At 35.1% G+C, this 60,948-nt stretch overlaps 7 protein-coding genes and 1 non-coding gene across 13 annotated transcripts; 2 read left to right on the plus strand and 6 right to left on the minus strand.

Annotated features, from left to right (window-relative positions):
• Window positions 1-649: 649 nt before the first annotated feature.
• On the minus strand, window positions 650-6,212 carry LOC121246298 (serine carboxypeptidase-like 27). Its single transcript, XM_041144404.1, has 9 exons — window positions 5,103-6,212; window positions 4,917-5,012; window positions 4,640-4,732; window positions 4,463-4,548; window positions 4,093-4,353; window positions 2,655-2,782; window positions 2,468-2,563; window positions 1,398-1,503; window positions 650-979 (listed from the first exon to the last, which is right to left on the minus strand). Exons 1-9 carry the CDS (start codon window positions 5,464-5,466, stop codon window positions 839-841), a joined length of 1,371 nt encoding a protein of 456 aa, XP_041000338.1. The 5' UTR covers window positions 5,467-6,212; the 3' UTR covers window positions 650-838.
• Window positions 6,213-14,480: 8,268 nt separating this feature from the next.
• On the plus strand, window positions 14,481-26,331 carry LOC121246299. 3 transcript variants are annotated; one of them, XM_041144407.1, is made up of 5 exons: window positions 14,481-15,187; window positions 15,613-15,848; window positions 15,936-16,473; window positions 19,882-21,012; window positions 23,072-26,331. In XM_041144407.1, the coding sequence occupies exons 1-5, from the start codon at window positions 15,022-15,024 to the stop codon at window positions 26,134-26,136; spliced, it is 5,136 nt and encodes a 1,711-aa protein (XP_041000341.1). In that variant the 5' UTR covers window positions 14,481-15,021; the 3' UTR covers window positions 26,137-26,331. The 3 variants fall into 3 exon arrangements, with proteins under 3 accessions (XP_041000341.1, XP_041000340.1, XP_041000339.1); XM_041144406.1 differs by having other exon boundaries at window positions 15,613-16,473; window positions 23,075-26,331; XM_041144405.1 differs by having other exon boundaries at window positions 14,482-15,187; window positions 15,613-16,473.
• Window positions 26,332-28,452: 2,121 nt separating this feature from the next.
• On the minus strand, window positions 28,453-31,313 carry LOC121246300. Its single transcript, XM_041144408.1, has 4 exons — window positions 31,054-31,313; window positions 30,156-30,312; window positions 29,511-29,798; window positions 28,453-29,256 (listed from the first exon to the last, which is right to left on the minus strand). The coding sequence occupies exons 2-4, from the start codon at window positions 30,288-30,290 to the stop codon at window positions 28,636-28,638; spliced, it is 1,044 nt and encodes a 347-aa protein (XP_041000342.1). The 5' UTR covers window positions 30,291-30,312; window positions 31,054-31,313; the 3' UTR covers window positions 28,453-28,635.
• Window positions 30,293-33,560, minus strand: LOC121247479. The gene is given in 5 exon segments (XM_041145816.1): window positions 30,293-30,312; window positions 31,998-32,067; window positions 32,212-32,324; window positions 32,407-32,521; window positions 33,276-33,560. Coding segments are annotated over 5 exon segments (519 nt in total). The 5' UTR covers window positions 33,477-33,560.
• A 1,472-nt stretch (window positions 33,561-35,032) lies between these two features.
• Window positions 35,033-43,444, minus strand: LOC121246301 (alpha-taxilin). Of its 2 annotated transcripts, XM_041144410.1 has the most exons (12): window positions 43,343-43,444; window positions 42,672-43,096; window positions 41,848-41,936; window positions 40,586-40,694; window positions 39,843-39,910; window positions 39,533-39,610; window positions 38,527-38,591; window positions 37,732-37,798; window positions 37,446-37,628; window positions 36,679-36,735; window positions 36,455-36,550; window positions 35,033-35,441 (listed from the first exon to the last, which is right to left on the minus strand). In XM_041144410.1, exons 2-12 carry the CDS (start codon window positions 43,066-43,068, stop codon window positions 35,319-35,321), a joined length of 1,332 nt encoding a protein of 443 aa, XP_041000344.1. In that variant the 5' UTR covers window positions 43,069-43,096; window positions 43,343-43,444; the 3' UTR covers window positions 35,033-35,318. The 2 variants fall into 2 exon arrangements, with proteins under 2 accessions (XP_041000344.1, XP_041000343.1); XM_041144409.1 differs by lacking the exon at window positions 43,343-43,444 and having other exon boundaries at window positions 42,672-43,315.
• Window positions 43,445-44,177: 733 nt separating this feature from the next.
• Window positions 44,178-50,155, minus strand: LOC121246302 (transcription factor GTE6-like). Of its 2 annotated transcripts, none has more exons than XM_041144412.1 (9): window positions 49,964-50,155; window positions 49,474-49,608; window positions 47,991-48,206; window positions 47,408-47,485; window positions 46,853-47,077; window positions 46,664-46,762; window positions 46,407-46,465; window positions 44,832-44,982; window positions 44,178-44,722 (listed from the first exon to the last, which is right to left on the minus strand). In XM_041144412.1, exons 2-9 carry the CDS (start codon window positions 49,591-49,593, stop codon window positions 44,534-44,536), a joined length of 1,137 nt encoding a protein of 378 aa, XP_041000346.1. In that variant the 5' UTR covers window positions 49,594-49,608; window positions 49,964-50,155; the 3' UTR covers window positions 44,178-44,533. The 2 variants fall into 2 exon arrangements, with proteins under 2 accessions (XP_041000346.1, XP_041000345.1); XM_041144411.1 differs by having other exon boundaries at window positions 49,948-50,153.
• Window positions 50,156-51,525: 1,370 nt separating this feature from the next.
• TRNAP-AGG lies at window positions 51,526-51,597 on the minus strand. The gene has a single exon. It is a non-coding gene; the product is annotated as a tRNA-Pro (tRNA).
• A 56-nt stretch (window positions 51,598-51,653) lies between these two features.
• On the plus strand, window positions 51,654-57,258 carry LOC121246303. 2 transcript variants are annotated; one of them, XM_041144414.1, is made up of 2 exons: window positions 51,654-51,776; window positions 56,393-57,258. In XM_041144414.1, the coding sequence occupies exons 1-2, from the start codon at window positions 51,698-51,700 to the stop codon at window positions 57,043-57,045; spliced, it is 732 nt and encodes a 243-aa protein (XP_041000348.1). In that variant the 5' UTR covers window positions 51,654-51,697; the 3' UTR covers window positions 57,046-57,258. The 2 variants fall into 2 exon arrangements, with proteins under 2 accessions (XP_041000348.1, XP_041000347.1); XM_041144413.1 differs by lacking the exon at window positions 51,654-51,776 and adding an exon at window positions 54,675-54,869.
• The last annotated feature ends 3,690 nt before the right edge of the window (window positions 57,259-60,948 follow it).

Raw genomic sequence — 60,948 nt, forward strand, 5'->3', positions numbered from 1 at the left:
ACTTTAAAGTTATCGAGGGGGGATCAAAATGAGGTGGATGATAATGGAGCCACATGCTGGGTCTGACCGTCTTCTTTTGACTCTGTTCGATTGAATTAATGGCGGGCTGCGTTCGCCTAGAGCCGAAACCCAAGTGGTCCATGCGATCCTGACTCTTCGAAACTGTCTAAAGCTCAAAACAACGGAAGAATAAATAATGAGAAATAGTATTTTCAGTTTTGAAAAGGATAAATTTTTTTATTTACAAAAAATTATTTTTTTAAAAGAAGGTCACGAAAGTTGCAGATATTGAATCTCACTCGTAAATAACTGGCTGAATGGAATTAAGAGAAGGTTGATTTCATGTATTTGGCTGTTGCACGGTGTTTTCTGCTGTCTATAGTCTGGGGCTGGGGTATGCCTCGTTGTAGTCATTCTCTTCGTGGTTTTATTTTTCATAAAATACAAATTTACTTATGATCCAAACAAATATATTTGATTGGTCAGAACAGGAGCAATCAGTATTCGGCAGCAAGTGGCATGTGCAGCTAGCCATATGGAAGGAATCCAATAAAAATAAAGTAAAATTCATATACAAATCTTAAATATTTACGAATTCAATTTCCATGTACTATAATCATGCATTTTCTTCAATGATTTTTTTTTTTTCTTTCATAGACAAAAATCCAGTAAAACAATGGTTGCAAACTTAAAATAATGAAATGGCATCACTTGGGGGCAAGAATGGAGGGGCACTCGAGTGGAATGCTTCTTTTATTTTATCTTTACCTAGCCCCCTGTGCATATAAACGGTAATAACACTTTGTGCTTATTTGTCAAGAATAGGATTGAAATGGCTTTAGCGTGGCATGGGCTTGTTCTCCAAAAATGATCTGAAAAGAATGAAAGCTTGACGAGGTCGATGGAGTGGAACCTCATGTCCTGCTCCGGTCACTGTCACAAATGTCAGTCCTTTGTATACTTGGCTCCACCCACCAACCTATGTCACAAACGTACGAGAGCTTGTGAGGACATAAATCATCAGTTTTATAGCAAAATGTTTATCATACAGACACCTTTAGATTGTTATGGAACCAAAAGGTATAGATATAAAAGGGGGGGAAAGTGATGGCTCTATTAACAGCAATTACATTTCAATCATTGCTTTGCATGAGTTGATTCTAAATTAGTATCAAATGTCACAAATGATGTTTTAGTAGCACATGCCAACCAAAACTTAAAAAGTACCAAGTTTTTATTCGAGTTACTGGTACATGTAATTGTCATAACAGCAATAAAGGCCACCTCATCTCATAATGAATAATCGTAACAATACCTCTCCCAAAGAAAAATAAATGGCTCCTTAAAAATTGGCACCCAAGTTTCTGGTTGGAAAGAAAATGTTTCTGACCACTAACCTTTCCATTGTCATACCATGGGTACCAGTTGGTAATAGTTTGCAGCTTCAGGGCATCGATGGAATATCGAGTTGCAGTCACAGGAACCACTGCGTCAGTGTCTCCACTGAAATATGAGTTCATAAAATGAGGATACAGGACAAAACAATGACAGATATAGTTTGTCAGCTCAAGTTCATCAAAATATTTGGATACAGGACACATAAAAAACCTCAATGCAAAATTGAGGATGCCAAATCACAATCCAGTCAACACCAACAGTAGGAAAATGCTCAGGGAAGCATCAACAACAACTATAGTCAACACCTACAACCTAGCTGAGAGTTCAGATATATGATAAAGTTGTTTTATTTCCGGATCCCATGTTCACAATTGAAAAGGACATCTCTGCAACTCCAGTCTCTAGACCTACAAATATTATGATAAGCAGGAGAGTGAAAATGTTGTGTTAAGTCTCATAATGAGTGTATGGGTTGCAATGAAGTGCATGTGTTAAGTCCCATTTTTGTTTTAGTACAAAATAAAACTGGTCTTTATCCGCAATTCCAATGAGCTCCAACTATAAGTTTAACTTTGACTAGTCTTATAGCGCAAATATGACTAGCGTTTCCTTTGGTCATGATAAACAATATCAGACCCACCTTGATGACACCATGTGGCTTTGAGGCACTGTAGTGTGAAAGCAAGCCCTAAGTGATACCCGGATTGTAAAGGTGTTGTGTTATGTCTTATGCTGAATGGGTGGACCGTGAAGGTATGCATGTGCTAGGTTTGACATTCGTTGAGTAGAAAGCATAATTGGACTTCATAAGAGATTTCCAAGGAGTTCTATTTGTAAATATAACTATCCATTTTAGGATCTACCATAGATATAATTATCGAGACAAATATATTACAAGCTAAGATGCTACTTTACTTTCACAACTCATATAGTTCGACATACACTATTTCCACTACTAGTATTGTAATGTTAAATCCCCAAATTGCTTTGATACCTTCAATAATTTCACAGAAAAATTGGGGAAGTAGGGAACACACATACACCCACACATAGGGAGAGAGAGGGAGACCTGTATACCCATATCCTGAGGCCAGCAGCAATGAGTTCAGAATAAAGAGGAAGCATAGAGAGTGGGGAATCTGCCCAGTAGTTACCAACAATATCACTGTGAAAGAAAAGAATAAGCCAATGATGCCATCACAACATGTGCAATGAAATCCTATCAAGTATCCAAAACTAAAATCTTACCCAGTTACCTGCATGTTTTCCATTTATAAGAAATCATAGTTGTATTGGCATGGAGTGCCTTCTGAACTTCTGGGAGATTGAAGTACATTTGAGAGTACCTCTCGGTGCAGGGATCATATGCTCGGGACATCCATGGCTGATTTCAAAAGTAAAGAGACAGATGAGCTAAAACAAACCTCGTGATTACTTTTAAGGAGTGAGATCAGTATTAAGCCATTTGCAGACCCCCAAGAAGAAGATATTGATGTGGACAAGTATGCAGAACAATATGGGGTGGCATTTTTAACCCCCTATACCAGTAGTGAGGAAACTCAGAACAAGAATTACTTTGTGCAATATTGAATCAAGAGTTGGATAGAATAAATTGATAGGGAAACGTAGGTGATGACAGATACCAGAAAGAAAGGCAAATTTTAGTGGATGGAAATGCAATGCAAGTTTGAAACATATATTGCCATCTTAAAATTATTAAGGTCTTAATATTTGCACATACTTGAAACATATGAAAAATACACGTATGTTTTTATATGTGTGATACAGCCTTAGCATAGTTTTACTGCCGAAAGCTCCATAAATATATGGCATGATTCCTACACCAAGGCCCAAAACAAAAAAGTAACAAATGCCCAACATCAATGGTGGTCCATTTTTTTTTTTTTTATAAGTAAATCAATAATGGTCAAATTAGCACAAACTTGAAATTAATTATTCATTCTCATCTTACATAACCTTTATAAGAGATCCATGCTCACATAGTGTTTGTGCTATTTCATAATTACAATCAACTGCAATAACTTTAAAAGGAGAGTTAGTCAGCAGCTGTTGATTGAAGCTTTTTCTAATTAATCAACAGATGTCAGCTAAAGCTCCTACAAAATTTTAGAATGATGGGGCAGGTCATGGGCTTACAGAAGGGGGAAAAGGAATTATACGAGCTGAATGAGCATGTGCTGAGGCCAGGAGACCCAAGACCCACCCCCCAGCTTGCAAAATTATGGAGAACATAATAGCACTGCGGGACCCTTGAAGCTTTAAAGTTTAAGCTCAACATACAACAGCTCTCTCAAATACTCAGAAGGCAGTAACCATGAGAACACATTTCTGAGATTTGAAAAAGATAAAATGCGTCTTTTTAGTTTCCCTTGACAACTCGCCAATCAATAAGTGTATTAACCTGTGCTGAAAGCAGCTAATGCAACATATTGGGCAATCTCTATGAACACTTTTCCACCATTACTGTCAAAGTTTCAGATAGCAATACAAAAATTTCAAATATAGGCTAAGCATAAATAGCACCATTACCCCACGTCTTGGAGAAACAACATTAGGCAGTAAAAGCCATGTTTTACGTCAAATTTTTTTTTTTTACGTTCGCTACTCTTTTGACAGTCAAAAAGAGCTACTATTTGTATTGATATGTAAAAGAAACAATTGACGAGAACTTACATAATGACCCCTTAAGTTGCGCCTCAATGATTCAGTATTATTGCAAGGCCGAGTGAAAATGCTATATGGATCAATGTTTCCCTGCTCCACCTCTGCAACTTTAAGAGCCTTCATGCATTCCAGTGAGGGGTGTTGAGATGATCCAAAGTCGCAGGCGACTCGTAAGATGCGATAGGTGGAATCAGAAATCAAGCCATGGGTCCACCAGTATTCAAACGTGCCAATGTAATCATGGTAATCGTCAGTAACAGCATTTCCCACCTGATAGAAGAGAAGATACAAAAATCATGCATATGATGATCATTATTTACCATGAGCCAGTTGGGTATTGAAAGTATATCGGCTTAAATCTAATAAAATTTATACTCACCAAAAACCCCTTGAAATTAATAATTGGGTTCTGGATTCCTTTGTTTCTTTGGTAAACAATTTGAGACAGCTGAGGAACGTAATGGCCTGAAACAGAATGGTAATTCATCACGATATCAAGTCACCGTGAAAATTTGAAAAACTGAAATTCAAAATAAAAAATAAAGTAATTCAGGACCTGCGTAACTTTCTCCAGCAATGTAGAAATCCCTGTGCTTGTACTGTGGAAACCTTTCGAACCAATGGATAAGAAATGTATATGCATCTTCGGCTACAAATGCATAGCACCCAATACCCATGCACCAAAAAAATATTAGGATGTCAAATTCAACGCACTTTGACAATTTGCATTACTTGTTATTTGACAATCATCCACACCTCAGCATGCGAAATAAAGTAGAACGTTATCATCCATGACAAATTGTTTAAAAATTACAATTAAACTAATACGCCACCTGTTCTCTGATCACCCGCTGTGTACAAGTCTGAAGTCGTGTTCGAATACGAAAAACCAACACCAGCAGGAGATTCGAGGAACAGCAAATTCGCCACTGTCCGAAAGTCCGAGAATTTATCGAAATTGAGTTAAGTCTCATCATTTACACAGTACATGAATATCGATTTGACAAGTTTATACATACAATTGTTCCAAGCATAAGGATTCGAGTAAAGAGTCTTCCCGTCGGGCCTAATACGAAAAGGTCCGATCTCCTCAGCTGCTCCATAAGCAACTGAAGAGCAACCAGGACCACCGTTGAGCCACAGCACAAGTGGCCTTGACTTAGCTCCACGACTTGACGATGACTCAACCAACCAGTAAAACAATGCTCTTCCAGCTTGATCATTCACCGTCACGTAACCTGAAAACTGAGCAAACCCCACATTCCCTGGCTGTCCTGGCAACTCGGTGATCCTATCTCTCAGCTGATCTCTAATAGGAGAAGAAAAACAAGTTCCCACAAGAAGGAACAAGATGCAAATAACAGAGAATAAACAATGACCCATGAATAAAACAAAGTCAACATATAACAAAATTGAACAAAATCCAGACGCGCAAATCCCGAAATCGTTTCCGGGATTTCAAGGAAGTTGGCTTTTGATTTCTAAATCATAGGAAGTGGACAGAACCAGACAGCAGAGAGATAGATGGAAAGAAAGACACGGTCCGACCAATGAAGCACTCACTGGAAGAATAGCATACATAAATAAATTTGGCACAGATCACAAAACAATCCTGGGTTTCCTTCCGGAGAATCGCCTACAAGTTACAGAGCATTAAAACCTGAGTTTGAGTGCATTAAATGACTGAAACAGACAAGGCCAAAAAAAAACAGATCCCAAAAAGTATGTCCGGCCCAACCAATTTTTATCTAAAAAGCAGAGACAGAGAGAGAGAGAGATAGACGGAGAGGATTCGAATCATATGAATATAATTGTGATGAGCTGTAATGGCGTATGAACAATTTGAAACCAGGCATTTGTTTGTGTTTTTTCCGGCTTTTTAATCAGAACCTTGAATTGTCTTCTCTCTTTTGCGTTTGTTTCTAACAGACAATTGGCCGAATAGGTGACAGGCGCACATGGGGGATGGCTGCTTGCCCGGTTCTGATTCTGAATATTCAAAACTTCTACGCAAAGGCTACTAGCTAACATTTGAAGAAACGCACAAAAAGGTTAAGATCTGTTTTATTGAATTAACAGAAAAGGCGGTAGCCGACTTTGCTCACAATAAGTAGTCTGTAATTATTTGTCTAATCTAATCGGTCGCAGCAGCAATGAAAAAATCTCGACAAATAGAAGCAAAAGGAAAAGAAGGCACGCTCTCTCGCTCACGGCTCACTCTTAGTGAGTGCCACTCGTTATTGACTACTCTGTCTTTGCACTGTGATGGTTGCTGCTGCCTGGTGGCCCCTTCAATCGTAGACTCGGTGGTTTACCAATAGCTGGACCCCTGTTTTGTTTCTTACCTTCTCTCTCTCTTCCCCTTTTTTTTTTTTTTTTGGATGTTTTTTGCCACTTTACTTCTTAACTTAGTTTAGATATCGAGAATACGATAAAAGTATTTGAGAATATTTATGAATAATAATAATAAAATAATAATAAAATATTAAATAATAATATAAAATATATAATAAATAATAAATAATAAAAAAATATGTGAAAAGTAATAATAAAGTAATAACAAGTCCTGATAATAAAGATTGTATTATAAGCTTAATTAATTTTATCTTTAAAGTTTTTTAAAATTATAATAATATCTTTATCAAAATGATATTTTTTTTTATTTAATGAATGACTTGCATATACCGTCTTCAAATTATGACTATAAATAAAATTTCTTTTACTCCTAAATATCCCTCCACAATTTTTACTTTTTTTTTTTAACCATCTATTAATACAGTATAGAAGGACGATGCCATTTGGTCAAAGACTAATAATGTGTACAGGTTTTAAATATTTTAAAAAAAATCTGCTTGTACTATATATTATATATGATTTTTTATTTTTTTATTACCAAATCCATTAGGAATAAAATAATTCAATTAATTTAACATGAATAACACTATAAATAAATAAAAATAAGTATAGTATGTGAGATAATGTATAACAAATCTCTTTAAAAAGTTAGACTTAACTATGTAAAAGTACATAACAACTTATTTTTTTAAGTAGTACTCACTTTTTTTATAAAGGGGTTACAAGAGATTTATTTATTTTTCACATGTACCAAATAATACTCTTAGTCAAATAGTTAACAACTCTTATTACAGTATTTCTAAGTCAATCTCTGGATAACCTGCCTAAGGTTTTTTTTATTGAATATAGTGACTATATTGGAGATAGTGATAATATTGATTGTAACCTTGATATTGAGTTTAAGCTTCTAACCATGACAAATGCACTAACTATGAATATGATGGTAGGATTAGAGCAGTTTTATATGACCCTTTAATTCGAATTAGCAAGAGCAATGTCTTCTTGCATAAAATGAATTCCAAATATTCATAACCTATATGTGAATGAGTCGAATTATTTATCTCTCGATCTATTAGAGACATAAGTGAAATCCCGATTTTATTTTAATTAATATATCATTTGCATCCTTTTAAAATGAGTGTACAAGTTTTGTAATTTTATTTTTTATTTTTTATTTTTTACCGTTTCTAAGGATGATTGGTGTTGGAACGCCAACTAAATGGATGATGTCTCTGATATGTTCACACCAAATTATAAAATAACCATTTTATAAGAATAACTTTTCCATTCCAAGATCCTATTTGCTTCCATGGACCATAAAGTTTAGTTGGATGGTGCTGGAACTTGGAAGAAGTACCTTTTTTTTTTTTTTTTTTTCTCTAAAGTCCAGAATCTGAACTTTGAAATACGCGGAGTCGGTCCATACCATTATTAAGGGAAAAGGCACATATATTTATACTCACTTGTCCGTAATTTTTTGAACCACTTATTATTATTATTATTTTCAAAAAGAAAAATCAAAGTTTAATGCTCATCAATACAATTTGTATATTCATATAATTAGTTCAGAGAAGATGATGAGTGGACTAAGAATGACGGCTTGCAATGGCCCAAAACATAATTTCATCTTACTTGCCTAATAAAAAAATAGTAAGGATAAACTCAAGCTTAAAGCCGAGATACAGAGCAATTGGAACGTTATTTTGGGTCGTAATTGAAAGATCATGATCTGCTCCCCAGGGAGCCAGGCTTTTTCATATGGGCCTCACTCCTTCCCCTCCCTATCTAGCTCTTAGGAGTGCTATCACCACCATACAGTGTGGGTAGCCCCCTCCCCACCCCCCATCCCGCATGGGTCAGAAGTGGGGTTTTCACCCCATCTCCTACCTCCTGTCCACTTCAATAAAGTGTTGTTTAGATTCGAAAATGAGTTGAAATGAGTTGGGATGAGTTGTGAATAGAAGTGAGATGAGTTGTGAATAGTAGTGAGATTTGTGAGTTAAAATTGATGAATAATAATGAATAGTAGTGAGATGAGTTGAGATGGGTTACGAATACAAACCGGACCTAAGAGTTTAAAAGTGATCAAAAATATATTTTTAGATCTAAATTATAAATTTAAATTTATAAATATAATTATAATTTAAAAATTATATAATTTTTAAATTTGTTAGTTTATATTTTGTATAAGTTGTAGTATAATAGGATGTCACTTTTATAGATTACATTCACGATACAAGTATCACACTCAAGTAATATGAGACTCTTGTATTGCTTTGGTAATCTATAAAAAAAGTCACCTATTATATTACAACTTACACAAAATATCAAGTAAAAGTTATACTTAATACATATTATTATATTTATATATAGTACAAATAACAAATATATATAAATATGTATAGTATAAATATATAAATATATTTTTATATAATAAAATATATAAATGTTAGGCAAGAAAATGTAGAACGGGATTGGGCCCTCCCCGCTCCCTGCCTCGGTTAGGAGAGCCAAATGAGGGGTGGGGCGAACGTGGGCAAGGCCCCGTTGCCCACCCCTACTAGCTTTCTTTTTATTTCTATTCGATTCACACTGTAGCCTAGTCTAACTGCTTCGATCACACATATACAATCTTCAACCTGTAAATCTCACATATTTTATTTAAAATAATAATAAATTTGAGATTTATATTGAATTTTATTTTAATGATGAATTAATGAGTTTGTACACATCTTAAGACTACATATAATATTACTCTTAATCTAATGCTCTCATTATTATCTCATAGTTAATAAATCCTTTAAAACATCACATCGATAGCAATAACTACATGATGCATGCCATTGACGTGTCACAAGTGTGCCACTTGGAAAATACACATGTTTAAGAACAATTGGCTTTGGTGTATAAAACTCTGAGATTTACATACCAATATGCCATGACACAACAGCTAGGTGATACAAGTATAAATATATTTAATAAAAGTGAGACACTACTGCATATTCATATTACTTTTCTAAAAAAGTATATATTTGTAATTATCGCGTAACTGTTTAGAAAAAAATAAATAAAATATAGAATTTATATTAAAAATTAAATTTTTAATAATAAATCTATTATTTTCAAAATAATTATACAGTGTTTACCTACTTTATGATTATATATAAAATTACTCATTTTCTAATATATAGTTAACCTGCTTGGGTCATCATCTAGCAAATCGGCCAACAATTATTAGGACTTTTGTTTCATGCCATTTAAATACTAAAGGGATAGATAGTTTATTCTAAAAAGGATAATAAATTAATATATATATATATATATATTATTGTAAATGTAGGGAGTCAAATGTAATTTTGGTTTTTGTAGAAGGGTGTACTCGTGTACAGAGAATACATGAAGACCGCTAAAATGAATGGGAGCGTGACGTGGAGTTAGCAGTTTGAAGCTTCGGACGTGAGCAAGCACTAGGGCACGTGTTTGGTTGCGCCCCGAGGAAAATGCCAAGCGAGTCGTATATGCCAGTCCACACGTGTCGTGGCTGACGTATGCAAGCTGAACGGAAAACAGAATTAAATAATAATAGGGGAAAATTCTAGGGCGGGAATGCTGAGATTACGATAATGTTATATGGCCGTTATGACAGAAATGTCCTTTCCTTTAGTCATATATACACTTTAAAGTTTAAACTATGTTTGGAAAGAAAAATCTGAATTTAGATTTATGGATTGTTTGTTAATAGAGATGGTTTTATTTTATTTCATCTTAAAATTTGAATACTTCTACTCATCATGTTTATATAGCATATCATACATTATTATTTTTTATTATTATTAAATTAAATAAATTATTTTACTCGTCATCCATATATCACATATTTGATAAAGAGAAAAATAAAAAAATATGTGTGGTTGTAGAGAAGATGAATATAATTTTTCCAAAATTTATGGTCTCACGAACATCATTCAATCATCAATACTTTTTAATTTTTAAAATTTTCATTTAAGTATTATTTAATTATTATAACTTTACCAAATTTACAAACAAAATACAAAAAAAACCAATTTAACTTTTTTAAATCCTAAAATAAAAATTATATCCTAACAATTTTTTAATTTTTTAATATTTTTATTCAATTTTTTCTCCCTCATTTTCTAAAATCTAATCAAATATCTTAACTCAAACTATTTTATTACTATTTACAAATTATTTTACTATTATTAACATCTTTATCATCTCGTCTTATTCCCCAAACATCCCATAGATTTTGAGTTAATTATGATTTAAAATTCGAGATTTTGAAAAAATAGAAAATGCACGTTCCTAAAAATATCCTATAAAAATAAATCTATCAACTATGTGACTTGATGTAATATAGAATCTAAACATAAATTTGAATTGAGATGTTTAGGAAATGAGATAAGGTAATAATTTTGTGAATAATAGTGAAACAATTTGAGTTAAATATTTATTAGATTTTGAAAAATTAGAGATAAAAAGTTGAATAAAAAATATTATAAAATTAAAATATTGTTATGATATAATTTATTATTATTATTTTGGTTTTAGAATTTGAACAAATTTAATTATTTTCTATTTTTTATTTGAAAAATTAGGAAAATTATGATTAGTTTGCAAAATTTGTAATAATTAATTAAAAAATATTCATATTTGATTGATATTTGAGAAGAAAATAATATTATATGGAATAAAATCAAAATAATTTTCAAACAACCCCTTAGAAGAATCGAATCAAGATTTTACCGCCGACATCTTGCCATCCAAAATTCCAAATCCCCCGTTAATTCGTGAGATCAAATGTTAAAAGAGAATTGAAAAATGTTTTTATAAGAATAATTATAAAATTATTTTATAAATAGACGTAGTTTGATGTGGTACTTTAAATCTATCTTAAAATAAGAGCTTTACAATTAATGTAATAATGAACCGCATTAAGGGATTGTTTGAAAACTTATATACGATACTTATCTTATCTCAAAATTCTCATAATTTCCTTCACAAATATCATAAAATAAAATAATTCAATTTCAAATTTTCATCTAATCATTAAAAATTTTCCAAATTTTCAAACAAAACTAAAAAAATAATACAACTTTATTAAATTTGAAAATAAGAAAATATTCAAACAATTTTGTTTATTTTATAATATTTTTATTCAATTTTTTATCTATCATTTTCTAAATATCCAATAAAAAATACTAACTCAAATCGTTTTATTATTATTCACAAACCATTTAATTAATTTTCACATAATTCCCATATCATTCCATTACCCACACATATCCTAAATTATACGAGTTAATAAACTTTATTTGTATATTATTTATTAACTCGGTTGTATTTTTCAATAGGGAGTGATTATATTTATAAATAATTAGTTTGCTATATGAATAATTACTATTCCAATAAGATTTATTTTTAGCTCCAGATAATAAAAGTGTTTCATCTTATGTCATTTTATTATTATAATTTTTTAAAATTTTTATACAAAATATAATAAATAATTAAATTTTTTTAAATTTCAAAAAAAAAAATAATTTTAAAAAATAATATGTTAATAATATTTTATTTAATTTTCAATTTTATTTCAACTCATCTCATTTTAACTCACTATTCAAACGACACCTTAGAGATATTGGAATGACAAAACTTTAAAAAATTTAAAATAATTTTACTTAGTATCCCACACACTGCACCCCTTTAATTATTTTTATTTTTTTAAAATAAATATGTGATGTTGGACGATAAGTAAAATAAATCAATTAATCTAATAATAATAAAATAATTTTTTGCCTCTCACACTGTTTAAGACTTAAGTGGCCGGCTACCACTATGGGGCCACTACATGGCAACAGGAATAGTTGTCCCATTTCAGAAAATTAAAAAAAATGTAAGATTTAAATATTTCATAAAATATTGTCATATTCTTCAACAAAGAAAAAACATAAAAATATGAATGGAAATGTACACTCATATTATTTATGGAAGAGTCCTGTTATTTTAAGATTTTTATATCATATACTGCTTACTCATCATATTTGATTTGAAAAAATAATTTTATAAATTAAATCTTATAATTTAATAATATAAATAACATGCTTTAGACACCGATTAGAGAATATAATAATTATTCATGAATAATGATATATACCACACTCTCATCCTATTTTGATCATACTAAATAGTATGTAGTACATTCATCACCATTAGATGATAAATAAATATGTAATAAATGATCATTTAATAGTGATAAATATGTCACATCTTACTTAGTATGATAAAAGTGAGATAGTAGTATATTGCATAAAATTTTCTATTATTTATTTCTGAAATACTCATTCTGTAATCTCAGAGTATTTGGAATTTAAGCTTAAGCCGGTGGAATATTTAACGATTTGCAAAATGTCTAGACAATATAATAGCTAGTGTGCTTTCGTTCATGCACACTTTTTGGCCTGTAACAATTATTTCATCCACCAGGGTATTCTTGGAATTCTACAATGGCATTTCAGTAACAAAATTGAAAATTGGGAGTAAAACGTGACAAAAAACAAAAAAAAAAAAAAAAACAAATAGAGAAAATAGGTTTACTTACCTCAACTTATCCGTCTCTACGTAGCTATATTTTTGTATAAACTTGAGAAATTATATATATATATATATATATATACATATTATATGTTGGATACATTTAGAGAGGAAGGTTTCGAATCCAAGACCTTCATTTTAGAAGTTGAAGGTTTATGTCAATCAGAACACGTCTTTAGCGAGTAATGCTATATATTATATGGAAAACACTACTTTACCCTCTTATTTGTACCACTTAATTTGACCGCTTGGTAAATATATATATATTTTTTTACTTAGTGATTAAGAAAGTGATTTTAAGTGTATTAGTATATTTTTTTTATTTTTTAAAAATATTTAAATGTATTAAAAAAATATGAGAAGAAAAAAGTAAAAAAAAAAAAATTAACACTGGACAGTACATCTAGCGGTAAGAGTGGGGCGGTCTAGTAGCCTTACTCATATTATATTAATATTTTACTTTTATTTTATTGTATAAAATATGATACTTTTATTATCATTCGACTGTTTTTTTTATTTATTTTTAAAGAAAAATAAAAATTTATGAGGCAAATGACAATATTATCTCATAATAATAAGATGAAAGTAAATGAGAACATGTTATATATAACTTTTAATCCAAATTATCAGTGCATAATTTCAATCAAATTAAAACCGAGTTTAGCATCAAAAGATTGAATTAAATAATATGGCATTTAAACTCAAGTTGGGCTTAACGAATGTGTTTTATAATTTGAACTCCATCAATTAACTAGAGCTTGTAAACTTCATTTTTAAAATTGTTTTTATAAGTTGAACGATTCATTTCATTAAATCTAAATTTTTAAAGCAATCTCATTACTCACAATATCTGTGATTTCAATATAAAATATATTTTAATCAATTTTTATCCAAAAATAACTTGTATATTTCTATGTGTTTTCAAAAAATAGAATAAGAATATTTCTCGAGATTTCTCAAGATTTAAAAAAAAAAAAAACTTCACAATTTTTAGAGTATATAAATATGATTTTTCTAATTTTTATTATTCAAATTTAAAAACCATGGCTAGGAGCTGACACGAAGGCTCTGTCATTTTGAGTATTGGCCAAGGCTAGACCCGCCATTGTGGAAAAGAGGACGTATCTGGCGCGTGTACAACACCGGTACCTCCCGCAAATAGTCCCTAAAACCAGGGGCATTTTCCGGAGCTCGACTGGGAACACGGGAGGGACAAAGCAAAAAGAAAAAGTGGATTAAAAAAAGGTCAAAAAGATTGAAAGAAAAAATATATATTAAAAATAAAAGGAAAGAAAAATTATATATTAAAAACAAAAAAATCAAATTACAAAATATTAAAAAATGTTAATTTTAATTGCGGACGCGAAGTTAGATTGAATAATGGTTTAATAGTGCTGTTGAGATCCGGATGCCAAATTCTCTCTCTCCTTCTGTCTCTCTCTCTCTCTCTCTCTCTCTCTCATGAAGGCTCTCCTTTGTGACTTTGTCCCGTATCGGCTCACGTTTTCTCACTCCTCTCGCCCCGCAAGGCAGATTTTCGTTTACCACCAACCAGCCAGCCAAGAAAGAGAGAGAAAGGGGAAGATATCACAATATCAAGCCCTAGAACGAAGAAGATAATCCGAATCCATTACTTTGGACTCTGGGCATAGTTTCTTCTTCTATCTAATCGGCTCTCTTCCAAATCAGGACGGCGCGGCTTGTACTGCTTGTAAGGGGTGCCGCCTAGGGTTGGCGTTCGATCTGGAATCGACGGGATTCAGCTCCGTGTCGTCGTTTTGATTCTTTAGGTTTCAATCTTTTGATGTGGTGATTGTGGGGGGGTGAACACGGTTCGTGCGTGGCTGCCCGTACTATCTGGCTTTAGAAACCCTGGGAGTTGCTTCTCCGGGTGACTTGTTTTGTTTGGTTTTCTCTTCCGCGCGGTGACTGCGGTTAGGTGTTTTGGCAGCCCATGCGATTGGGTTGGTTTTCATGCCGCCAGAACCATTGCCTTGGGACCGGAAGGACTTCTTCAAGGAGAGGAAGCACGAAAGGTCGTCGGAGTCGCTAGGGTCCGTAGCCAGATGGAAGGATTCATCCCATCACGGAACCCGCGAGTTCAATCGCTGGGGATCCGCCGATTTTCGCAGACCACTAGGTGATTTCTTTCGATTCATGTCTTCCCTCCAGAGCCCCTTGTCTCTTTCAGTTTGTCTGATTAAGAATACCTAAATCTAGGGCTTCCATGATCATGATTTTTTTTGGGTTAAATAATTTTATAGTCTTTTATAACGTTTAGGTTTTTTTATCGATAAAGCAAATTCCATCTGAAAGACTTTTTAGAAGCGGATTGGTATCGGATTTCCTGTATATGATAATCCTGTAGGGTTTCGGATTTTGTTTCTTGCTTATTGTTTAGATCCACGACTAACTTGCCTCTTGGGTTATTGAAGATCCGAGTTTACGAATCTTATCTGGAAAATAACGCGCGTCATTTTTTTGGGGCACATTATGTTTTTTGCGAGAATATATACGTTGCTTGTGTTGATATCATGAGCTTTTTTTGTTAAATATTCTCTGAAGGTCATGGTAAGCAGGGTGGTTGGCACCTGTTTTCGGAAGATTCTGGTCATGGGTATGTGCCTTCTCGGTCTGGTGACAAGATGCTGGAAGATGACAGCTGCCGGCCATCTATTTCGCGTGGAGATGGGAAATACGGCAGGAGCATTAGGGAAAATAGATTTAGTCAGAGAGATTGGAAAGGTCATTCCTGGGAAACAAGCAATGGGTCTCCAATTACGTCTGAGAAGCTGCTTGATGTGAGTAATAATGATCTGAGGTTTGTGGATGATACCATAACTTGCCTATCTCATCCTAATTCTGACTTTGTGAACACATGGGATCAGCTTCAGTTGAAAGACCAACACGATAAGATGGGTGCTGTCAGTGGGTTGGGTACAGGCCAGAGGTGCGATGCAGAGAACTCTGTAAGCTCGACTGACTGGAAACCTCTTAAGTGGAGCCGTTCTGGAAGCCTGTCTTCACGGGGTTCTGGTTTCAGCCATTCAAGTAGCTCGAAGAGCATGGGGGGTACGGATTCCAATGACACGAAGGCTGATATACAGCTGAAGAATTCAACTCCTGTCCAGTCCCTTTCAGGAGATGCAGCTGCTTGCGTGACATCTGCTGCACTGTCTGAGGAAACTACCTCCAAGAAGAAGCCACGACTTGGATGGGGTGAGGGACTGGCAAAATATGAGAAAAAGAAAGTTGAAGGTCCCGATGTTACCGTGAACAAAGATGGGGCTGTTGTTTCTGCTTGTAATGCAGAACCCACCCAGTCTTTCATTTCAAACATGGCTGACAAAAGTCCCAGGGTTGCTGGTTTTTCAGATTGTGGATCACCGGCAACTCCATCCTCAGTTGCTTGCAGTTCCTCACCAGGTCAGATCTTTTATTTTTTAATATTTTTAAATTTTTGCATTTCTCTCTAAGTTATTTCCAAGCATCTACTTTGTCTATTTCACTCTTTATGTAGGGAAATTATACTTTCAGATGCCTCTTTGAATCAATGATATATTTACCATCTATAAGTTTAAATGGTAGCATTTGATTTTCTTTAGCAAGAATGGTGTTTGAATTAGCTGAAACGAAATGGAGGAGTTCTTTGTTTTAGGGAGCACAACATGGCTTGTGGCGCTCTTGAGTGACAATATCAAGTGAAAGGGAATGAAATAACAAGATATCTGAAGCTCAGCTTATCTTTAGTATTCTGTCGGCGTTACTTGTTAGATTACTTGTCAAAAAGTATGAAAGAATGTCACTAGACTTGGGGGAATGTCCTTTGCTTTGAGGGGCAAATTTTCTTCATTTCGTTTGGTATATGCTACAAAAATGACTTGTTTCGTCAATTTTCCTTTTGTATTTCTGGCTTTTTATCCCAAGTATGCTAGCAATGACTCATCAGATATTATAATGGAGTTGTGATTAAAGAGCACAACTATCAGTTACTATAATCACCATTCATTTTTTTGATAAGTAAACGATTGTATTAATAAGAATAAGTATTGCCCAAGTACACAAGATGGTATACAAGAGGTAACACCTATCTAGGAAGAAACAATGGAAAAAAGAAAATCAAGACCATTGCAAATCTACAGCTTTGGCCCTTAGTGTGATACCCTATATGATAAAGATAATGGTAGGTGGTGTATGAGATCCCCGACATTGCTTGGGAATGAGAAGTCTTTGCTCTTTATAATGTTTCAACGAGGCTCCAATTGTATCATTGACTAGTCCTTTTAGAGTATAGACTATGTGGTTTGGGTCTTCCATTGGGGCGTTACAAATGGTATCAGAGCCTATCCTAACCATAAATGTGGGACTTGAGCCATGCCACCTACAACTGATAGGCCTGAAGAGGACGTTGAGAATTGAATGGAAGTATATTGTGATACCCCATATGATAAAGATAATGGTAGGTGGTGTATGAGCTCCCACATTGCTTGGGAAGGATAAATTCTTGCTCTTTATAATGTCCCAATGGGGCTCCAATTGTATCAATGACTAGTCTTTTTGGATTATAGGCTATGTGGTTTGGGTCTTCCATTGGGACATTACACATAGATATAAAGTTCTAACAAAAAGTAATCTAAGCTCCTCTAATGAGGGTTCCTTGTATTCAAACCAACACCATAATCATCATTCATCACTGGCATATGCCAACACTATCACCTTCCCATTGTCAGTGTTGTCCACTGTGCTCTATAATCAATCAAAATTTTGTTGTTATTTCACCCAAATAAGATCATCAATGGCTAGGTATCACAAGATGGCCTATGTAGTTGGTAATATCTCGGTGAGAGAACACCTTGGGAGATGGTGGTAGACAAGGGTGGTGCTTAAGTTGAAGTTTTTGCTTATTTAATATTTAAAAGATATTCTTTTTATATGCCTTGCGTACTTGGGTTGCGCCTATCTGAGTGATTAATTAAAATGATTTATTTTTCAGATATTTGATAGAATTTTAAGTATTGTAAAAGAGTTATTCTATTCTCAAGCCGGTGTGTAAAGCACACCATCCACATTACTTAGATGATAATATTTGATTTGTAAGATTCAAATTTTAAAACTTATATTCCAAATCAAATTATGTCATGTAAGAATTTTACTAGGTGTGCCATACACCGGCTTGATAATAGAATTTTTCACTATAAAATTATGGAACTATTTTTTTTTTATCAATTTGATTGAAAAGGCAAAGGGGCACAATCCAAGTACACAATGTACTCCAGCACTTGACTAGGAAAGAGGGGGAAAACAGGAAGACCTAAAAAAAGATGGATTGGTGTTGCATGTGTAAGAAGAATGGTGAATTAGTAGAGATCATCTGCTTTTACATTGCGAGGTGACCAGAACCATGTGGGATGGCTTTTTTGCGGGAATCAGATTATCATGGGTCATGCCTCTTAGGCTGGTGGATTTCCTAGCAAGCTTTCTTTGATTGGTAGATTTCCTAGCAAGCGGGAGAGGCCTCTTAGGTAACCCACAAGTGGCAGCAATCTGGAGAATGAATCCCATATGTATGTGCTGGTGCATTTGGTGGGAGAGAAATGATAGAAGCTTCGAGGATCGCTAGAGAACAATAGACGTGCTTAAAGTTTTCTTTTTAAAAAACATTGTTCTTATGGGCAGGGGTCATTGACTTTAATGGATTAAATGTCCATGATTTTCTACTTTTGATTAAACCTTAGTTAGGTACTTCTCATGTATCATCCTGTGTCCTTGGGTTTTGCCTCTTATTATAAATAAAACTTCTTGATTAATATATATTTTGATTTCTTTTGCTTCACGAAGTTTCTCTTTAAGATCCCAAGATTCTTTCTTCTCAATTAAGAATTACAGAAGTCAAAAAGAAAATCGGAAGTGAAATATCTATTGTCACCCAAAGTATGATTTGATGATGGTTCATAAAGGCTGTCTTTACATTCATCCTCTGCATAGCAGAGGGACGGATGATCAAGGTTATTCTGTCTTTTAAGGTTGGTTACTGTCTAATCTTTACTAGGGGCTGCCTATATTGATAGAAATTGACCATGAGAAGACTTGAGCTGCATGTGCCTTTTTCTCTCTCTCTTTGCACCCTCTTGTAGTATCCTAGTAATTTGACTGACTGAAATTTTCTATGCTCAGTCTACCACTTATAAAGTAACATCATGCATCTTGACTTTTTTCTCATCGTCGAGGAAAAAAAATTTTTTATTGATCAAAAGAGTAAGCAAAATCCCAAGTATACAGGACATATACAAGAGCAACGCCTAAGCGTGCTAGTTTAATGATACAAGGAATTCATGGAAGGTCATGCCATGAGAATTGATTACAGTCAACCAATGGAGTAAAGTATTGAAAAACAAAGTTCTCAACTATTGTTAACACACACTGTTAGAGCCACATGCTGCATGTGTGTTTGTCTACTACATGTGTATAGTCTAGAATATGTGCTTTGAAAGTTATTAAATAAAATATTAACTTTAAATAGAATAGTATAGTCTATGTACCTTGAAAGCTATTTTAAGATATTTTTCCTTCTAATGTATTACTCTATTTCAGAGATTTTTATGGATATTTTTTTTTTTGATCGGTAATTGGTGTTAAAAAGCTAATTTTTACAAGCTTTTTCTTATGATATGATGAAAATGGTAATTATAGAAAAAAATTAAATGAAGAAAATGGAACAAATGGTTTGCCAATAAATATCTGCATTTTCTTAGATTTTCCCTAGTTAGTTAGAATTTCATGTAATATCTTTTCACCTTTTCTAATGTATATTATGGCACTCAATGTAACAAACAGGTGTGGAAGAGAAGTCATTTGGCAAGGCAATGAATATTGACAATGATATTAGTAATTTATGTGTTTCACCTTGTGCGGGTTCTATATATCTTCCCGAGGGGTTTCCCTTTAGTTTAGAGAAGTTAGATATGAATTTGATAGCTAATTTGGGCTCTTCACTCGTTGAGTTGTTGCAATCCGAGGACTCAAGCTCAGTGGATTCTAGTTTTGTGAGATCAACTGCCATGAATAAGTTGCTATTATGTAAAGGTGAAGTTTCGAAGGCACTAGAGGTGACCGAGTCTGAAATTGATCTGCTTGAAAATGAACTTAAATTATTGAAGTCTGAAACTGAAAATGGCGAGCCTTGTCCAGCTGGATCCAGCTCCTTGCCAATGGAGAAGAATGCAACGCCCTGTAAAGGACAAGATGGTGTTTCCAATCTTTTCCCGAGACCCGAGCAATTGCAAATTTCTTCTGCGAACACTGTTATGGAGAAGATGCCTCTCTGTAATGGTGCCTTGGAAGACATTCATGCAGCTATTAAGGATGAGGATATGGATAGTCCTGGAACTGCAACATCTAAGTTTGTTGAACCACTTTCTTTGGTGAAAGCAGACTCTTTATCTGATAAGTTGGAGCATGGTGATTCTTCTGGTAACTTGGATGAAATTCAAATTGAGTCTGAAAATATGGTTGTGAAATACTCGGTGCCTGGTTCTGTAGGGGAAAATACTGGTACACCTGTTTCCAGTGAGGTGAGACATACTGATCAAGAAGATAGATTGTGTGATTCAATATTGGCTTCCAACAGAGAATGTGCAAATAGAGCATGTGGAGTTTTTAGTAAGCTATTACCACGAGATCAACATGTGACCGATGTTTCTTGCACTGTCCATTTCTTGTCCTGCCAGAGTAGTGCTTTGATGAAAGAAAAATTTGCAATGAGGAAGCAGTTTTTAAGATTTAAGGAGAGAGTTTTAACAATTAAGTTTAAAGTCTTTCAACACCTTTGGAAGGAAGATGCACGATTGCTTTCTGTGAGGAAACAGCGCCCAAAATCTCAGAAAAAATTTGACTTGAGCTTGCGGACAGCTCTTAATGGGAATCAGAAGCATCGATCCTCCCTTCTATCTCGTTGTGCTTCACCTGGTAAGAAACTTTTATCATATGCTGCTCATTATAATATTTTTATTGTTCTCTGAATTTTATTTCATCTGGCTAAAATTTGAACTACTCAGTTCTCTTTTATCTGTAATTCAATGTAGTTTTTAACTCTAAATTCTATTTGATTTTGCTGGGATAGTGAATTTGATATCCTTTCCTTAGAATTTGGTTCCATTCCCTCACAAATTTAGTTCCTTGTGCTTTGTCTAATTTTTTATGGTACTTCAGGGACTGCCATAGTAATTGAGACAGACCATTAGTTTTATTCAATAGTTATTTGTGGCATTTTTTTTTTCGCAAATGCAAGGTAGGCAGTATATAGAGGTGATTGAAACCAAAGTTTTGAATTCTGTTTTAATAACCATACAGGTTTAGATATTGGAATGAAAAACTTCGATGTATGTTCATGTAGATATGATCTTTATTTTTTTATAAGTAAGAGATAAATTTTATTGATTCGAATGAAATAGGCATAGCCCGTGTACGTAGGAGGTGTACAAAAGTAGATATGATCTCTATATTTTTAACGATGAAACTTTTCGTCATTATTTATAACAAATAATATCTGTACTGATGAAAAAAATCTATAACAGAATATCTTTGAAAAATATTTTGGCAATCATTTTCTATTGATGTTGATTGTATTATTTCTATGATTAATTTCATCTTAAGTATGGTGATTATCCATTGTGAATTGCTTTCCTAACGCAAGATACACTCATAATTAAATTCTTAAACAACAATAGAGGGATTGGTAAAAAATGACCCTCACTATTTTGGGCTCAAGCATATTACCACATCAATTAACAAAAAATAAGTAATAAAATGACACAATATTTGAGAAAAAATTAGAATGATTAGAGTTAAAATATATGAGAGACTGATGACATAGATTGAAAATAAAAGATAAGATAAAAATTAAGAAAAAAAATTATATCTTACATTTGAGACTTGAGAGTAAGAAACTAAGGGGCAAACTAGTATATGTGAGATTTTTTTTTTTTTTTTATAAGTAGTATATGTGAGATTTAAGTGGAGGAAATAATTAGGAAAGTGAGATGACATCTGAAAAGGGTTTGAATTGAAATTACAAAAATGCCATCACGCCATAAAATTATGGAATTGCTACTGGTGCATAATTATGGAATTGCCATTACAATTCAACAAATTAATGAAAAATGCCACAAAATACATATCATACCTAAATGTAAATTCTGTCCAGAATGGACTGGTATTTCAAGCGAAATGGAATAGGGGTTGTAAAATGTACTGGTTACTACACCTGTACAGTAAATTCAGATAATTCTGGCCAGAACGGAACAGAACAGAACAGAATTCAAAACAATGATTGAAACTCCACATCTGTCTTTTCCTGAGTAAAGTGATTTATGATGCAAGAGAGTGGGTGTGATCTTTGTTCTAGTAAGTTGGATCTGATTTGAGAATGGTAGGATTTCAAGTATGACAGTGGTTACTTCATCTGATGTCTCTTAGGTCTGGTTAGAGCAATTTCCTAATTCTATGAGTTGATATGATTTTATGCCACTTGGTTCTGGACGGTCGTCTCTGAAGTTGTAAAAAACCTTGCAGTAAAGCATATGGATCACTTTTTTTCCCGAGTTGTTTGAATATACAAGGTAAAAAACATGGGATTTGAATATGACCCGTGTACTGGGCTTTTGCCTATTCTTATGATCGATAAAATCTTATTTGCCAATAAAAAAGAACATGGTATTGCCCATGCTTTGGAACCTCGTTCGTCCTTGTGTGTAAATTCTTACTCATTTAAAAAAAGTGTGGATTGCTTAGTTCTAACACCTAAGTGTGGATTGCTTAGTTCTAACACCTAAGCACATTTAATTGTCATGTTAGTCCTGTGTACTGTGGTACACCCTTTTTTCATTATAAGAAAATATAAGAAATGTAAATTTCTTATATCTTAATACAATTTGTACTACCTAATCAAAAATATTATCTTAGATCTTTTTTGAATTACTTTATTATCTGTTTTTTGATATCATAAATTTATTATCTGTTCTTACAGCAGGAAATCTTAGCCTTGTCCCTACGACAGAGATGATCAATTTTACAAGCAAGCTGCTTTCAGATTCCCAAGTCAAGATTTACAGGAACACTTTGAAGATGCCGTCCTTAATTTTGGACAAAAATGAAAGAATGATGTCAAGGTTTATCTCCAGTAATGGATTAGTTGAAGATCCCTGTGCTGTTGAGAAAGAAAGGGCTGTGATCAATCCCTGGATGCCTATTGAGAGAGAAATTTTCATGAAGAAGCTTTCCATCATTGGGAAAGACTTCAGAAAGATCGCTTCTTTTCTCGACCACAAGACAACAGCAGATTGTGTGGAGTTCTACTACAAAAATCACAAATCCGATTGTTTTGAGAAATCAAAGAAGCAAGATTGCAGTAAGCAAATGAAGGCCTTTTTTACTGATACCTATATGGTGACGTCAGAGAAAAAGAGGATTCGTGAGATTAATGCTGCTTCACTTGAGAAGTTTGGTAAATCTTCTATGATGGTAGCCTGTGCTGATGACCATGTGAGGAGCCAACATTCGAGTGCCGGACGACTCTTTTTGGGTGGCTATGGTGATTCTAAACCATCATGGGATGATGATGGCATTTTAGATAGGTCTAGTAGTCTCGGTTTTATTGGGAATGAAAGTGATACAGTTATTGCTGATGCCTTAACTGGTATGTGCGGTTCCCTTTCATCAGAGGCTATGAGTTCTTGCATCACGAGCTCTGTTGACCCTGGAGAGAGCAACAGGGAGTGGAAGTGCCAAAAAGTGGACTCTCTAATAAAACGGCCTTTGACACCTGATGTTACGCAGAATGTTGATGATGAGACTTGTTCGGATGAGAGCTGTGGGGAAATGGATCCTTCTGATTGGACAGACGAGGAGAAATCTATTTTTATACAGGCGGTGTCAACTTATGGCAAGGATTTTGTGATGATCTCACGGTGTGTGAGAACAAGATCACGGGACCAGTGCAAGGCTTTCTTTAGTAAGGCTCGGAAGTGCCTTGGACTGGATTTGATGCATCCTGGGCCTAGAAATGTAGGAGTCCCAGTGAGTGATGATCCTAATGGAGGTGGAAGTGACACAGAAGATGCTTGTGTTGTCGAGACAGCGAGTGGCTCGGTTATCTGTGGCAAAAAGTTGGGCTGTAAACTGGATGATGATTTGCCTTTGACCACCATGAACACGAACCATGATGAATCCGATCCTGCTAAGATCGTGAACTTGCAATCTGACCTGAACAGTTCAGAGGAAAACAATGGGATGGGACATATGGACCAAGAAGATTTTGAGGCTGTAGAAACTTTGGTTTCTGATGCATGTCAGGCAGAGAATAGTGCTGAGCTGGTTGTTCAGGGTGATAACAATGTTGTGGATACTGCTAAAAACCAGTCTGATTCGGTGAATGCTCAAAGAAGTGCAGTTTTCTTGGCCAATTCAGAATCCAGGGGTGATCAAGTGATTGAACAGGGTATTTTGATTTCAGAATCAGTATCCAATCGAGAAGGAATCAACCCTGGTCCGTTGAGTTCAGGAGTTTTGGTGGAGAATAAAGCTGTTACTTCTGTGGGATATGAAAATGAATTAGGGGGACAACGATTGCTGTTGGCAGAAAGTAGTTTGAATAATAAACAACATGAAGCAAGTGATAGAGATGCAACTGGCTTGCAAAGCTCGATACAAGATTCGAACACAGCAGGAAATGTTTGTCATCCGGCTGCTGATAGTTCTTCTGGTTTCTGTCTCAACCCTGAGTACCAGCATAAATTTCCCTTGGAATTGGATTCTCTGGAAAAGCCTCGTGTTATCCCCTTGCCGCAGCAGAATTCTCTTGCTACTGCAACTTTGTTGTCTCAAGATTCTGCATCCATACTGTGTGATAAAACACTTAATCAAGACAGATCGTCATCGACACTTGATTTTCATGGGAACAGGGACAAGCAGTCTCCTAGATCTTTTAGTAGAGAGGACTTTCACCAGCATTTGCCTGGCCATCCTATTTTGAATCATGTTGAATCCTCCCAGATTCTCAGGGGCTATCCTTTACACGTTTCAAAGAAGAAAGAGATGAATGGGGATATTAGTTGCAGAAAGCTTTCTGAAGCTCAAACCCTTTCACAGTCAGGCAAGATCATCTCCACTCGATTTGTAGCAAAGGATTGCTCTATTCAGAAATGCAGCAGTTCAAAGCCTCACAGCTCAGTGGCTGAACTTCCACTTCTGTCCCAAAAGATTGAACAAGATAGTTTTCATTCTAGATCTCATTCACGAAGTTTGTCAGATACAGATAAACCATGCAGGAATGGTGATGTGAAACTGTTTGGCCAGATACTCACTCACCCATCCTCCATGCAGAAATCAAATTCTGGTACTCATGAGAATGGGGAAAAGGGGATCCAAGATTCTAAGTTAAGCAGCAAATTGTCTAATCTAAAATTTCCTGGCCACCACCAAGTGGATGGGAATATCCTGAAGTTTGATCATAATTACTTGGGCCTTGAGAATGTTGCAATGAGTTATGGCTACTGGGATGGGAATAGGATACAGACTAGGTTTTCGTCTTTTGCTGATTCTGCTGTCTTGCTGGCCAAATGTCCTGGTGCTTTTGGTAATTGTCCTACACCGCCTTCCAAGATTGAGCCGCCACCATTGCAGGCAGTTGTGAATAGTAATGAACGAAACTCGAATGGTGTATCAGTTTTTCAAACGAGGGAAATAAGTAGCAATGATGGAGTGGTTGATTATCAGGTATATGGGAACCGAGAGGGCTCTAAAATGCAGCCATTCGCTGTAGATATGAAACAGCGGCATGACATTCATTCTGAAATGCAAAGAAGAAATGGGCTTGAAGCAGTCTCAAGTTTACAGCCACAGGCAATGGGGGTGGTTGGAATGGATGTAGTAGGAAGGGGAGGAGTACTTGTTGGGGGACCCTGCACTGGTGTTTCTGATCCAGTCGCAGCCATTAAAATGCACTACGCCAAAAGTGACCAGTATGGGGGGAAGACTGGAAGCATCGTTAGGGAGGAAGAACCTTGGAGAGGTAAGGGGGGCATAGGCAGGTAGTAGAGCGGTTCTTTGCCGCACACTGTAAAATAGTTTCTGTATTATTCAATTAAATGATAGGTTCGCCAAGTCCATCTTTTTGGTAAAGTATTTTAGGTGCCTGTAATGGTGTAGCAGCTTTAATTTGTTGTACTTCATGGAAATACAGAAATAATCTGTGAAAGTTGGGAGGGGCAGTTCCAGTTCCTTATGCAATCCTTTCTGGTGCCAACATCTATCTTGCATTTATGCTTTATTGGGTGCTCGACATTTGTTTTCTTCCGTGGCTTTTGTGATTCCTATCGAAGTTCTCACCCGTGGATAAATTCCTAACGCTAAATTGCTCAGCACTGCAGATAGGTGTTTCATGATTTTATTAAATTTTTTCATTCTCCTTAATTGTGGCTTTTGTCCATATTGCGTAGGTGCTCTGATTGAAGGTAAACTTTGTCTGCCTGACTCTTTGAGGCTGCACGGGGGCCAATATAATCAAGAATTTATTTATTTTTTTGACCTAAATTCAGGTCCCAGTGTGGTTGTTGGTTGATATTGAAGTTTGCATTTAATGCTGGTTGGTAAATCTGTGTAGAAAAATTACGGGTATATTAATTAATTTAGTTGAAAATGCTATCATTCCCAACATTTATCCATTAATGATGCATTGGCCGTTTGAATGGTACAAGGATTCTGCTCTCGACAAAAACAAAATAAAATTCCAAACTATGGAATGTTAGCATTGGCTGTAAAGTATCCTGTGATGACGTGTCAGTCGTCGGTCGGCTGCATGTTGAATACTGCTACGGCAAATTGATGCTGTTCACTTTGGCTTCTTCCTGTGTTAGGAAGGACAGAAGATGGATGGAAGAGGTGCAGTCCTATTGAATACCTGCAATCGACGGCAGAAGTTGTTTCTCAGTGATATAGCAGAACTTGTGACTGACCTTCGATAGCAGAAGCTCGAGTAGCAGTTGGATTAGACTCCTTTAACTTCTTGATTCTGACAAATCTACTAACCATGATATGCGATTTTGTCAAACAAATTTTTGATGTTGAGGGTGAGGAACGTGAAAATAAAAAAAATAACAAAGAAAATCCCTTGTCGGAAATCATATTCTTTCAGATGTAACAGTGCATGAAAGCGAGTTGACATTTACTCGAAGTATCTCCCTAAATCAATCTCCAGGTTTTTCGGATGTCACATGTCTAGGGTACAAAGGTGTACAATCAATCTGCTAGTTTGCCTCCAATAAAAAAAAAAAAAAATCTGCTAGTTTGCCCCTGAAGACATACAGCTTATACTTTCAGAGCAACAGACTGAATTCTATGCAGCACCCAACCGTTTCTTGAATCTTCAACAAAGGTGGAGGAGGAATAAAAACTTCATCAATCTCAATTCATCATTATAATTTTTTTAAATTTTTATAAAATATAATAAACAATTCAACTTTTTCAAATTTTAAAATAATAATAATAATAATAAATAATATTTTATTCAACTTTTAATTTTTATTTAAAACTATCTCATCTTATTTCACTATCCAAACGGTCCAAGTTTTTACAAATTTTACAATACAAGTTTTTACAAATTTTACAATACGAGTCTCAGTCTATGCTTTATATCATGATCCCTAAAGTAGTAAACAGTGTTTTAAAACAATAATACCATGGACTTTGGTGGTACTTACCCAGAAAACTGGAATTCTTCGCCGGATGACATAATTTCGAGGTTGAATCCACTGTTGCAGCAACCTAGAGGAGAGCAATCAGGCAGAAACCTTATATTCTGGAGAGTACAATAACTCGCCAATATCATTTATGAAGGAGAGATTCACTCCTCTTCATCTAAGCTTTATCTAATACTAATCCCATAAGGTGGAATGGAAGGTGAGACCACTAATTGAAGACAACTAAATCATCTGTATTGATTTTTATATATATTTTTTAAAAATAAATAAAATAATAATAATAATAATACCATCTTCCAAAAGCATGGTAGGCGGCCTTCACCTACCTCTAACTTCGTCTATGTTTTTCCGTTGAAAAACGGAGACCACGTGGACGGTTCAACAGAAGGACCGAGTCAAATTGAATACATTTGGTAGAAAAAAAAAAAGCATTAGCTGAACTGCTCGCCAACTTAAATGGGCTGTCAAAGGACCAAGTCAAATTTCAGAATCCGGCAGTTGTGGAGCTGTTCTCTTTTGAAAATTCCGTGGAGGTTGACGTTGTACCTACTTCACCCCCCGCCCAACTTTCTCCATTGACCGCACATAATATCATTTGCAACGAAATTGAATAATTCCACTCATGAAAAGTAACAGCACATGAACAAGGAAATCATTTTCATATTTTATTTCTTTTATTCCTTCATTTGCCGAAAAGTTTCCTCAATGAAAAGGGTACAAAGAGTCAAGACTTTGAAAAAAGCACACATGGTTTGTTGAATACAAAGAATAACAACACCTTGTACAACACAAGGATATACATAATATACGATAACATAACTTGAAAACAAAAAACTTAGCAATAAACATCTGCTGGAGAAGGCGGCCCAGACACCTCAAGGGAAACTGAATCCCAGCTCACAATATCACCACAATGTCCCCCTTTTGATTTCACTAAATGTAGCTGATTTGATGAAACAGGTGCTCTGAGAGCCAATTTATCTGCAGCAATTGCCTTCATTCGGTGACGTTCTGCTCTCGATCCAATGACCTGTCCTAAAACTGATGCTGCGATGGTAAAAGCCATAGCTGCCTTGGGCATCAACACAGACTTCCTTAGCATGGCTATGAATGGAACGGCAGCATGAACTGCAGCGAACCAGGATGGTGAGAATTTCTCAGTGTGTTCTCTCCATATCCCTAAAGGAACGTTTGCTGCCATGCCCAGTAACCCAATCACAAGTACTTTTGCAGGTAGGGGTTGTGGACGGAGGTTCTTTGCAAATGCAGTTTTGGCTAGAGCTGCTCGGGCTTCAACTATTGCAGGTGGGCACTTAAATTTCATGCCTGGAGGGGGCTGAAGCGCCTTAGCAACTAGGGGAATAACTTTGCTAACTGCTTGGTAGGACTTTGCAATGGGGCAGTTTCCTGTTTGCAGCCACTCGTTGCTCAATGCCTCATGCTTTGAACTTCCTCCCTAAAAGAGTAACAGTACAAACTATCAAGAGATAAGTAAAGGAGAAAGATGAATAATGATAGAAGTTCAATCAATAGCAACTAATCCAGTCACTTAGTCAGCTTCGATAATTCAATCCACAATATTCGGTATATTGATGAGATTCTTAGTTGTTCATAAAATAGTTCCCAAGTAATAATTTAGACTTCACGTTGAATTCATATAGAATAATCAAAATGTGAAAATCATTGCTTGAACAAATGAAGAAACATTACCTGTGAAGAAGACTCTTTCTTGGATGAGTTTGATTTCCTTTTCTGATTCTTCCATTTCTCAGAAAATGAATCGAAACTGAAGGGCCCTCCAAAGGATGACAGGCTAATAGTGGCTGCCTTAGCAGCTAAAGGATTGAACTGGGCCGGGGCTGGTTCAGGCTCTACTTTCTCAAAACTCACAAATGATCTCGCAGAGAGGGGGACTACTCCATCATGCCCATGGAAAAGTCTGAATGCCATATCAAAATTGGGACCATCTTCAAAAATGGGACCTTTGGCTGCACGTACCTGAGCAGGACAATTTACAAAACACATAAAAATTTGTGTTGAGCACCAGGTGAGCGTGGAAAAGCTCAATAGAAGCACAATGCCAGCCCAAGACATGCATGCAATGGGTTTGAAATATTAAGGAGGATAGTTTGCAGCTTTAGATATTAGCCGGGTCTGCAACATGATGAGGCAGCTCAAGAAGACATGATTTTCTAGGCTCAATGTTCAGTTAATAAAATTATATAAAGAAAGATAAGATAGGAATTCCTTTCAATCTAATACACTAGGTGAGGCCCATATATAAGATGTATTCCATAGCAACAAATAGAAATCAGTTCATAACCAAGAACAAGCCATTCAAAAGAGGTAACTCACAGGCATAGGGAAAGCCAGGGATGGTGAGAAGGAGAAGTTAGTTGGTTCGTTAATGTTCCTTAAGAATGGACATCTAGGCATGTCCAGCTGAGAAGGCTTAGATTCTTCATTTAGGTCTCTGAAGAAAAATTCCATATCTATTGAAGAGCAAAGTATCCTGCACATCAGAAAAGTGCATAAACAATATCATAATCACAGACCCACAGTGCTACAATAGACTGGAAATTCCAAAACCAAGAGTAACCAGCGTAAAGAGTCTATAAGAAAGCTAAAAGATGAGGCTTGTGTCTAAGAATCATAAAGAAGTGAAATTGTAACCGGGAGTGTCTTTTATATTAACTAAAGAAGGTAATGTCTGTTGCGAGTGTCCCATCTAAGATCGTCATCCAGCCACATGATATTAACTAAAGAACTGGTGTTAAAAGCTTGAATTATCATTAGAAGGGGGAAAAAATCAAGTTGAGAAACAGAGAAGGAAAGATTAGTTGCAGTGGCTAACCCAATCAAAATGAAATCTCAAACCATTTGTGCTGCAAAAGGCTAAATTTCAACTAAAGAAGCCCAAATCCCTTCTGTACCACCAAAATTAGTCATGTAACGCACTTTTTTGAAAACCAATTCAAAACCCGTCTAGCATTCCTAAACCCATCGGGCGTTCTTACTTTCAAAGGCTATTGATTTACGTAACAGACCCAAATCTCCTAATTATCAATCTATTTTCAGAGTCATTTAATTTAGATCAGAGTAAATTTCAATATAAGACATCATGCAAACTGAATCGACAGGCGACAGAGCTAAAATTACATAATATATATGTATATATATTAGGAACTAATACTAGTATAGAAGCACACATTTATGCGCGCGCGCGCACACACATGCATATATAATTAATTACCTGGATAAGCTTGGAAAGGGAAAGGGGCACAAATCCCAGACCGAAAGCACGAGAGAAGAGAGACGAGAAAAGGAAGAAAGGAATCGGAGAGCAGTAGGAGTAAACGATGAAAGAGGTTGAGAAAGAGAGAGTAAATGGCGTTGTGGTAGGCACACGCACTTTGTTGAGGTTGAGGCGAGAGAGAGAGAGCGCACAGAGGACACCAAGTTGGAAAAGTGTTCTATTTTACTTATTTTTTGGTAGGACGAAAATGGTGGAGAAGGTCAACACACGCCCCATTTGTTTGAGGAGGACGAAAATGGGACTCTGACACGTTGCCGAGAAAGATCACCGAAAATCTTAGAGGAACGGATTGTGTTTGTACATTAAGCGGTAATTCAGGTGCTAATTAAGTTTCCTACGTGAATAAAATAATAAAATAATATTAATTTTTAATATTTAAAAATTATTTATTATATTTTATAATAAAATAAGATAAAGTATTCAAATGGACTAAGTTGCATTGTACCGTTCAAATCAATATAATGGGCCGTGGGATTGTATCGTGGGCTGGGCTTTCGGGTAAGGGCCATGCTATTTAACTAATCCAATCTCAAATTTTTATGTTTAATTAAATCATTTAAATTTTATTATCCCAACATATAAGTATGCGATGTCACCAATAAAAAGAACAAAAAGAAAAAAAAAAAAAAAAAGTTCTAAATCTACGTATTGAAGTCGAGAAAGTGAAGTAGCCCCATGCATCATCCTTTCTTGCTTGCGTTGACGATGAAAGCATTATATATTTTAATTCTTGTTATCCTATATATATATATATATATATATATATATATTATATTTATGCAGTGGCTGAACAAAGTAAGTGCATAAATATATATATATATATATATATATATATATATATTATACGCAAAAGGAAATTAAGGAGCAGTATTTACATACACCAAGCTGCATCCCTGGCATTGGCCGCCTCATATGAACCCAATCGTCATTGCCGATCACCTGGAGGAAGTAGTTGATGATGATGATGATGATGAAATAATACAAAACGTGATTAAATTATATATGATGTGTAATTAATTAGAATCATATATATCATGTATCATGTGATCAAGTATAAAAAAGGAGACCTGTATCTGTCTACTCATGGCCTTATATTTAATTCAACCTTTCACGGATCTAGAGTTTCCCATAGTTTTCAATATCCTTGTCATGGGGCCTCATCATGCCAAGTTTGTTCAGTATTTTTCCTTCCACACAACACTTCCCAGCTACAATACGAAGGCCAGGAAATTGAGTTTCAGAAGTACTATATATAACGTACTCAAAGATAATAGTATATATATAATTTACCTTGTGATGACTCAGAAAACACCAACATTGGAACGACCAAGCCAGCTTCAGACATATCCATAGAGTAAGACTTGGGAAATTTTCCAGATTCAGTGCCAGCCAATTCCATTGTGAACTGATCAGCATCATTTAAGCAACGGGGCTAATTAAGACAAAGGGAACTTGGAAGGAGATCGCATATATATATATATATATATATATATATATATATCCACAGGACTCAAAAGCTAGGCATGCATGGAAAGCCAAAAAAATTTGAAGCGAACTTTTATTGTGGATGTTCGACCCTCATGTTATATATATATAATATCTACTAAATTTTGTTCAACTCAAGCAGTAATCTTTTTTTTAAAGATTTGAAAACCTTTTTTTTTTTTTTTTTGTTAGTCTCTCTGAGTTTCGGAAACTCAAACCAATAATCCAAACTGGGCAGAAACTGTTAAGAACTTCCATATATATATATATATACATATATATATATATATATATATATCATTCCGAACCAGACAACTGAAAATTCTGATTCAGAAGCAAATCTGTTCAAACAAATACTGAGAAAACCAAATAAAATTCCCATTTTGGAAGAAAGAGAGTGGCAACGATCAAGAATATTCTCGAGCATCAGCGAAGATCCATCCAAATAAAGAGAAAGAAGAAGGGCGAAATGGAGAAACCCAACCACGTTGAATGCACTGAAACACAACACTTTAGAACTCACCTATTAATGCAAGAGAAAATAAAAATCCAAATACAAAACTGACATGCTTGCATAGATATAAACCATGGAACACTAGAAATCCAACACATACATACTGACATGCTTACATTTAGTATGTAGATAACGTAAGTACTGTACTTTTGTGGATTACCTCAGTGGTGGAGTTGTCGTCCTTGGAGTGGAGGGGGTCGACGGAGAGGACAACTTTGGCAACGGGGCGAGAAGGGTCGGAGTCATCGGGTGGAGATTGGAGAGAGGTATAGATGAGGTGAGGGCATTTGATGAGCCACGTTGCGCCTCTCTCCGCTTTGCTTGTCCAACAACGCATCGATGCTATTGTTGCAGTTGCCATTTTTCTGGCCGCATCCGGAGCTGCCTTGTTTCTCGTCCATGGCGCCACTGCGAGAGAGAGAGAGAGAGAACGAAATATGCAACGGATTTTCAAGATTCTGCAATTGTGGAGTAACAGAACAAACGATCAATATAATTCACAGCTCCGTTGTGTGTATGTGTGCACACACACTGAGGCAATAGAGCATTGGCTTTGGCTTATCAAAAGTCTAATTAAATATAAAATTTAATGAATTTCATCAAAATAGGACTGTATTGGATTAGTCAAATAGATAAATGTGAAACTTTGAGCTACAATAAATCTATAAGTTTCTTCAAATTTGAAGCTTTACTATTCATTCATCAAATTTATTTTTTATTCACTTTTAATCTCTAAATGTCTTTTTTATTCACATTTAATCTCTAACCGTCTTGTAATAATAATGTAAGAATCAAATTAAATTATTAATCAACATATGATTAGTATAATTATAAAATATGAAAAAAAATAAAAATATTTTTATTAAAAAAATAATATTATATTATTATTTTGATGAATTTAATGGCTAATTCAACGTGGAGTTACGACTAGAGAAGTTTTAGATTTATAGAAATTATATACTTTTCATCAAATTTTAGAGATAACTTTAATGAAGCCAGTACCAATGCTCTTAGGGTGCCATGCACAAGATTCCTATCCTGCCTACGTACTTGGCTGGATTCTATATGTCTATTTTCCTTTTAATTTTCCCACAAAATTATCCCCTAAACATAAGACATAAGACAATCACCATACTCTTTCGACCAATATTTTTTTTAATAATTTTTTTTATCATAAATTTTTTTTACCTTTCGAACCCAGATAGGAAAAACTTCCCGAATTCTAATATAATACTAAATTTTATTTTTAAAAAATTAGACTTTAATATTAAATATTGTCAAATTTAAGCATTTTATTTATTTCTATTCGAATTGCAAGACAAGTTTAGCTGGATAAAGACGCAGAGGAGTTTTAACTTTTAAGACGGCCGGGGCAAGTAATCTTTGATCCAATTACGAATCCAATCCCAATTGTATTACGTTCTAGTAAGAATATTTTCCTAATGAAGAAAATAATTGTTAAGCTTTATGCAAATATCAACCCTTCGTATTTTTTAAACTTGTTTGATCTGTTTCCAATATGGGTAATTACACAAGTGAACTAAAATCTCGTAATCGCTAGATTATTACTAGGTCTACATGAACTTGTACAGATAACAATTCTCTAATTAGTATAAGACAACTTTGGTTTATGCAAAATTCGATAAATGATTTTTACAAGTTCTAAATAGTTAAATCTCGTGCATACCTTTATAAAAAAATAGACTACATCTTAAAAAAAGTACAAAAAAACTATTTTTCTAGTAAGACTTACTTTTTTACAAAACGACTGCACATAACTTATCTATTTTAAAATTGTACCTAACATTACTCAAATACCCCAGAAAGCATTATTACATGGCTGAGAAAGCTTAAAGCATGTCTGTTGTCTAATGGATGGAAGTATCAATCGGTTGTTCCACTGGACAAGAAAAAGAAAACAACCAAAATTGATGTTCTAACTCAACTTTGAAGTTCATATATTTAAGGCTAACATAGAAAGGCCAATACAATTAGAACTCTCAATAATGTAACAGTTTTTTTTTTTTTTTTTTAATGAAGGAATTCCGTACAGTTACACTCACAAGATAACTGTTATCTTTTTATGCTGTTCTTTGACAAGGAGCCACAGCTTAAACAAAACAAGGGTGTGAAATTATAGATAGTCGTTCCCAAATAATTTTTGAAACTCTTAGTTCAAGTTTTCCGGCATTCATACTGGAAATCATTCTGAACTTTTGACCTCAATGGAACTCTGTTTCCTTTCTGCTTGAAGTGATCGGCACAATGATTCCAGCTTTTCTTTCTGATTCTTCGTTTTCTCCAACAGTTTTTTCATGCGCTCCCGCTGATCACACAATAGAAGTTCTTTAGCTTTTTGGTTATGAAGAGGAAACGATACAACTTACATGAAAAAACATTAAAAACTTGTAGAAATTCCCCTCTAGGAACTACCAATTTGTCATCACTATGGCATTCATCTAATGCAAGCGAGCTCACTAGTTCCTAGGGAAAAGAAATATTAAATCTATCAAAAGACTTCAGGCCTGCCACACAAGTCCTTCTGGTCGCAGCTATCATATGTCAGGGAACCTCTCCAAGGCAGGGCCCTTCGGACCCACCCTACAGAGTAAATCCCAGTCCCATCCACCGCACCCTTGGAAGTTTTCCTACACAGAACTGGTTAAATCGCTAGTTTTTCACTAGAGGGTGTAGTCCCAAAGGATTGTTTGCACCAATGAGGTGTTGAACCTTGGACTTTGAAGGGAGTGATACCCCCAAGACCAAGGCCTTCACCACTTGGGCCAACCCCTTGGGGTTATCACTGATCCAAGTTTTAGAAATTCTTATGATTCTGCATCACCAATTTAAAGCCGGGCAATAGCAAAGCCAACACTTCATCAAGCCGGTACAGATGTCCATCCCACATAGAATCATTCCCAGGGGATTTGGCACCGACATAGACTACAATATGACTGCAACATACAATTTGAAGCCTTATTATTCAAGCATGCAAAAAAAAAAAAAAGAATGGAAGGATAGAACCAAGGCAATGCTAATGTCAAACCTATGATATTATAGTCAATCCAGAGTACTTTGTGTATAAGGCTCTCTTGCATGGTATATGCAACCTACATCCGATAATGACTATGGCAGACAAAAAGTTTAAATCATATTTTTTAACAGAAGAAAGTTGAGTGCACAGTATGGGAGACGCATGAGGAATTGTGAACTTAGAAAGCTAACAAGGTCAAACTACCAAAGAGATCCTGTACATGCTATGAAAATTGAAAGTAAGTAAACTTCAAGCCAAAGCCGTGTGGGTGGAGAAGGCAAGCCAAAGATGCAGGAAAACCATACCTCATCGACAAGTTCTATAAGAGTAACGTCAGATTTCTCACTTTTGCTCTTCAGGAATGTATTTTCCTTCCTGAGTTCCTTGATTGATTTTGCCATCTAGTTGTTACAGACATTGAAAGATGGATTTAACAGAACACATCATTCAAGTGACATTGTAAACAAAAAACAGCCAGGAAAGATGCATCTTAGTGAAATGTAATACTGAAGAAAAGTGTGATCATTACCTTCTCAATCTCCTGTTTAAATGTTTCAAAAACCTCATTGCTCTTTAACAAAGCATCCTGCCAAATCACTTTAGCAATTTAGATCTGGCAAAATTGACAAGGCATTTTCATACATACATTGCAAAAATCTCAGGAGGAACTATCGGCGTGATGATCAAACATGTACCTCACAGGTCTATATGAGAAGGGGGATGTTTAGTGAGGCCAACATAAGAGGAAGAGAATGGTCTAAGCACATCTACAAGAAGGCTGCAATGCAAAGACAAGTGGCTGGTTCGCTATTCACAACAACTGATCAATTTGAAAGTTAACAAGAATGAGCTTGGCCCTTCTTTAGCAATGCTGGGATGGTACACCCAACAGTTCTTAAGTCAAATATATATATATATATATATATATATATATATATATTATGAAATAAAGGATACCGTGGGGAAAAAACCCCCAAGTTGCCAATAGGTTTGGGATTAGAAAAGAAACGACACTGGTACACTAGGTTGAGAATAGTCCTGGCTAAAACGATGAGAATGAATATATTACTGATTCATAGACTGGGAACCAATTTAATATTAATTCATAATACTAAGATTGACAGCTGACCTTCTATTAGTACATGCACTTGAGACTTGATGCCTACTAACTGATGGACCCACTCAAATCAACATCACCCTTGAGGAACCTCTAACTATGAAATTTGTCATCTGATTGTGATAATATCATCTTGAAATGATTTTACAAGGCAATAAACAACATGGAATGAAATATACCTGAAATTGTTGGAATTTTTCTCCATCAGCTGTCAACTGCGAGCGCAAATTCTTTTCAGTAGCCAATAATTGTGACACCTGTTCTGCATATAACCTCATCCGGGACTGTTCCTGGACCAATTTCTCCTCATGTTGCTTAATTTTCAGATCAGCAATCTGAAGTTCCAGTGTTTTCTGCTTTATCTGCGGATTCAAATTTCCAAGAACTAAATCAAATTAAAGATTAAAGTCTATAATATTAAAGTAAATAAAAACTCCAGTTTTACAAGAAAAGGATTCGTTTTACCTTCTGTGAAAATTGCTGCTCTGAGATAGTGTACTGATCGACTAGCTCCTTTAGCTTATTTCTTAGCCTGAATATGAAGAATGTACTAAATAATTTTGAATTAAATGAAAGAAACAATTATAACAACCTATTAAATATGGCATTGCTGGATGAAAATCATATTCTATTTGTTGGTAGGCAATCAAGCAGTACAACATCAGGATAAAACATCAGTAGTACCACAAGGTGAGTTCTCGGGATAGAAGATTTTCCACAATGAAAAAGACACTTATGCTGTCTCTGAGTTGTCGGGAAATATCACCACCATACCTTAACCCAACGAAAAACTTGTTCTTATACTCAAGAGTATATCTCTGGCAGCCCGCTAATGGTTTACTACATTACATTTTGCCCTCAGCCAAAGCCATCAAAATATAGCCAACAGCAATACCACTCATGTTTTCTGCTACCCAAAAAAAAAAGTACAAATTCCAACAAAATCAAAGAACCAATGCAGCAAATAATCAGATCTTTGGGACCCTCTGAACATGAATTACTCCATGGGCAACATTCAGTTTTTTGTTACATTTTCAAGATTCAGTTCTATATGTACCTTAAAAACGAACATGTTAGTGATGGTGCATGAATGACCATCACAAGTTGATAATGCGACAGTTCATTAATAATGCAACAGTCTCTTGTTTTTTATATAAAGTAAATGAAACTAAGAAAAATGCAACAGGCTCTTGTGAATGTATATTATATAATATATATATTAACAATGCAACAGTTTCTTGTGAATTTGCTTCATCTTACATCTCATTCTCCTTTAGCTGAGAGAGACTTTCATCCTTTTGCTCTTCTAGCTTATTGCTGACATCCTATAACCGAAATGAATACACACAATTAAATACATAATAACAAGGCCCAATAAATTGACATGAATCTCTAAGAAAAAAAAAACTCTATCACATCACATGAGAAGAAATGGAACTTTTAAGTTGAGAAATTGAGAAAGGGGAAAAAATCTATTCAAGGAATCTCCTATTTGAGCATTATCACGTGATGTCAAACACACAGTTGGAAACTGATGAATACTGTGTTACAGCTCTTTTTTTTTTACAAGTACATGTGTTACAGTTCAATTTGTTTCCTGCTAAACCAAGTCCCGTGCATAAAAGCCCATTTGGATACTTAGAATATCTCAATACTTAAAAAAAAAAAAAAAAAAAATCTCAGTATATCTGTGAATAGCAGTGAAATGGTTTGAGTTAAGATGTTTTATTGGGTTTTGAGAAAGGAGATAGAAAAAGTTGAATAAAAATATTATAAAGTTGAAAAATTGTTTGAATATAATTTTTAATATTATTTTCGTTTTGAAATTTGAAAAAGTAGTATTGTTTTTTGTGTTTTCTTTGGGAGTTTGGGAAAATTGTAATGATTAGATGAAAAAGTTGAAGATTTGAAATTGAAAAGTGTTTTGTGTTTGAGTGATGTTTAGGAAGAAAAAATCTGAGAATACTTGAGATATGTTGCGTTGCCAAACAGGGGCCTTAGTGTACATGTCTTAACAAGAGACACTAAAGATGTGCAAAGTGATTTAACTTCCAACCACAGTAAATATATTTTGCAAATCACATGTTGGAACTGACTTGGCAAGGCTTAAAAAATATTACATAACAATTACCACAGCTACATTTTATGGTCTTTCTACTAAAGATTAGGGGAAAAGCAAGCATATCCCACATAACCTACTGAGCTAACTTTATGTCAAGACAAGTCGCAGATTCTCAATCAAATAAATAAAAAAAATCAATTGAACCTTTATCGCATCTTGGAACTTGGCTGATAAATCTAATCTCAGGTTTTGCCCTTCCATGGATGCTCGTTTGCATTCATCCTGCAACAAAATCAGGAAGCCGTCACTCTTTCGAAGAAGACAAATGTTGTAACTTGAAGTACAAAAGGGATCAACTACAAAACTTTCGAAAGCAATTTGTAAGAGGATCAACATAAGTATTGAAGTACACACCACAATATAAGAACTTACAGATAAAAAAATTGGCTATCTTATTGTGTATAAAATAGATAACGATAAGTATATTAGATGCAATGCCTGAACGAAAGTATACCATTAGCATTTTGTTCTGGCGCTGTAATTCCCTACATAGTGATTCAAGCTTATCTCGCACAGTAATGGCTACATGAACAAAGGGCAGTAAATGGAAGAATATCAGTGTACACAGAACATTATTAGATTACATGTACATATATATGTGTGTGTGTGTGTGTATATATATTCTTGATAGGCATTTACAGATATAATTAAGGATGTCATAGTAATGCATACGCCAACAAAAATGCCATTTTTAAAAAGAAAAAAGAAAGAATGCACAAGACTGTTACTCTAATGTACACAGCGGGTATCAATATCTATTTGTTTTGAATCACTCAAAGTTTGAAGGTAGATATCAGTTAGCAATGCCTACATACACTCTGATTCAAAATGTCTTCAGAAAAGTAAAATTCAGGACTCTTTCCAAAGCAAAGACTGCTGGTTCCACAGCCTAAAGAAAACCAAGGATTTCTTTTAACAAATTACAGATGGACCTATTATGAAATAATATTGTTTACTATAGCCATATTTTGGTTACAACTTCTCTTACATAGTCAACTTCTCTTATATGATATGTTACATCTTTCCAAGGGTCACTTTAACTAATTTTGATTAAATTTATGGAATTATAATTCTTTTATCTCTTAGTTTTATACCAAGTAAGTGCAGCCTACCTATGCTGCCACGCAGAAGAATCTTAAGACATTTAAGCCCTTTTTATAAGCTGGTCTAAATATTAGTGGAATCAATTCAACTTACCAGCATCTTTTTCTGCTAGAACTTGTTGATACTTCAGAGTGAACTCTAAAAACTCCTTTTCTGATTTGAACATCCGCTTTGCACTCCTACATTTTGCTTCAGTAGTTTCCTGGGGCAATCTTTTTTTATAAGTAAAGCAATTATACTAAGGCGCAAAGGGATGCAACCGGATGTACACAAGGTGTACAAGAGAAAGCACCCACTAATGGAGAAAAAGTAATGCAACAAGAAATCAATTCTAGATAATTGGAAAAGTTAGGACTATTATGAGCTGAATCCAGGCATAGAGAGTTTTTAGCGTAATGGCTCTTATTTCTAGCATCATCCTCTCACAATTGTTGTGGCATTCAAGATTATCATAACGACTCTTAGACCTTAGCATAATGACATACGGGCATGATCCCCACTTGGGTAGAAATTGTCAAACTCACTTTTTTACTTGTAATCGATAATTTATTAAAAAACACAAAAGATATAACTCAAGTACATAGGATGCATACAAGATAGATACCAAATTAGAAAAAAAAAAAAAAAAAAAAAAAAAAAAAAAGAAAGAAAGAAAAAGAAACAAGGCAATCATGAAACTCAGCCCATTAAAATTTATAGAGGCTGCCAAGAGGAGTAGAGTATTGAAGAAGAAGATTTTAAGTTAGAAGTCACCTAAAAAAAGATCGCAACAAACAAGTAAGAAACTTGAATAAACCATCAAAGTTCAACACGAAGAATGCACAGGTGAATTGGCTAGTTTTATAATAAACTTTGATACTATATTCTTCCTCAGTTAACTTAACACGAATTTTCCATAGACATTGTAATCTGCTCAAAAAGTTGTGCAGAATACAAGACAGCATCAAATAAAACAAACAAAAGAAAAAAAATATTGTGTGCATAGCACTAATTTGCAGAAAATTCTTGTATACCAGAGAATGGGTATGCCACCTACAACAATCAGCTTAGCTCAAGTTCCATGGAAGCTAAATTTAAGTTATTTCACTTTATATAAAAAAAAGTTCAAAGAACTACTCAGAATATATATATATATATATATATAGAGAGAGAGAGAGAGAGAGAGAGAGAGAGATAACATGAAAATATATATATATATATAGCCATTCACCCACAACCTTCCTGTTGGATTTGAGGACCCGAGAGAGAGAGAGAGAGAGAGAACAAAAAAGGTAAAATAAGTAAATAAAAAAAGCTAATTGTTTTTACCATCGAATGTATTAAAAATATTAATCGAGCAATATGATATTACTAACTGGTTTTCTATTTTTCGCATTATCAGCACTCTCTGGTGAAGATATATCCTTCAAATGGGTTGCTGATGCTTCTGAGCCTCCCTCAGTAGCTGTAACAAAGAAAGAGTGATATCAAAAGGTCAAAACCAAAAGAACCAGCAAATAATTCAACACACATTTCAACATCACACACAGAGACACACATCTTCAGTTGACTTCTATTCCATTGTCTTTATGGAAACAACTCACAGAAAACACCATTACAATTGCAACTCTACAATTATTTATTCTGTTATTTAATTTCTGGGAGAACGTCTCTCCAAATTCTACTAGCAGTTCTTTTTCTGAGATAAATGTATAGATGGCATATTTTCAAGCTAAATATTTGTATGAGTGTGTATGAGAGAGAGACAATTATTTATTCTGTTATTTAATTTCTGGGAGAACGTCTCTCCAAATTCTACTAGCAGTTCTTTTTTCTGAGATAAATGTATAGATGGCATATTTTCAAGTTAAATATTTGTATGTGTGTGTATGAGAGAGAGAGAGAGAGAGAGAGAGAGAGCGTAATGGTTCCTTCTTCACCTTCATTCACATGCAAAATATCTACCCTTCCTCCCCCTCCCCCAAAAAAAAGAAAAAAAAGTCATTTTCAATTTACCTTAACAGGCTTCACACCAATATTTCTTTATAATCAATCGAGTTCTTTCAGCAAAGAATGTTATTACTGTATACCTATCATAAGAGAAGTGTCCTATAGTTATGCAATTCACAACACGAAAAAATCAATTCATTGCTAAGAAGGAAAAAAAGAAAAAGGAAAACGACAAAGTAAAGATCATTACATCTCTCCGAACTTTGACAATCTGCTTGAACTTGTTCTTTTACCTTGCTGCATCTGGCTACCCCAACTGAAGCCTCGGAAACAGTAGATGCGTCTTGAGAGCCCTGTGAACCTTCTGTCTGCTCGGAAGCATCAAAACTATCTGTTTCAGACAACGGAACTGGAAAAGTCCGAAGTTTCTGGGTCTTCTCTTCACTAACTGGGCTTGTTTGAAACTCATTTGCAGCCAACTCATCCGAATGATCAATTTCTGAGAAACTACCCTCCTTGTAATCTCCACGTGGTTTCTCTTGTTCAACAGTTGGAGTTGGAGGAGCCAGTGGTTCTGTGGAACCCTCAACAAACCCATCTGGCAATGAATCCACTTCAGGAAGCTGGTTTGCATCTGGGTTCACCATCTTACCTCAATTGCTTGCCAAAATATTCCTGGGGAAACAATTCAAAGGTGAAGGTTCGTACAAAACATAACATCCGACCATGAGAAGCCGAAATGCCAGAGATGGAAGAGAGCACAAATCAAAACCCTAATAGATAAATGTATGTCTATATGGAGGGAAATTAAGCGATCTGAGTTGTAGACAGGGATTGATCAGGAACTACGAACACAGAGTGCGGCAGCAAAAAGAAAACTATTATTAAAAAAAAAAAAAAAAAAAACACTAGAGAAATTACCGGGCAGATGTATCGATGAAATTGTTCGGGAGAGCGAGAGAGTAATCCTAGTGGTCGTCGTCGTCGTACCTTTTAAATGTAATGGGCAGGTATTTATTCTTATTAATCTTATAAATACCACCATTTTACTTCTTTAGAGTTATTATTATTTCAAATTGATTTTTTGTGTATTTTTTATTTTTATTTTTTTAAAAATTAAAGAAAAATTATATAAATACACTAATAATAATATTTTTAATCATTTAAAAAAAATTAAATACACTAGTAATAATTTGAGGGGGCAGAAAATGGTGCTAAAGAAGAAAATGATAGAGTTATTACATTCTTGAATCTTACTACCTATTTATTATTATTTTTTTATTTAATTTATTTAATTTTTAATTTTACTTAATAATTAAGAAAATGACTATTAGTAAAATTATATATATTTTAATTTGTTTTAATAATTAAGAATGTTAAAAAATACTTAAAAAATAATAAAATAAAAAAAATTTAATACACTATAAATAAGAAATAGATAATAAGAAGGTAATAATCCTATTACTATCCGGTGCTAAATATCAAATATGGAGTGTGGAGTGTGGTGGAGGTTATGTAGCAAAACTTAATATATAATTATCATTGATTGCAAGATCTTTGCAAGTTGTTTGGCAAGAACTTTATTGTCCTTCGGAAGCCGTTTAATGGAAGCTGTTCTTTTGAAGGTCTAAATTAGTGGAACTTGTTCCCTATAATCACGAAATTTTAGAAAGTTTCTAACATTCCGTGGGGATTATAGATCGTCATAACTAATTGCTGGGACTTTATCCATTACATGAATACCAATTTTCTTTTAAAAAATTCTTGGCACTATATTAATAGCATTTACTGACAAAAAATTAAATTGTCTAAAATACTGACTACAAGAAGAACCCAATACAAGACATTGTTTACAGATCATTGCATATGTTACACTGGCAGAGCACCAAATGAAGAAGATTCACAAGGCAGCACACGACTTCAAACTAGAGATATTGATGAAGACTGCATCCATGGCCTCGCCATTTTCTCATTAGAATCCATCGGAAGGGTTCTCTGCCCGTTGAGAATTGGACCCCCGCGAATGTCTTTAATGGTTCACAAGAAACGTGGCCAAATATACAATCCAACTGCACTCTCCAACTGCAAGACATTGTTATGATTGATGCCATTTTACTTCTTTTTCTTGGCAGATTTCGCAATAGCATCACAAATCTCTCTTTTCCGTTTATTGTTACTGATGTTGTTGTTGTTGTCATTGCTGTTGTTGTTGTTAACGCCACCTGCAATTGCAGAACTCTTGCCTTGAACTTCCAAAGCATCCTTCACAAAAACCTTCAACCTCCATAGCGTGGATTCACTCTGCATAAGAAGCACAATAAATTATTCATTTTGTAACCGAGCCATCGTGTGCAAGAATCTAGAAGATGGAAATACTGGCCGGCACTGGTCAGGAAATCTTAATGATGACCTGAGCGTCAATGTCCAGGTCCACCTCTTCAGCAGTTGCTTGGAAGCATGGATTATTTTGAGCAACAATCTCCAATGCCTTGGTTAGATCTTCAGGAGATAATTTGGTAAGTGCTGCCCCAAGCTTTCTCTTCTCTTCAGTAGAAGTTTTTCTGAAAATCATGTTCTCAACGTAAACTTTAATCGCCTTCGCGATGATGCAAAATTACTTATGTGTACATACCACTACCACTACCACTACCACAATCATGTCATTTCTTTTTAAGTAATCAAATATTTGATTTGAAAACCACAACTCAATCATGTTATTGAAGCCAGCACAACAAATAATGTCGGAAAACTGGATTCTACAATATTTAAGTACTCTTTCTTTCAGTTATCCAAGTGGTCAAAATGTTAATACAAAACCATTTCACAAACTTGTGTGTTGTATTAGATACACCTTCTGCAAACCAAACACAAGAAGTGGGCCTGCTTGATACACTTTAGTATGTGACGCGAGGCTTCAGTCTGCACAATATGAAAACATTGTTTCTAATGCATTCCTCTAATTCCAAAGACTAATTCCAAAGACAACCATACTTAAGATGCTACCAAACTTAAATTGACTTATAGTGTGGCTCCATAATACAAATTTTCTAATAAATTTGACAACATTATATGCATCTATACACTATCAAGGTTTTTTAAAGATAATTTGAATTTACTTGCAAAGCTTCACATCTCTCCCCCACTATGCAACTTATTGTATGCATTGAACTGCATAGAAAATAGAGTTCAGTATGCTATTCGCTGGGTAATGACAGAATACCACAACAAGTCACTTCCATAAAAATCGCCCTGTAGTCTGGAAATTTTAAGTTTGTCATAAACATGCACGGTGCACCCATCTAAATGCTATGGATTCTTGAACTGGTATGTTTGGCAATGTGTCTGTGACCAAAATCCTTTGGTACAGATTTAAGTAGATGCATTTAAAGTGTGTTTAGTTATCACTGTTCCTGCTCCAAGCAAGAGGAACTATAGTCAACGAACGGCAATTGCTCTTCGTAATTATAAACAGTCCAAGTAGATAGTTGCATTGGAATTATACAAGTACATAACAAGCATATTAGACAGGAAATACCAAGCAATCTGTAACACCCCCTGTAGGCTAGGGATGTTACATAATTTACATAACTCGCACCAAGCAAGAGACAACATACAAATTGATTCTTCATTTAATCAAAATAAATCCTTCATTTTAATCAAAATAATTCTTCACTCAATCTGATCTAGAACCCATCAAGCCTGAACAGTCATTTCTATTCTCTAATTTGATGACATGACTTCCAGTTGTGGGGAAAAATTCAATTAAGGCAAAAGCACTCGTGGAATTTAAATTAAAACGAGAAAGATAAATCTAATCCATGTGCACGTGTCCAATCATAATCAACAATCAAATCCAAATTTAGCCCTGGTTTTGTTGGCTCTACCGCCCGCCCCCCCGGGGGGGGGGGGGGGGGGGGGGTTTACAAAATACAAGCTAAATAAAGCTGTATTTTCCAGTATTAGATAATGATGTCATGGAACACACCTGCACTTTTGAACAACCATCTCTCGGAGATCTTCCAGTTGCACGTCAAGCTCATATAGCTTAAAAGAATTCACCATGGCACATTTGAATAAGGTCCTCATCAGATTCCCAGTATATGAAATCAGACTAGAATAAGGAAACCATAAAAACACCTTCAACATGCTTGAAGATGCTTAAAAAAAATCTATGACTTATCTCATATAGCTTATTTTGTATCAAACATATCCTCATAAGAATGTTGAAAAATTTTAACATACCTCGTTACTTGTATCTCTAGCCATTTTGGCATGAGCAGCCTCCTGAGCAAGCTGCATATCCAACTGTGCCTCTGCTTCCTCCTCTTCTTGTCTTTTTTCCTTCAAGTACATTGAACATTACAAATCATCAAAAAATCATTGACCGGGATTAATACAAGAATGGGCCGTCGATGTTGGGAAAGGAGTTACCTCTTCAGTAACTTTAGGTAGAAGTTGCAGCCACTTCTCCTCAAATTTTTCCAGTAAAGTTTTGGCCATAACATGAACATCACTTTTATCATCATTATATTTCATTGCATTCTTGAAAACCAACCTCATGTCAGCACATATTTCCCGAACATTCTTATATCCCGTACCATCCTTGGCCTCCATTTGATTTTTTATCGTACTGAAATCCATGGGTTTGTCAATTACCTATTTTACATCATCTAGAATGAATTAGTCAAATGCATACCAATGATGGCAAGGCAACTGAAGACAGACTGCCAAACATGAACCAACGGCGTATCCAATGGCAAAGCCAAAGTATTTAAGACAATCTTCCAACAATTATAATTACCTAGCACTAATATCGACGTGGCACTACATGGCATGCCCAGAGATCACAAGCAGATATACAAAAATTCAGTTATTGAAACAAAGTCACCTTTACACAGATAACAACTCGTGAATAGGAATACAATGTCACATGATTATTATCATATGCAGTGACATATTTGGAAAATTAAAAACAAGGAACTTTACCTCATAGTAGTCATGTAGGTTAAGACCTTCTACATCTACAGGTTCCAAAAAAGGCCATGCCCACTTGTGTTGCATGATCTGACAGCCAACACAAATACACATCAAGAAATATGAAATAACATGCACGATCATTTTCAATCTTACAGCAAATACTATATGTAACAACCCAGGGAAACCGTTAGTCAATTTGCACTATAACCCCCAAAAAAAACAATCATTTTGAAGCTTCCCTAGAATCACTTCATAAAGCTTAGTTTCACCCAATAAGTGGCCAATATGAAAATTAACATCAGCGATTACATTTATAACCTACCCACTCTAAATGAGTTATTCATTTTTCTCATGTGGAACAAGGTTACAGAGCACATATGAGATCAATTATCCAACTAAATTAAACAAGAAAAAAAAATCCACATCCACTCAAGTTCCCAAAATGGAACAGTAAATAAACTTCACACACATGCATACGCACATTCACACCTACAAACACAAGATGCATCATACATCTAGGCATATATGTTAAGAACACATAATAATGTCTAAACAGTGATATGTGACAGGATGGCTATTAAGCTTTTTTAACCTGGCGCAATATTGTGCCAAATTGACGGATGAGCTCTTGCATTCTTTTTGCAGCAGCTGCTTCCCGACGTGATGCATCTTGCTGCTGCTTCTTAATACTTGGAATATGTTTATCCTTATCTTTGTCCTTCACTATCGAGCTACCTTTGGATATGCCGAGTTGCTTTTTACTTGTGCTTAAGTAGAACTGTTCTATCTCATTTGTTCTCTGCTCAAGCTGTAAGGTACAATGAAATAATGACAATCAATTTATAAATGTACAGGCATTGATATGTAGGGTTGTTTGGGAACATACATCTCATCTCAAAACTTCTCATAATTTCCTTCCCAAATATCCCTCAAATACAAAACACTTTTCAATTTCAAATCTTCAACTTTTTCATCTAATCAGATATCATTCTAAGGAAAACATAATTCGCAAAATTATAGTAGCATCCGCTCAATACGAAAAGGTTAATACTTTTTGTCTTTATTTTTGGATGAGCATATCTGCAGCTGTACAAACTGTTGTTTTAACTTTTTTTTGATAAGTAGAAAATGTTCTTTAACTTACTTGGAAAAACTCAAATCAAATATGACAAATAACATGAAATGTTTGAGTAAAGGATATAAACGTGAACAAGTGAGCCCCTCAATGGATATTACAAATAAATAAATAATCGAAAATAGCATGAATTTTCTTTTTCTTTGCGCCGTATAGGTAAAAAAAATCACTAAATATTATACAAGGGAGCCAACGTTGAAGAAAACAATGAAAAGATACAACCTGCTCATCATCGCCTTCCCGCAAACTCTAATCCCATATAAAGGGACCAAAATGCGGTTTCAAAATCTCAAGCACATATAGGTTTCAACGGCTATTTGGTGATTAAAATCAGCAGTCAATCAAGAGACAATTGTTAAAAGCCAATAAACATAGGGGAAAAAGCCACGCCAAGACAAACTGTTTCAGATCACAAAATATGCTGTACTAAGTTTACAGCATATACTTAAAAACAAAATATTCAGGACATAGCAGCATCAGAAAATCCTTGCAATTAGCTATAATCTGAAGAATTCAGAACCATTTTAATTCTCTTGAAAGTAAAAGTATATCTATGTAGACAACCCCAGCAGTGTTCTATGGCAGTATCGTTTGTCCGTTTTCTGTTCAACGAGTCAATCAGGTTATCATAACAGGGAAAAATCCGTTTATAAAGTGCATGAAGGCATCTGTTTACAGATTAACCAGCTTCCAAAGCTATAGATATCACATTACCTTTTTTTTAAGGAATTTCTAGGGAATTTCAAGTTTGAGTTCGCAACATAATGATTATAGAAGCATGATATTGAAACATGCTGATTGATTGAACATGATAATAAACCAAAACAAAAACCCATGGTAACTACGCTGTCGTTTAAAACTAGCAAGAAAGTAAGCACTAGAATACAAGACATAAACACATGGAAGGCACCTGGTTATTAGTTGTTAAGTATATTCCTACCTTATCAACCTTCCCAAAAATCACGTCGACATGATGTCTGAAACCCTCGATATCCGCAGCAGTATCGTTAACAATACTTCCAATTCCTACATTCCCTACATCCAAAGTCGGTGCTTCCATTGGATGTATCTGACACTGCAATACAATAACATGATCAATCAGTGGGAGGGCCGAGGGAGAGCATGTGAATCTTTTACTGTTAACAAAGCATGGAAACAAAAATAGAGCTCGAATGTCCATTGTTACAGACAAGAGGAAACAAAAACCTGCACTTAACTAAGCTTTAGCACAATTATTTGGTTCAATTGAGCTCTAAAAACTCTTAATTTACCATGTATTAATTACTATGTAATAGAAAGCGTTGAGAAATCGAATCAACCTTGCTAGAAAATACACCAATTGCACATATACATATAAATATAAATATGCAAACGTAAATATAAAACATTTATCCGTAAACATATGAATGCATACAAGGAGAGATTGGTACCGGCTAGAAAGACCCAAGATTGTGTTTCGGAGACGAATTCTGCAGAGTATTTGGGTTCCGGGGAAGTGACTATAAAAGATCTTTCGGCTGGCGAGAATGGTGTACTTGAACCCAGCGGCGTGGTCTTGTTAGGAATTAGGATTACCGTGAAGTCCTTCTCCAACCCCTTCACCTTGGCCCTTGCTTCCTTTTCTTTCCAATTTCTGTCTGATTTCAACGACAGTCGTTCGCACTCCGTAAACGTATAGTAAATGCGACTGTCGTGAACGAGGTTAAGTTCATGCCGGTTTATTCCGGCGACTGGTGGGACTTACAACAGCGACCAAGTCCCATTTAACAAATGTTTTCGTCACGAACTAACCAAATTGACAGTGCGTTACAAAAGAATGAATTCAAGCAATTCCAAACGTAATTTCATTTCAATAAATATATATTATGCTAATTAATCTTAGACCTTCAAAGAATTTATTATCAAAATAAGATTTTGAATCAATTTTAACCATGAGGAGATGCTTCCAATAAATTGATTCGAGTTTTGGCACTGATTATTGCGTGATAGGTAACTAGTGATAGGTAACTACTTCTTTTTTTTTTTTTTATTTATTTAATGTCGGAGAACTTCTTCAAGTCAAGGCTCTTCAAATACATCCTTATAGAACTCCGATCTCGTGCACAACATCATCGAAAGTTTTTTTACACATAATCACTAACTTTTTATCAGAAGATGTGACTCTAAATGATTGTTTACACTCATAAGATATTGAACTTTAGACCTTCAAATGAATAATACCTCAAAACCAAAAATTTCACCACGTAAAAGCCAATCCTTTGGGATTGTGTGACAGGTAACTACACTATTTTGGATCATACGTGCTTTCCCATTTTGGCTTGGACAAAAAATTAAAAAAAAAAAAAAAAAAAAAAGGTAAATATATTTCCTCATTCTTTAATACCATTTACTTTGCATTTTATCAATCAAGAAAAAGCGTCACACTTCATCCTTCAATTATTGTCACGCCACTCATTTTTTACAATATTAGTATATATGATATCAATAATGAAAAGTATATTTCAAATTAAGGAACACTAACACAAAATAGTAAACTAATAAAAAAGTAACAAATGTCTATAGCCTAAGATAAATACAATAATTGAATAAATAATCAACAATCCATGGGTAGATCGAGCCATCAAAATCTCTCATCCGTGCATTAATGTTAACTTTAGTATTTATAGAGCTTTGCTACATCATGTTGTCTATTAATTATTTAAAAATAATAATATTAGCTGTTACGAATAACATCACATCGAGCATAATGGTATAAGACAACGGTAGCATTTTATAAATTTAAATAAGAACTCAAGGTGCTTTGAAAAAAACAAAGTGTTATTAATTGGTATACATATAGATGATAAAATTAAAAATTCAACCATTGGTTGACAACCATCTTTTGGAAGATGCAATAAGCCAATATCCAGTTGGGCCGTATTACAGCCCAACAAATAAAAATAGTTTGTGGGCCCAAGTAGTGTGTCCCGCATGGGAAACGTTTAGAGGTTTGGGGGCATTCCGAGAATTGAACTCGGGACCTCTCGCACCCTAAGCGAGAATCATACCACTAGACCAAATGCCCTTTTTTTTCAAGTCTCATGGTAAGAGGATAATCTTAATCAAATATTCTTTTGCCCTCTTCTGTATTTCGTTCACCGTCTTTTGCCCTGGAATCTTGAGCAATGGCCTGCACTGCTCTCCTTCGCTTGCTCCGTTCGCAGTCGAAGCAGCTCTCCTCCAGAAACTACTTCCCTTCATCAGGTTTTTCCTTCTGCCTCTCCCCTACTCTAAGTCGTCTGTCTAGAATGAAATTGCCAAAAAATAAAGAAAAGTGATCTCTGTGGGATACAAGAAGATTCTACCGCTATTGTATCATTTGATTGTTTTAAAACTCAATTCAAATGGCTTATCTTGCTGTATAACCCTACGGCCTGTACAATCTCTCCCGTTGCATTCAGTTGGATATCAAATTATAAGATCACTGCGATTTAATTATTTTTGTGAAAATATTAAATTGCATCCAACCTCTTGTACTGCTTCATTCACACAAGTTATACAATTTGTTATTCCTCATGGATCATGAAGCAAGCTTCTATACATTGGGACTCTTGCCCAGAGTTTTTGAGCAATTTGAGAGTGGAAAGCGATCTCGTTCCTCCTTTCAATGTACTGTATTTTCTACAAAGTTAAAGTCAGGCATCGTTTGTTTACATAGATGAGATGAAAATTAAAAATAAAATTTATTTTGAGGTTTAAAAAAGTTGAATTATTTATTATATTTTGTGTGAAAATTTAAAAAAGTTATTATGATTAGATTAGATGAGATGAGATGAATTAAGATAGTTTGTAGAAACAAACCACCCCATAGGCTAGGGCTGTACAAGAAACCAAGAAACCGACCTAGACCGGCCGTCGAAGCTCAGAACTGGCCGAAACCTGTGGAGAACCGATTAGCGTGCGGCAGAAAATAGAGAAAACCGATATTGGTCGGTTCAGCGTTGGTTCAAACCTAGTTTAAATCGCTGAACCGGCCGATTAAAGAAATTATATATATATTTTATATATTCTGTACTCAAAACGACGCCGTTCTACTTACGTTTAAGCGTCGTTTTAAGCCTGTAGTTGTGTTTTAAACACAATTGAAAAGACGTCATTTGGTATTAAATGAAACCGCGTCATTTTATTCATAACGTATTGAAAAAAAATTAAGTAGAACGACGCCGTTTGGTTTAAACCAAACAGCATCGTTTCATAATTAAGACTTCTTCTTCTTCACTTATTCTTTCTAGTTTCCCGATCTCATTTCTCATCCTTTATCTCTCTCTCCTCTGCAACACTCTCTTTCTACTCTTTCAGACGAAGCTCGCCATTGAATCGATCGTGAACTGCTAGAGAACTGTCGGTGTCGAGACGGCCGGTGTTTCTCCTCCCTATCGATCGGTTTCGGCCGGTTTCCTCTCTAAAAAATGAAGCATTGGTCGGCATCAATTTTGCTCCAAAACCGCGCCAATGGAGTCGGTTTTCACCCCTACCATAGACTAATGGTTTTCTCTTATCTTGAACACGGACACTACACAAAGAAGAAAAAGAACTAGAGAGAATCTATTGTACAGCCCGTCCAAGGTGAAAATATAAAAGAAATTATTTGTATAAATCTCAATAGACAAGTTTCGTGTAGGCCTTTTGTAATAAAATAATCCTACCATAAAAATATGTATAAAAACTATTTCTTTTTTTAGTAAGATCCACATTTTTATAAAAGATCCGCACAAAATTTGTTTATTAAAAATTTGTACCTAAAATATAAATGCATGACAAGTGACAACATCAGTCATTCATTTTTTGCGAGCGGGAGGCATATTTGTCGAGGGTGCCCCACACGAAAACCTTGTTATCCTAGATTCCTATTATTTCTTAATGTCAAGTTTAAACCTTGAGTTATTATATTTGCTTTTCTACTTCAGACTAGAAATTTTATTGCGAGTATCCAAACACAAAGTGATGTTTCCTTACGCTTTCTGTGTTCAAAGCTGTGTCTGTAATTTTGCATTATGGTTAACAACTCTACTTAATGCATCTTTATGATATGTATGTGTATGTGTATAGAGCTCGAATGTTCATTGTTACAGACAAGAGGAAACAAAAACCTGCACTTAACTAAGCTTTAGCACAATTATTTGGTTCAATTGAGCTCTAAAAACTCTTAATTTACCATGTAGTAATTACTACGTACTAGAAAATCGAATCAACCTTGCTAGAAAATACACCAATTGCACATATAAATATAATAAAAATTTTATGTATATCTACTTTTATGTATTTTTTGTGCATTCTGCTCATGTGATTGACTATATTATTTTTTTAATATAAAATAAATGTTGAGTTCCGCCTAGAGTGTGCAAGTACGTAAAAGTGAATGAATGTAGTAGAATTATAAATATAAATATGCAAACGTAAATATAAAACATATATCCGTATATGTATGCATGCATATAAGGAGAGATTGGTACCGGCTAAAAAGACCCAAGATTGTGTTTCGGAGAAGAATTCTTCAGCGTATTTGGGTTTTGGGAAGTGACTATAAAAGATCTTTTGGCTGTCGTCAGGGGTGGGCAACGGGGCAGGGGGTGGAGAGTGGGAGACCCCGCACCCGTATGGTGCTGGTAGCAACCCTAGTTGTCGAGAATGAGGTACTTGAACCCAGCTGCGTGGTCTTGTTAGGATTTAGGATTGCTATGAAGTTCTTCTTCAACCCCTTGGCCCTTGTTTCCTTTTCTTTCCAATTTCTGTCTGATTTCAACCACAGTCGTTCGTACTCCGTAGATGTATGGTAAATGCGACTGTCGTGAACAAGGTTAAGTTCATCCCGGCTTACTCCGGCGACTCGTGGGACTTACAAGTTTACAACGAACGGCGACCAAGTCCCATTTAACAATAAATACATGGGACTGACCTCTCCTAAGAAACTGGTGGGCCAGAGGCCATTACATGAATTAGATCCTAAAGCAAACATAATCGAATGGGCTAAATGGACTGAGGCCCGACACAACATATAACTAAGATAAAGGTCCGATAGACTAAAGGTTAAGACAAGCCCAACCCTTATTACGAACCAGACTCAAGCCCAAGCCCATGGGGGACTTAACGCAGGCTGAGCTTCAAACTATCTAACCCTACTTCACTTCTCTCTTCCGCCTTCCTGAGACCTCCCCCAAACCCTAGAGCACGAATCGGCGCGTGACAGTCACTTTGGCCCTGGAATCAGAATTCGAAAAATGGCCAGCACTGCTCTCCTTCGCTTGCTACGTTCGCAGTCTAAGCAGCTCTCCTCCAGAAGCTACTTCCCTTCATCCGGTTTTCCGTTCTGCCTTGCCCCTCCTCTAATTCTTCATTTTCATTTCAACTGTACAAACATATAAACATGTCGTTCCCCATTGCTTGCGTTTGTTTATCTATAGCTTTGCAGAGTACCTTTCTTGCTTTTCTTCAACACAGAATAGTAGAATACTTGTTTTTCCCTAATACCTTTAGGGTCCTGAGAAAAAGACGGATTTCTGCTTAAAATCTCAAAAAGGAAAACTTCACCAATATTATATTCTGTGTTGCCTGCGTTGGTTTCATCCAATTTTCTTAGTCGTCTCGAATGAGAATGCCCAAAAAAAAAAAAAAAGAGTGGTCTCTTTTTGATACAAGAAGATTCTATCGCTAGTGCATCATTTGATACTAATGGATCATCTTGCTGTATCACTCTACGTCCTGTACAGTCTCTCCCGTTGCACTCAGTTGGATATCAAATTATAAGATCACTTATTTTGTGAAATTATTAAATTGCATCCAACCTCTTATACGGCTTCATTCACGCAAGTTATATAATTTTTTATTCGTCATGGATCATGAAGCAAGCATCTATACATTGGGACTCTTACTCAGACAGTATTTGAGCAATTTGAGAGCGGAAAGCGATCTTTTTCCTCCTATCAATGTACTCTATTTTCTATCAAGTTATAGACTAATGGTTTGCTCTTGTCAAGGACACGCGGACACACACACACACACACACACACTACACAAAAGAAGGAAAAGAACTAGAGGGATCGTGTTGTGCAGCCCATCTAGGGTAAAATATAAATGAGCTCTTGGTGACAAGTGACAACATTAGTCATTCGTTTTTGGTTTGCAGGTGGCATATTTTTTGAGGTGCTTCACACCAAAACATTGTTATCCTAGATTCCTATCATCTCTTGGAAAAATTCTATTTGGAAGCTAGTCTGCAATGCACACTTTCTATATCGTTGACATGGTAAGACTTGATTTGCTAGAGAAATTTAAAATTAACATCTCTTACAAATCAAGTCTTGACTGATCAAAAAAAAAAAAAAAAAACAAATCAAGTCTTGTCATGTCAATAAAATAGAGGGTGTGCTTTACACACCGGCTTGCAAGTAGAAAGACTATTTCTTAATATCAAATTTAAATCTTGAGTTATTATTATTGCGAGTATCATAAAGTGATATTTTCTTACAGCTTCTGTGTTCAAAGCTAAGTCTGCAATTTTACATTATGGTTAACAACTCTTCCACTTAATGCATCTTTATTATATGTATATGTATGTGTATATACTGGAGAAAGAGAAGGGGGAGTGGAGAAGGATTTTGATGATCCATATCTGGTTGTTCTTAAACTCGTTTGCCGTTTATACATACCTGTCCATTGCAAATCCTCACCCTCAAAGTCTTCCTCTTAACCCCACCACCATAGTTATGAATTTAACGAACTTTTTGGTTTCTGTTCCATTTTCTGGCCACTGAAAAATACACAATTTTTTTTTACATTTGTTGTTATTATTATTACCAGAATATTAATACTCTGTTCTTCAGGTTATCATCCTTCTGGGTCTGGGGCATGGGCACATCGCCTGAATGCAAAACCCAACTTCAACCCTGCTTTCCTGCCTGCTGCTGCTGCTGCCCAGAGACGGTGGGCATCTCCAGCCAACACTAATGAAGATGACAGCAAGATCAGTATCGGACCACGGAGAGGGGAAGAAGCTGGGAAAGATGACAAAGATACTGGAGTTGTTTATTATGGTCCGATCTCATCCACCGTCAAGAAAGTCAAGCTCCTTTCTCTTTCAACCTGCTGCCTGTCCGTATCGCTGGGTCCGGTCATAACCTTCATGACATCTCCCGACATGAATGTGATCCTTAAGGGTGCAGTTGCATCATCTGTGATATTTTTAAGCGCTACTACCACTGCTGCCCTCCATTGGTTTGTTAGCCCATACGTTCACAAGCTCAGGTGGCAGCCTGGTTCAGACAGCTTCGAGGTGGAGATGATGTCATGGCTTGCCACATATATCCCCAGGACGATTAAGTTTGTTGATATTCGGCCACCTGAGACCAATAGGCCTTTTGTGACATTCAAAGCCAATGGTAGTTTTTATTTTGTTGACGAGGAGCACTGCCATAACAAGGCTTTGCTGGCAAGGCTGTCTCCACAGAAACGTGAGTCAGCTTTTAAGAATTTGTGACTCTGAACAAAACACACTGACTACGCCTCATTTGTTTTTGCAGATGAAATGAGATGAGTTAAAATAAAAGTTAAAAAAGTTGAATTGTTTATTTTATTTTATGTAAAAATTTGAGAAAGTTGTAATGATTAGATGGGATGAGAATAGTTGTGGAAACAATCGAGGCCTATAGGTCTTTTAGAAGCTTTTCTTTTGGAATGGCTGAACTGTGTTATGTAACATGTTTTGATGAGCCCCGGTTCTGTACCTCTTGGCATTACCGATCATTATTCCTAAGGCAAGGCGAAATTTGGGTTGTCTTGACGTGAAAATTTACTTTGTCCATGATGTTTTCTTGGGCTTTGGTGAATTTCTTAAATGAGATTTCCAGTTTCAACAGACAATCAAGTTGGCGTGGATAATAATTTTAAACTTTTTCTTGCAAATCATGTCAACTGTATCATAATTTGTTTAAATATGATTTTTCTCGTCTAATCCTTCCCCAGCCTCCTTTTAAATGTTCATTGTTCAGTTTATTGAAGTCTCGTTACATTCTCTTCTTCTTCCTATTGGCATGTAGGGCTACTCCGGTGCCTATCATACGTCTTGCATAGCAGTAAAATATCCTAGCTTAAATGGTCTTATTAATGGTCCTGTGTATGTTCATTCGATCTCATCTGCAGACTGATGGATATATTGCCCATCTCTTTCCTCCGTTAATTCGAGATGGAAGTAGAGCTGAGCAGAAACGGTCCCTCCCCTCCACTTCACATGGTGTTAAAAAAGTACTACTCCATCTAATGCTGTTTTCTTTTGTTGCTTTGGGATGAAAGACTATATACTTACGCAAACATATTGATATTTGCATGTTTCCTCCCAAGGAAAGGATAATATCTGCTTCTTTTACGGCTCCCTCAGACAGTAAACATTCAAATAGGATAAAAGTAAAAGAAGTGCTATAGACATACAGGGAGTCTATCAAAATATGTCACAAACTTATGTGACTTCATGTAGATCTACTTTATAATAAAAATAACTTTATAATCTGACGTACCACATCAAGACACGTCGGTTTGTAAGATTATTTTTGTATAATCCTTTGTGGCTAAAGTATTTCTTATAAAAAAAATATATATGCAACCCCCAACATTGCTATAGCACTATTCCAGCCATTGGAGACTAACCACGCCGGCAAAATTCAGCATTCGTAGGATCTAAACTTGACGTCAATTGCACAAAAATTTTCAATAAACAATCTACAAGAAAGCTTATAAAAAAAACTAATCAGCAGCAGCTGCAACAAGAAGAAATATAGATCGAGCTAGCTGCAATTACCACATGCACACACACAAAAACTAGATACCTTACGAATGTAAATAAAAAGCATCACAGGCAGTAAAGGAACAGACCTAAATCCCCAAAGCTGCTTATGAATACAAGAGTCTCGCAATACAATACCCATAAGCAGAAGACAAAGCAGATGAAGGAGAGCAGCCCAGCTACCGGTGATCAAGCACCCAGTTCTGTGAACAGCATTGATATTATATAATGTTACTGCCATTATCTCAGCGTTCTTTGTTTCTGGTGGTGTTGCCGCAAAATTTATGCTTGCATTTTACTGCAGTTGCCAGTTACTATTGCTCGCTGCCCAAGTGTTTTGCCAATTCGGAAACCTCGGTACTCTACTGAGGGGTTGGACAACAGTCACCCAGATACTGCATCGCATACCTTCGTGATTTGGTAGGGGCAGAAGACATTACTCCCGAGGCTTGCCGCAATGTAACTTTTTCTGCAATTGTAATTTGCAGGCCAAGCTTTTGAATTATTGATCTGTTTCTTGGAGTTAAATGTTTGTGAGTATGTTGAAATATGTCAACTGGTGTCGATGGCGCAAGCTTTCGTGTTGACTTTATGGTATCAATGTCGTTCGATTTCATCATGTCTTCTGTTTGTAATGAAATGGAGATTGTAATTCAATGTTCGGTTTTAAAATTCGAAGGTAAATGCTTAGTGAACTGATGATGTGCACCAATGAAATGTACACCGATAGTGACTGCATCTCAACAATCAACACAAATTGACGAGGGATGGTTCTTCGTACTCTATTGGGAGTGATTTAAATTTAGAAATGAGTTAAAATGGATTGAGATAATTTGTGAATAGTAGAATAAAAATTAATTATTTATTATATTTTATGTTAAAATTTGATAAAGTTATTTTGAGATTTGAAAAAGTTGAATTATTTATTATATTTTGTGTGAAAATTTAAAAAAAAATTATAATGATGAGATAAGATGAGATGAAGTAAATTTTTAATATAAACGAAGCAGGATTTTCTATTTGACAGAGTAAAAGAAATCTACTACCAATTTCTTATTGAATCTCCTTATTTTCAACTACAAAACTGTAGGGTTCACGTTAGACGGAAAAATTATTATTTATTAAAACAAATAGCTTCTAGTAGCCTTAGGAAAAAAAGAACAAAGAGGATAAAAAAAAAAAAGAAAAAAAAAAAAAAGATTCTAGAATCTTATGTTCCATTCGACTTTTCACAGACGCTATAGTGAAGAGTTGTAGAATAGGTTAACATATTTCTACCGGTAGACCGCATGGCCATGGCATGACCCGGAAAAGTAGACCTCGTGGACTCACTAACGAAGAACTATATTGTACTATTACAATTTCCTGAAGAATATCTGGTCGCAGGGTGATCACATAAGCTGGACCCAGGAGACGCGGGGGGTATGGATTCGCTATAACTCTAGAAGATGCCACGTGGCAAGGTACGACTTGTTGGTTGTTGATCTCAGCTGGCTAATAAAGAAAGAAAGAAATGCTGGTCGCATAAATGGATATAATAAATGAAGGTAATTAATTATTTACACATTTTACTTAAAATATGTTTCTTTTAATTAGGTTGACACATTTGGCATTCAGCCCAAATATTCAGCCCAAATATTTGGCATTCAGCCCAAATACTTAAAACCCACTTATAAGCTTTTATACATTGCAAAATAATAAAAAAATAAATGTATTTTCTCAGAGAAAAAAAATAACAAGGACATGATCCCATGTATGGGGCAGCAGAAATTGTTTTCGTGGAGGGTGTAATTAAAGTCATTTACCTAAAACCAAATTGACATATTCGCCGATCATCATGCTAGCTTGCAGGTATTCACAATTCAATGGCGTATTCCTTTTTGTACGTTTTGAACCTCTTGATTTATATCGGCCTCCCATGGAAGAAGACCGTGTCATGCAGGAGTAGTTGAAAAACAGTGTCCAAGTTCTAGAGACAAAAAAAAAAAAAAAAAAAAAACAAACTATAACACTATCGGATGGTTTCGGAAGATTTTCAGCTGTTGAGCTTGATCAAGTTTAAGGTTTAACGCGTAACATTAGACATTTTCTATGCAGAAAGTCATGGTTTTGAATGAGAAATCAATGCAAAGCAGTGGTTTGATCTTTGAATATCACTTGTACAGTCAATGACTCAGTCTTACTGATGCCACCATTGAATAGAAAGAGCAAAGATAAATATTAAATATAATTATGAGTTGCGAAAATATCGTATATTTTTTAAAAAAGTTATAAGATCTATCGTTAAAAATTTAATTTTTTATATAAATTATATATTTATTATTATTTAAAAAAAAATACAGGACACTTGCATATTATGTCGCTAAATATCAAAGAGTGGTGCTACTCACACCAAAAAAATGAGTATCGAAGAGGGTAATTTATTTATTTTTATTTTTAAATCACTTATCACTTTAGAAATTTAAATATTTTTTATAAATTTATTAAAAATAATCACTTAACTATTAAATTATAAAAAATTGATAGACAAATTCGGTAAACAAATTTGATGGAAGTAATATTTTTGAATGGAGCCTTATTAAATACAAGTGATTCGGTGTATAA

This window comes from Juglans microcarpa x Juglans regia, chromosome 1S (genome assembly GCF_004785595.1).
Source record: "Juglans microcarpa x Juglans regia isolate MS1-56 chromosome 1S, Jm3101_v1.0, whole genome shotgun sequence".
NCBI lineage: Eukaryota > Viridiplantae > Streptophyta > Magnoliopsida > Fagales > Juglandaceae > Juglans > Juglans microcarpa x Juglans regia.

Coding starts and splice junctions, on each gene's coding strand:
- LOC121246298 (XM_041144404.1), bottom strand. CDS start 5,466: ATGGGTCATTGTTTATTCTCTGTTATTTGCATCTTGTTCCTTCTTGTG. Junction 4,733..4,916: donor AGCGGGTGATCAGAGAACAG/GTGGCGTATTAG, acceptor ATGCATTTGTAG/CCGAAGATGCATATACATTT. Junction 980..1,397: donor CATGGTATGACAATGGAAAG/GTTAGTGGTCAG, acceptor TTTGTGACATAG/GTTGGTGGGTGGAGCCAAGT.
- LOC121246299 (XM_041144405.1), top strand. CDS start 15,022: ATGCCGCCAGAACCATTGCCTTGGGACCGGAAGGACTTCTTCAAGGAG. Junction 16,474..19,881: donor TGCTTGCAGTTCCTCACCAG/GTCAGATCTTTT, acceptor TGTAACAAACAG/GTGTGGAAGAGAAGTCATTT. Junction 21,013..23,071: donor ATCTCGTTGTGCTTCACCTG/GTAAGAAACTTT, acceptor CTGTTCTTACAG/CAGGAAATCTTAGCCTTGTC.
- LOC121246300 (XM_041144408.1), bottom strand. CDS start 30,290: ATGGAATTTTTCTTCAGAGACCTAAATGAAGAATCTAAGCCTTCTCAG. Junction 29,799..30,155: donor CCCTGGCTTTCCCTATGCCT/GTGAGTTACCTC, acceptor TGTCCTGCTCAG/GTACGTGCAGCCAAAGGTCC. Junction 29,257..29,510: donor AGAAAGAGTCTTCTTCACAG/GTAATGTTTCTT, acceptor TTACTCTTTTAG/GGAGGAAGTTCAAAGCATGA.
- LOC121246301 (XM_041144410.1), bottom strand. CDS start 43,068: ATGGTGAACCCAGATGCAAACCAGCTTCCTGAAGTGGATTCATTGCCA. Junction 39,611..39,842: donor GCCAGAACAAAATGCTAATG/GTATACTTTCGT, acceptor ATTTTGTTGCAG/GATGAATGCAAACGAGCATC. Junction 38,592..39,532: donor AGTTCCAAGATGCGATAAAG/GTTCAATTGATT, acceptor TTTCGGTTATAG/GATGTCAGCAATAAGCTAGA.
- LOC121246302 (XM_041144412.1), bottom strand. CDS start 49,593: ATGGAAGCACCGACTTTGGATGTAGGGAATGTAGGAATTGGAAGTATT. Junction 44,983..46,406: donor ATGGTTGTTCAAAAGTGCAG/GTGTGTTCCATG, acceptor CATGATTTTCAG/AAAAACTTCTACTGAAGAGA. Junction 44,723..44,831: donor ACCTGGACATTGACGCTCAG/GTCATCATTAAG, acceptor CTTCTTATGCAG/AGTGAATCCACGCTATGGAG.
- LOC121246303 (XM_041144414.1), top strand. CDS start 51,698: ATGGCCTGCACTGCTCTCCTTCGCTTGCTCCGTTCGCAGTCGAAGCAG. Junction 51,777..56,392: donor AAACTACTTCCCTTCATCAG/GTTTTTCCTTCT, acceptor TCTGTTCTTCAG/GTTATCATCCTTCTGGGTCT.